The sequence below is a fragment of the Saccostrea cucullata genome, unplaced genomic scaffold (assembly GCF_032062105.1).
Source record: "Saccostrea cucullata isolate Sc308-1 unplaced genomic scaffold, CSIRO_AGI_Scuc_v1 ctg698, whole genome shotgun sequence".
NCBI classification, from domain to species: domain Eukaryota; kingdom Metazoa; phylum Mollusca; class Bivalvia; order Ostreida; family Ostreidae; genus Saccostrea; species Saccostrea cuccullata.
The window spans coordinates 74,717-146,805 of NW_026918777.1; the positions used below are offsets into that span (position 1 = coordinate 74,717).

Below are 72,089 nucleotides of genomic sequence, written 5' to 3' on the forward strand. Positions count from 1 at the left end.
TTTAAAATACAGTCATTGTGATAGTGCAAATTCGAACATAAGTATTAAAATGAGTGGAAAAAAAGTTGATCATTTAATAAATGGAAAAGACAGTTGAACTTCAGCAGTCTCGTTTAAAGTCATCATTTCGTAAGTTCTATGGTCGATACAATGACTCTGTCAGCAAATACAATGTATCATAGAATCAAATGCTTACGGACATTTTTCATACCAATTGTTAGTCTATTATTTATACACTGAATTGACGACGGATTTTTCCGCGATTTCTTGGTCAGGACAAAGAGCTTACGGCAGGTGTGACCGGTCGACAGGGGATGCTCACTTGTCAATGCCCCCCTGATTTGACCTATGATGATTTGGAGGTCCGTGTTGGCAATTGGTCGGCTCCTGTTTTGTATTGTATTATCGACTTTTGATCTTCAATGTTGTTAGTTATTATCCTTATATGATTCATACACAAGAAATAGCAAAGTTAATTTAAATACGGTACCTGCCAATTAAGGGTCTAAAGTGATTGAGCATCACTAAAAGTTACGCAATGGTATGTGCAAAATAGAATAATTAATGTACTATTTAAAAGTTCTTTACTTAAAATTGGTCGTGGAGGTAAATAATAAAATTATTTTGATTAAAAACTATTTAGAAATTTCTATTATATCATCAAATAGAAGTCACTATCTGACACATTGATTGAAAGTGTTCGCAAATGGATTTAATGGCAAGGTATGGATAATACAAAGGAAAAAAAATTAATTAAAACTGCTGAATAAATGTAAACTATTTGTTGCATAAAGAAACAAAGTATACGAGTCAAAAAAGTACACCACGACTGGTCAACACGTGTCTGCCATAAATAGTCCCCGCGACGAAAACGATTGTCTTACATTTCACTTTTTCAAGAGGGAAAAAGCTCGCTCCGTGTTTGGAAGGTTGTGTTAGCAGATTGAAAGTGCCCTCCCCAATTTTTAATGCCTATATTATGTATATATGTAGGTACCGTAGGTACCGATGCCTATGCTCCAAACAAATATATGTATTTGCATAACTTGCATGACGTTGGAAACTTTCATAAATTTTAGTTAACATCAAATGAATTCAGACTGGAAAAAAAATATGTATAGTACTACTAAAACATTTAAGAGAGAAAGAATTTTCAAATCATGGAAAAATCCAAATCGCTCAATTTCTCATTCTGAAGCGACCTCATCACCGAAGAGTTATCAAACAGGTTCCATTATTTATCATACCTAAGATCTGCAAGATAATTGAACAAGTCATACTCATTTGTCAAAGTGCGGTTAATTTGGTCGATTTTAATGCACTTTTAAAAGAAATTTTATTTTGTTCAAAGTGCGTTGATTTCGTCCCAAATTTAACGCATTTTGAAATTCTTTTTAAGCGCGTTTTAACAATGCTTTTTGCTCTGGAATGTGAGAAAATTTAGAGAATTTTGTTGTGATCAGCTTTGGTTGATCACATTTGAATCAACATTTGACAGCTGGCAATTGTAAACATGCTTATGAACACTTTGTTTACAATGCACGAGATCTTCATATATTATATAAATAAAATATATCTTAAGAGGAAAGGTTTTAAAGGGCTAGTAGTGCAACAGTTTTATAGACTGTGTATTGAAAAATATTTTTCTATCATTTATTTCCGAAACGGAATTATCAAAGCACAGAGAGAGTCTTTTGTTTTCCATGTTTTTATACAGTTCTTCTTTTAAGACAGTAATGCACGTTGATAAAGGAATGAAAACTTTTGAGGTACTTAAAGCATAATATAAACTATTAAATAAACATCATTTAATACAGGCAAATGGAAATAAATTTAAATAATCACTTTTTAGCAAAATGTTTTAGGAAACAGATTTTTTCACAAGGAAATTAATATTTTATCGTACTAGGTGCACGTATAAAAATTATTTTAGTCAAGAGGAAAATAAATTGAATATAATATCAACATACATGTACAAGTCCATGATTTAAATAATAAAATGCTCTCTATGTTTGTTTGTACGGGAACAAGGTTTAATTTTTCATATTTACATTTGTATACTTATCACTAATAGCATAGTTTTTTTGTAGAGGTTTTTTAAATACAATGAATTACTTTTGCAAAGACACATTTTATCATTTTTTTGCATTCACACATATTTTGATAGATCACCAGTATTTTAACATGACAAAGATCCACATCAGCAAATTTGCACATTCCCATTTGTCAGCATTTAGACATTCATAAATTGATAAGTTACTCTAATATTTGTTGCATCTGTGTTTGAATTAAATATTTTTTGACGAATCTTTAAAATGCTTAAGCTATTTATTATTGCATTTGATTTTAAAGATACATGTACTGGATAGGAGAAAAATTGAGCCAGATGAATCAGAAGTACACATATTAACAAAAATAAATATAAATAGTATTTGTTACACTCCAGGGGCGTAGCTTCCATTGTGGCAATGAGGCAACTGCCTCACTAGATTTTTCAGCACCATTTTTTTTTTTTTACATTTCATAAAAAAAATTATTTGTTATAGAAAGAATGCATATTATCTAACATTTTGAACAAAATATAAATATTGTTGTTCTTTCATATCAATATGTTCGGGATCGAAATTCATAAGATCGGGCTCTAGTTTCACTAAATCCTCAAAGTAGTTTTTGTGGGAAAATTTGAAAATATGGACGAAAAGAAAAGGGGTCAAACGAAGTTAACATCTTTTCTGCGGAAAAGGCAAAATGACGGTTTAGAATCGGCGTCAGGTAAGCCTAGAATACACTATTATAAACTACCAGCTAGTGAATATTTCTTTATCCTGATACATTGATTTTCAATTTCAAAATTAATTAACCCATTGAAGGCAAATTAAGGCACTACAAATAAACACATTCTCCTACGACTAGTAATTCCCTATTTTTTCAAAAACAGATCAATGCATTACGCCAGCATTAGAAGTTTCAAAGCCTGAGCAATGTAGCGAGGGAAAAAAACCCAAAACAGAGCCGATGGATCCTGTAAATTTTACACAGAAAGTTTTAAATGATGTTGAAAAATCAAAGATACTTTCAAGCAAGTGGAGTCCTCCTCCACATGAAAAATATTCCTTTCCTTTGACCAATGGCAGACGATATAATTTAAGTTGGGAAGATAAATTTATTTGGTTAAGATATTCGCTATCGAAAGATGCTGCATTTTGTGCGCCATGCATTGCATTTGGTCAGCAAAATCAATCGGACAAACTTGTTACATCTGGTCTTAGAGATTGGAAAAATGCCATGGGTTCCAAAAGAGGCACTCTTCAGATTCATGAGGAATCAAGCGCCCACCAAAACGCCCTTGTTAAGGCAGTGAGCTTTATGAAAGTTTATTCGGGAGAAGAAAAAAGCATCAAAAGTAGTATATCCCGAAGTTATGAAGATACCATTCTTAAAAACAGAGAAATATTGTCAAACATCATAAGGGTAGTTGTTGCCCTCGGTCAACGAAATATTCCATTTAGAGGCCATCGCTGGGACACTATCACAAAACGAGAGGATGGCAATTTCGATTTCTTTGTTCATTGGTTGGCTGAAGAAAAACCTGTTCTTAAATCACACCTTGAAAATGCAGCTTACAATGCGAAATACCTTAGTCCTGACATACAAAATGAACTTATTGAGTTAGCTGGAGAAGAGGTACTAAGTTCAATATTGTCCCGTGCCAGAACTGCCAAATGGTTTTCTGTTATGGCCGATGAATGTGCAGACGTAGCGAATATAGAACAAATGGCTATATGTATCAGATACGTGGATGAAAACAATGAAGTAAACGAAGACTTCATTGGATATGCTCCTCTAGATTCAGTCGATGCAGCATCCATAAGTAATGCAATTTTGCAAAAGCTTGATGACTGTAATTTAAATACACAATTCCTCAGGGGGCAGGGTTATGATGGGGCAAGTGTTATGTCTGGGTCGAAATCGGGGGTCTGTTCGCGTATAAGGCAAATCCAACCACTTGCCGAATATCACCACTGTAGAGCGCATGCGTTGAATTTAGTCATATCTTCTTCTTGCAAGAATATACCAATGGTAAGAAACCTCTTTGATGATGTAAACCAGCTCACGTGGTTTCTTGCGGCCAGCCCAAAGAGAGTATCAATCATGAAACGATATTTGCCAATGCAAAACAAGTTGAATATTTAATTGCAAACATCGAAAATAATGTAACAGAAAGCAATAAAAACATAGAAAAATCGTTTTCTGTGAACATCTTGCCAAAGCTTTGCGAAACTAGATGGTCTGCTAGAGTTGATACTCTGTCAGTAGTCATTGGAAAGTATGCAGCCATACTATCGACGCTCGAAGATGTCAGAAATGAAAGCACTGCATTTATAAATATGATGGAGAGGAGTTCATTTATTGTTGCAATTGTTGTTGCACAACATGTACTGAGTTATATGAAGCCCCTAACTTTGGCTCTCCAGAGTTCAAAATGTGATGTATACAAGGCTTTTGTTGACGTACAGAATTGCAAGCAGGTTATTAATGATCAGCGTTGTGAGGAAGTTTTTCAGAGATGTATATGGTCAAAGGCAACAGCAATTGCCGACAGTATTGGTATCGAGTTACAGAAACCAAGAACAGCAGGTCACATGCAACACAGAGCAAATGCTGTTCTTGCTGGCACTGCTGAGGAATACTACAGAATAAATACTTACCTGCCATTTGTTGATCATTGTTTAAACGAACTCAACGACAGGTTTTCTGATGAGACACGTCCTTCATTTCTAGCCTTCAAGCTACTTCCAGGCCAGATTGACACAATAACCTGAGACGAATTGGCAGCTATTGTAGAAAGGTTCGAGGATGATTTACAGGACAGAGACGCATTTAATCAAGAAATCGATCGTTGGAAAGTATTCTGTGGAAATTTGCCAAATGATGGTTTTGAAAGGAATTCCTTAAGCAGTGCTATTATGTTGGCAGACTCGGAATTTTACCCAAATTTGCATGTAATTTTCCGCATTTTGCTCACCATGCCAGTTGGATCTGTGCCTTGCAAAAGATCTTTTTCTGCAATGAGACGTCTCTGAAAAACTGGGGGAGATCAACAATGAATGAGGACCGCCTGGTCGGCCTGGCGTTGCTGTTCATTGACAGACACCAGAATGTGTCTGTTAGCAATATACTCACCAGATTTGCCGAATCTAAACAACGCAGAATTCAACTGAAGTTTTGAAAAATAAATAATAAAACATAAAATCAATTTCAAATATGTTTGAATTTTTATTTCCTTTATAAAATTCTTCTGAAATAAGTAATATCACATAAATTCGGAATCAAACTATTCAATTATAAATCGTTAAAATTACCCAATTTCTGTCCAGGACAAGCATGATTTTTACCTCTAAAAACTCCCAAATTTATTTCCTGTCGGGGGGCTTCGCCCCCCTGAACCCCCCACCAGGGCTCCGCCCTGGACCTGCTGGGGGCCTATGGTGGCCCCCAGACCCCCTGCCACAATAATTTTGCCTCACTAATATATTCTGTCAAGCTACGCCCCTGCACTCGAAAGGTTACAATGTCGATTCTCATGCTTAAAATAAAAAATAAGATTTATGAATTAATTTTTTAGCAGTTTTAAAACAGTCTCCTATATATACAGACATGGTAATAAAAATTACAAAAAAGTATTTGATACTTACAAATACTTTTCTGAATTTGGGATGATTTTTTTTTAAAGAAGGTCGCGTAAGTGGAAGTTTGCATCATAAAACTCTAAGGACTGCCGATCTGTGCCTAAATACCGTATAAGCAGAATTTTTTAGCGAGTATTTCATTTTGGCATTATTAGAGAGGATGATTTTGATCATGTTGCCTAGCATTGTAAGGTTTTAAAAACAATTGGAAACCACTTTAGAAATCACAAGGTAATTATATTTTTTAATATTTTTGTATACATTACGAAAATATGCAAAGTAGATATCTGAGGAATGTCTGACCTTAATTTGCGATACATGTATATCGGTCAAACATCAATGAAGCAAAACAAATAATTAAGACTTTTGAGTCATCAAGGTAGACTTACATAGCAAAAATATTCTCAAAATCCACTATTGCTTAAATTAAAAACACATCAGAATTCCTAAAAAAAATTAAAAGTGAATATTTCATAAAAATTAGAAGCACAGCAAAATTATAATTTTGTCTGTTACTCTAGATACATTGACATACCAATAATCAGCAAATATTTGCAAACTTTTGAGGAAATGTTGTAGAAATGTTTTCGGGCAAACTGGTAGACAAGAGAGAAACAATTAGACACATATTTACTAAATAAAATTTAGAGAGAAAAATATACCTTTGCTTCCAAACAGTACTACATTCATGTGTTCGCAAATACTTTCCTGTGTGACAGGAAATTTGATTGTGGGAGAATTTAGCTACATGTAGGTTCCCGCGAACAGGGAAATACTACTTATGAAATTCTTTGAATTATAGACAGGAAATTTAACATATTTAAACTAAAATTGACTGACGAACTTAGGGAGCTCTGCTCGATATTATGGGTATTTTGAGCATGGGGGATTTTTTTCGTGCTTGCACGTGTTGCGATAAGAGATCTTTAAGAGATCACGAGATCTACAAAAATCTCAAAATCTGCAACATGGGACCTAGGGATCATCGTAAGGACCAATGTTAACGTCCAATCGTATACAAAACTTTTTGAAAAAAAAAAAACGCCTTTATCACTGTGTCACGTAGGATATGATTTTAATAATCATTAGAATACATGTTTTAATGAGATGAAGTTCTTAAAAAATGTTCAATTTCTTTAATTTTTATATAAAGTAAGGACACTGTTGTATTGCTCAAGGACATGGCATACAGGTTCATAGTTAGATGCAGACAAAATTATATTAATGAAGTAACATTTAAACTTATTTGGCACTGATCAATACTGATTGATATTTCAAACAAAATGATTCACCCAGATGCGCAACTTTGCCGGTACAAGATGATGCAATGAATTTACTGAATTGATTTTTTTTATTAATTTCCCGTATACCTGAACACATTCTGTTATACAACTTTAGGTATAATATGTTGAAAAATAATTGTAAATGCTTGTTTTCTATATGTTTCTCAATTAGTTTCTCTTAAATAGTCAAATTCGCATGTGTTTGGGAAGTAAATACTTTAAATATCTGATAGATTTGAAAGTTTTTTTTTATTGATTATCAGACTAATTGCGTTAATTTAGATAACGGCAAATAACATATTAAGAAAGCGAAGGGTTTTTTTTTGCTATACTTTTACATTCTTTGAAATACAGTTAGTTCTCAGAAATGATAAATCTAAACTTAAGTGCTACCACAAGTGGAAACATAGTAGATATTCAATAAACGGAAAAGACCATTGTTAAGAAATAGCAAAGATAATCTAAATATGGTACCCAGCCTTTCAATTTAAAATCTTAAGTACAATGTAATTGAACATTACTAAAAGTCACGCAATTATAAGTGTGTATTGAAATGATACATGTATTACGTTTTAAGTTCCATATTTATTTAAAATGACCATGGTCAATAAGTTATGTAGATCGAGAAAAAGTTTTAACCTATCGTATCAGGGAAATGAAAAACTAGTAAATATTTGAGAGATTCAACGTGTTTGGGTTCAATGGCAATGTATTAATTATACTACTAATTACGAGATTTTCAGAATGATTATCAGATTTCTTAAAATCAAAACCTTATAAAAATATATCTTTTATCAAAGATTTATTAGAATTTTTTTTCAAAATTTCAATAAATTGAGATCAGCTGCATGCAATATTTATAAGTCGGAATCAGAAAACGGCAATCTCGAAAGAAACGAATGATGACAATGACACTTTGTTTTCAATCATATTGTAGAAAAGAGCGTAAAGTAAAAAATATCGCTTCTTCTCTGTTCCATTCTCACTGTTCAGGACTTTCGTTACAGAAATAAGGAGTAAGACAAAGACAAGGAAAACAAAAGTGAAGATTTTCCACGAGCATCCCTCTACTCCCAGCATCAGCCCTTACAATCTTTTACAGTCTTGGATAGGAGTCTTCTTAAGTCTGTTTCCAGATACTTATCGTAGTTAAGTCAAATAAATCTTTTTTAGAGGGGGAGGAATGTTATTATTTTATTATAGAAATAGTTTTATATATGTAATTATCTACTTTGTTGTTTGAAAAAAATAGCTGCTGAAGTAACGTGTCTGTGTAAGACATACATGTACGTTGTATCGGTAGAGAACATGAGTAGTACTTAACCTGGATTCCTAACTGTGGAATGGGTGACATGTACTTTCACAATGGGTTTAGCTTTCGGTCACGTGTTTACCCTGCTCATATGTGTCGTATTCTTCTATAAGGTGTGCATAGTGTAGAATAGTATTGTTAGGATTTGCACTCGTTAGGTCACTGGAGTGGCTGTTCTCCAATTGACATACGTGTATAACTCTTAGTATTTTTCCAGCATGTAAAACGGTATATAAATACATCTATAAGATTTAAGTAATAATCATTTTAGATGGAGGACGATTTCCTTGACCTGTCTGCAAATCTAGACAACGTAAATGAAGTACAACTACAATGCAATACAAAGTTTATTGAAGTAAAATTTTGACCCTAGAGATATGGGATATAATGGATACCATTTCCCACCAAGACAAAATTTACTAGACACTGGGAGGAGAGGCACAGGAAGTTTTTATGCCCAGTGGCTGCTTGTTTGGCGGAGTGCCGTCGTAAGTCGGACATGAGGGTTCACTTGAGGACCAAGTATGAAAGGGAACCCCCAATGCATGGAGACTATTCTACTGAAATGTGAATCAGTGGTCCAGGAGAATAAAGTTCACTGATGCTAAAGTTCAAATCGAAAAACATGGTTTCCGACACCAGCTTCTATTGGCACCTGTGAATTACCTAGTTTAAAACATATTTTTTTTGATATAACACAATAAAAAATCACTTTCTAGAAAGCAAATTTATGAAATAGTCAAGCGATTGGATTACTTTTATACCCGAAAAAGGCCCAATATCGAAACACTTCATGGAAATGGCTTTTTACATCGTATTTATCACGTACTCGCATTCGAATGATGCATACTACAGGACTAATTGGACAGCTACATGTAAGTGGATAATTGTAGCATTAATTTAACGTTATTAAATGCCTTGAACACAAAAAAATATGCTTTGAATGAATTATTTCCATGGAAGTTGATACACTTGTAATAACTAGCAAATTCATTTTGTAGGTGTTAAAACTGGTTTCTGTAAAAGTTTGACACAGGAGACTTTTTATTTATGTAAATGCAACAACTGGTATACGTCTAAGAGACTGTTGGTTAATGTATCTTAACGTGAATTATATGAAATATTCAAACTTGGATGGAAAGAATGCTAGTTTGTGTAATTTATAATCACTCTCGATCATTTCTTGAAGCAATACAAAATGTTCTATCAATTCTGCATACGGATATTGTTTTTCAGTATTGGTGATACGGTCTACAAAAATAAGCAAGACGATGACACCACATAATTCAAAACTGCATGAGGTGTACATATACGAATATCGTGATCCAGCGATCAAACTTTTTAAATCAATAAATGAATGCATAATGGTTATATTTTCTCTTGCAATTTATAGCGAGCGCAGCGAGCGTCGCGAAGCGACGCTCGCGAAGCGAGTTCAATATAGACTAACGTGAATGAACAGAGGGAATTCGGATTGAAATCTGTACATACGTCAGCCAAATTTCTCTGTGCAACATTCCCAGAATTTCTGCACTATCCAATGTCCTTTGCGCGAATAAATCAAAAATAGTAAAAAAAATTAAAGGAACATTGCTTTTTACCGAAATCTTAACGAAATGATTTTGCCTTACCTTATTCAAAAAAATACCCCCATGCCACAACACTGGCCTTCACCTTGCCCTTCGGAAATGATAAAAATGACGTCACCGGAAACTTACGAATTTTGACGAAGTTATGTCGGTTGCTTCCGTGAAACTCGGAAAACATGTTGCGGTGCATAGCAACATGGTGGCTAAAACATAGCAACAACTTACTTGAAAAGAACGATTTAATGCAATCTCTTTTCCATTAAACTAGCGTTTGCGTCCTAAGTCAACAGATCTTTTTATCTGACGTCATACTTTCGTCACTTTAACGGTTCGGGTATTTCCAATTTTGTCGGAAACTTCCGAGAAGTTTAGAATTTCGATCCTGATGCTTGGGAAATGATTTCTTTTTATTGTTTTGTTTTATTCTTTTTGCTTTCTTTTTCTTAAATGATAGACAGTACATGTGTAGGTTTATAATAGTAAATAAACTGCGCTCGCCCCAACGGTCACACCTCAAAAACATATTAGAGAGATCCCGCAAATGTATATATTATCGTTTGTGTCCTAAGTTAACAGGACTTTTTATCTGACGTCATACTTTCGTCACTTTAGCGGTTCTGGTATTTCCGATTTTGTCGGAAACTTCCAAGAAGTTCGGAATCTCGATCTCGATGCTTGGGAAGTGAATTCTTTTTATTGTTTTGTTTTCTTCTTTCTTTTTCTTGATTGATAGGCAGTCCATGAGTAGGTTTATAATTGTACATAACTGCGCTCACCCCAACGGTCATACCGTAAAACATATTATTTATTTAAAGCACGATGTTAGCATAATTAAATTGTGTTGCGTGAAGTCTACATTTATCCAATAACATCTCAGGCACAAAGTATGCCAGTTGGGGTGTACTTTTAATTATTTCTTGAAAATATTCTTCCCTTATTACTTATGCAGCAATATACCTTCATTACCTGCATACGGAGTGTTTATATCTCAGTGGATTCAATACGCAAGTGCATGATCTACGTAAAAACAATTTGAAAAACGAGGTAAATTATTGACAAGCAAGTTGATGAAACAAAAATATCTGCAGTCTCTCTCAAAGTCATCATTTCATAATATAAATTTTATGGTCGATACAATGACGTGTCAGCAAATACAATTTTAGTCCATTATTTATACACTGAATTGACGAAGGATTTTCCCGTTATTTCCCGATCATGACAAGGAGCACATGGTTGGTGTAACCGGTCAGCAGGGGATGCTCACTCCTCCATGGCACCTGAATCCACATCTGATGTCTTGGAGGTCCGTGTTTGCTCTGCTAATATTTTACTATTGAATATTCTTCGTTATCTCCATATCCTTATTTCAAAGATTCATACTAAAATAGCGAGAAAGGTAACTGCTGAATGCTGAGAACGACACTTAGTTCATACACATGTACATGTATTTCAGATACTTTCTAACAAACTTCTAATAAACACTTCAATAATTAACTCTCTAACCAAGGTACCGGTCACGGTAGCCTAGTGGTAGAGCGTTCGCTTCGTGATCGGGAGGCCCGGGTTCGATTCTCGATCGCGGCGCCGCGTCATACCTAAGACGTAAACAAAGGTAGTGACTGTTCCTTCGCCAAGCGCTCGGCACTAGAAGTGAAAGTCACGGGTCTTTCGGATATGACCTTAAAAACGTAGGTCCCGTGTCACGGTAGGCGTTGGCACGATAAAGAACCCTCACTGCTCAATGGCCCTGAGTGCCGAGTATAGGTCTAAATTTGAAGCCCTTCACCGGCATCGGTGACATCTCCATATGAGTGAAAAATTCTCAAGAGGGACGTTAAACAATATACAATCAATCAATCAATCTAACCAAGGTAAAAATATGTTTTTCTTTAAATTTCACATATAAAAGTACCTGCCTAATAAACATACATGCACATGCACAGCGCGAAATTCTATAGTGGTCTAAACATGCACATCACATCCAACAAAAGAAACGTTGACAATCGAATTATATTACAATTGTGAAGATAGAAGTTATCACATTTCATTGCATAAACAAATAAAGTGCAATTATTACACTCATGTAGACAATTTAATTTAAAGTGTTCATAAATTTAACAACTTTGATAATAACATTTTTGGATTTTAAAATTCGTGGTGTTTTAGAAACATTTTAGTTGCAGAGAAAAAAATATTAAACGACATAATCGGGCAAAATGTTACACATAATATAAAGGAATCTTTACTTATATGGTCTTCAAAATTTCATATCAAAATGTTGTAAATTGGTATCAATTTTGAGTGATGTTTCAGGACATATCATTAAGTCACGGAGCACAAAAAACTTGGACGTCACGGGCATTATAAAAAAAGATATGTGATTGAGCTTTTATTTTCTCAACATTTTCCCAAGAGTACCTGTACAGTTTGAGTTACCTTGTCTACCCAAAATCCATACACCATTTCTTGTCATGTTTAAAATCTATTAAACAAGTTAAACATATTCTTTTATTTTGTTTCAAAACCAAAAACTGCAGGTACGGTATTTATAAAACATAGTGTGATATTGGTTACTCACAATCACGTTCTTTACAGTCCAGGATAAAGTTTTCGTTAATAATCTTCTTCCCGTCCTCCCGTATAGCCTTTTTACAGAGGTCTAAAATTTCAATTTGCTGTTTGTGGACGAATGTCACAAATACCCTCGTTTACTACATGTTTTATTATGCATATTTTGGACCTATGTTGGCAAATCTCGAGCATTACACATAATTTAACAAAAGTGTGGTGCGCCGTCAATTCAGGGGACATTATTTTCACAGTCGTTTTCGCAGGGATCGCATCAGAGAAAAATCACTATATTTCTGTCAGTACTTCAAATATCACGTCAGAAATCTAAATTCATAATAATAGAACAATTTAAAGATACATTTGGGAAAATTGTCGAAAAATATCGCAAATAATAGAAAATTAATGAGTTAAATTTTTGATTCCGCAAGCTTTCGCTTTAATTTTTCCGTCGTGAACCGTACTTCTCCATCAGCGATATCAACATACCGATAATTTTAGAAGATCTTTTTAAATACAAAAATTTTGCCCAAAATTTATTGGAATATTTAAGATATGTATTTCTGAGAAATTTCATAACTGTATGACGTCTGTAAGAGTAAATAATAGCACAGTCCGCGTAATTTTTGAACGGCCCTCCTATAAACACTTCATTAGTCATGTTTTTTGAATTAAAACTGCTGTTCTCTTTTTACAATCTAGACATTTCGCATTGCTTCCTTTAGAAAAGTTCAGGAATCTTGAAGTTTCCCAGTAACTTCCACTAGAAATGGGAACCAAATAATTCCACCAAAAATTCTGTCACACGGAAACTGCTACACTAAAATTCCATATAGTTTCCTGAGTAACAGAAACTTTAGGAATCGTGAGGTTTCCTGAGATCCATGTAGTTTCCCGTAAAAAGAAACCTAAAGATTCGACCAAGTTTCCCTTCCACGGAAACCACTACGCTCCGATTCCATATGGTTTCCTGAGTCACGGAAACTTAAGGAATCGTGAGGTTTCCCATTACGGGAAACTACATAGATGTTCAGGAAATTTCAGGTTTACAGAAGTTTCTGTGGTTCAGGATACCTTATGGAATCCGAGTGTAGTAATTTCCGTGTCACGGAAACTAGGCGGAATAACATGGCTTCTGCTGCGGAAGCCACTGGGAAACATGATGTAAACTTGAGGTTTCCATGTGGTTTCCAAAAGGTTTCCCAGGATGGGAAACCGTTTTTTCACCCAGTGTCTATTCTAGCAAAGAGAACAAATCATTCATACACACCCCTACTACTGTGTTCGGAACATTTTATTTTTCGTTGTTCTGCAAATTATCAAATCCGATGACTTCAGAGTAGCTCTGGCAGTGGCTCTGGCGAGAGTTAGCAAGATTACAGCGAGATAGGGTAAATTATCCACAGAAATGTGTCTAGCAAGTGACTATCACGTGGAGATATGGTAAACAGAAAAGTTAGGTTGCGTTTTAGTTTTCACCATCCTATAATCTCATTCTGTAGAAATGTACTTCAAAAGCTCTCTCTTGAATTCATACAAATCTAAATAATAAGTATTCTCTTTGATACAATTTTCTGCTGTCATGAATTAAAATTCCTTTTTGGACAAATATTTTTCATGGGAACCGGGACTATATTTTTTGGCGTCAGATTAGCAAATGAGGCACAAATGTGACTTTAACTGGCAAATCAGCTGAATGAGAATTGCATTATGGGTTACTACGAATACTTCAGGAATTTTACGCTTGTAAAATTTCTTTATTGTACTGTCGGTGAATATACAATTGTCAGGTGGATTCCCTGGCCAACACACGTGGTAACGAGTATAAATATATATGTACGAGGGTTGTTCGATATTTATTGTGTATTGTACAATATCTCAAAAGCATTCGATTCAAATAGTCAAATGGACATTGCATCCCTTCAAAGTATTCTCCTTGATTTGAAATACACAATTTTAATCTCTGAATCCATTTCTGAAATGCGTCACGGTACGCTGATTTAGGTATACCTCTGAGGCACTGACTGACGGCTGAGCCAACGGCCTGTCGGGACTTGTATCGACGACCAGATAACTTTTTTAAGATTTGGAAAAAAGAAAAAGTCGCATGGTGCTAGATCTGGAAAGTATGATGGGTGTGGCAAGATGGTAACCTTCTAAGACTTCAAAAATTGCTTCACAAGCTCAGATGTATGTGGTGGAGCATTATCAGGAAGAAGGCGAACATGCCTAAATCCCGATACAGGACGTCGTTTCTGATAATATTTCTTGAGCTTTTTCAGTACAACATCTCGGTGATACCGACCTGTAACACTTTTGCCCTTCGGCACCGGAATTTGTACGGCTAAACCATCACAAGAGAAGAATATGCAATAAAGGACCTACATTGTGCTCATTGTCCTTTTGGCAACTACAGGCCTTCTACCGTGTTTGGTTAGCCATAATTTGTTTCCAACTTTTCTTACTGGTTCGAAATAGTAAACCCATGTTTCGTCACCAGTAACTATGTTTGCAAATTGTCTTTGATTGAAGTTTTGAAACATTTTTAGCAGTCGCTTAGCAGTTTGTATTCGTACCTGTTTTGGTCATCTGTCAATAATTCGGATATCCATCCGGCAGAAACCTTTCGTACTTTTAAAATACGCTTCAAAGTAAAATGCACCCGCGATAACGATATCCCAATAGCTTTGGCAATATCACAAATCGTGTATCTGCCATCACTTTCAATTATTTCCTTGACTTTTGGGACATTTGTCTTGCCTGATACAGTCACAGGTCGACAAGATTTTGCTGCATCTTTGACGGACTTTGTACCAGTCAAAAATTTCTGTCTCCATCTACGAACTGTCCCATAAGATACCTTATCAGACCTATAAACTTCCCCAAATTCAGTAAAAATCTGCTTTACCAAATTACCGATTTTTGTGCGAACTTTTATATAAGCTCTAATTTCTTTTATATTCTCAACCCGTTTCCCAACCATTTTTATAACAGTGGTCAATGACTGGCTCTATTGAAATTAAGATTATTTTATAACCATGTGTAGTTGAAGGCTCGTATTTATACTGTTGGCAAGATATTGATTAGAGTTATCCAGGCGTATAAATATCAACGAAATCGTGCAAGGCGTTATCGCGCTGTGGTATAATACACAATACATATCGAACAACCCTCGTAAAAATGTTTTGTCCATTTAAATGCATACGGGAAGCTGATCGTTTTCCTTACCCCTGACGTGCCAGGGTGTTCTGAACTTGACACTACAATGTAACTACGTATACATTTTATCAAAAAATTTTTTTCTAGTTAACAACAATTTAAAAACGCCCGTGATATATTTCATATATAGTTTCTAATGTTTGCATTTTGTTCGTAAGAACTTTTTTTGCACTCCATTGACATGAATATAGATTGACCTGAACCACGTGTTCGAAGTAAGATGTAAACATGTAACTGCGTAAACGTATTCAATCAACAATTGGTCAGTTGCTCGTGGTAAGATCATCTGTGCGCATTAATAGCAATAGCCATATATGGCAAACAAAGGTTTGTCAGTGTAGATGATATTATTCATTTTTTTACTAGCGTATCGGTCGGTAGTGAGCTGTAAATTTTTCAGTAAACTATGATAAGATATATGAATTGTTATTTAACCCCCCCCCCCCTTTAGCCACTCATTTCTGTTGAAAATCATGAAAATCTTTCAGGAAGGTCTGGAAACACATTTTTCATAGGACATGTTTCAAAACAAACATACTATACCAATTTCCTGTTTACTGCCAATTTTATTTATAAAACCGGTCCTACCTTATAACCGTTGAATAAGTAAACAAACCTAAACCACGTGGCTTGAATTTAAATCACAAAAAAAACATTAGTAGGGGTGATCCAGATAAATAGAGAAGAATGGAAGACCTTTTTCATTGCTGTAAAAACAAAAAAATTCTAGTTTCTTTTAACTATTATTTCCCCAAGTGTTGTCGGCAAGATTTCACGGAGATAGCTGGACGGGTTTTTTTTCTGAAATTTTCAGGGATGATAGAGAATGAAAATACCCCGAAACTTTTTTTTGTCCATTTTTTTTTTTTCAAAATTGACTCCCTGTCGTCAGATAAGTCTGATTTTTTTTTTTCAAGAATATTTTTTTCGAATGAGATCTCAAAAACGGTAAGAAATTAAGACACCAAACTCTCAGGGATGATTGATCTTGATAAGTATCCAAATCTATTTTGGTTAAGATTGTCTGCCGCCACTACCGGTCATCACAGGAAATGATCATAGAAATCGAAAATTTCAACTTCTCTTTTTTGAATCTTTTTTGCATCTCATTAAACATGTTAAAGAATATTATTTGTAGATTTGAAATATGTCAGTCTAACTGGAAACAAAAACGACAACTTCCGGTTATAAGAGAATAACTACATAATTAGAGTATTTTTCTTTCCCATAAATATTTTTAATAAATGAAGTATTAAGAATGATTTTTGGATATATTATTCAGACTGCAAATGTCTTTAGTAACGTCAAATATCTTTGTAAAAGACACTTCTGGTCACGTGATTTCGTGTCCTCAAAATGAGTAGCTATCATAGCTAGATTTTGGAAACGCTAAAAGATTAAGACACCAAACTTATAGGATTAGTAGATCTTAATGAGTACACGAATCTATTTGGGATAAGGTTGCCCATCGTCACTTCTGGTCGTCACAGGATGTGATCAAATAAAACAAAATTTCAACTTTTGTTTTCGGAATCCTTCTTGGGATCACATTATTGTATCTTATTTGATGTTTTGAAATATGTTAGTCCCACTGGAAACAAAAACTACAACTTCCGGTTATGAGAGAAAAATTGCATAAGTGTCATACTATCTCATAAATTTCTTTTATGGATAGAGTATTTGAAATGATTTTCGGACATTTTATTTTAGACTGCAAATGTCTACAACAATGTCAAATATTTTTTTTTTAAATTTACATCTGGTCACGTGATTTCCTGTCCTCAAAATGAGAAGTTAACATAGTGAGATCTCCGAACCTGTAACAGATCAAGACACTTAACTTATATGAATAATAAACCTTGAAGAGTGGGCAACAGATATAGGGCCGCCGTCACTTCCGACCTTCACGGGAGGTGATAAAAAATTAAAAAAAAAAATAATCTTTTAATTTTGCATCTTTTTGCATTACTTTATTGCATCTAATATTTGAAATATGTCAGCCCCATCGGAAACGAAAAAATGACAACTTCCTGTTATAAGTGATAAAACTCCATGATTTGAGTGTTTTTCTTTGCAATGAATATCTTTTATAGACGAAATATTTGAAATGAATTTAAGATTTATTATTTAAACAAAAAATGCCTAGAGTACGTCAAATATCTTTTACAAAATTTACTTCCGGTAGTGTGTTATCCTGTTCTCAAAATGTGAAGTGATCATAGAAAGATCTCAGAAACGGTAATAAGACACCATACTAAATATAGGAAAAATAAACCTTGAGGAGTACGCATAATTGGGTTAAATATGTCAGCCATCACTTCCTGTCCTAACAGGAAGTAATCATAGGAATCGGAAATTCAACTTTCCTTTCTGGATATGCTGTTGCATCATTTATTTGCAGCTTATTTGTAGTTTCTTAATATGTCCATCTCACGTAGGAAACAAAAAAGCCAACTTCCGGTTATAAGATAAAAACTAAATATCTTGAGCATTTATTTTTCCAATGAATTTGTTTACAGATAAGGTATTTGAAATGATTTTACATTTGTTATCAAGACTACAAATGGGTTTAGTAACATCGAGAATCTTGGTGATATACACTTCCGGTCGTTTGTTTTCCTGTACTCAGAATGTGAATTCTGTTTTCTATTTCTTTTTCAGCTAGTATTATTTGTAATAATATATGTCTGTTTTTTTAACATAGAAAAAAATGTATTCATACAGATAAATACGAGGGTTGTCCTGTAAAATCGTGGACAAGTTGTCTCGCATGAATAATAATCATCACTGCGTTCTGATATTTTCACTACTTCTTAGTACATATTTTCTGAATAAATATAGCAAATTTCAAATAGATATATGCAAAAATAAACAAATTATGAGATTTAATATTATGTATTGTATCGTCTTACGGCGCACGGATGATAACGTCAAAGTGCCTAAAACAGCGTCAGGTACCTCAAGTTTCATCTTTGCACTAAAAATAAAGTTGGATAAGTCCCACTTAAATTTCAAAATTTCATTGAAGCACATACTTAAGTCTCCATCAACAATTGAGGAACCAATCTGGCACAAATGTACGATCTTCTGATGATTCATTACAGTAACTAAGATTCTGACAATATTCCAACATCATTCAATTAATAGACAATCTTATATTGACGCGGTCAACATTTTCAGCGTCTTAAGCTATTACAATTGTAGTTTGTCTGTATGTCTTCTACTACCTCGGGACTCGATCAAGAAAGTCTTTACTCAGAAAACTCCCATTTCATTTATATACTTAAGATTTGGCAATATTTGGGGAATTTTTATCTTCTGTATTCATTTAAAGTTTTATACGGCGTTATTACAACATCTAAATCATAACGAACTGATCTCCGGTGCGCCGTAACGTCACCAAACGTCACCAATTTTCGTGTGTTGTGTTCACCACTTTCCCATGTCAAAAATTGACCAAATGCATCGAAAATTTTAAGAAGACAACAAAATAAATTGTTGAATTGAATAAGGATAATTTTAACCCTAATCTTATCTATCTAAATCTTTTGTTACAAATCAATACTCATATTCTCTTCTAAAACCTTCGTTTTTTGACCGTGCGCCGTAGGGCCTTACCCTGTGCACATTCAAGCATTATAAAATATATATTTTTGTGTATATTTTATCCAAAACATAATAATTAACTTAAATATGATAAATAAACATTCACTGAAAATTTCAGCTTATTACGTCCATTATTTTTTTTTTGAAAAAAAAAACGCTTTGTCCACGATTTTACGGGACAACCCTCGTAGATAAGAACGGAAGACTTCTTTTGTTGTTATAGCAACAAGAGTATCTAGTTATCTTTATTTTCATCGTCTGATGGCACTTTTAAGGGTCTTTTATTTTCTATGAAAACTTGGACTTTGTGCATTTGCTGCCACAATTGCTCTTTATTGTCGACAGATCTAGTTTGTCATCGTATAAATCATTTTTTTGTCAAAACCCTATATATAAGAAGAAGAAAACATTTGTTGTGGCTTCTAAGTCGACATTTAGATATACCAAGGACCCAATATCAATAAAAAATATTTTCCTCAACTCATATGTCGATTCGATGTATCTTAGTGAGTTTCAAATAAATGACATATTAGAGTTTGAAACATTTGCATCATTCCCCCGGTATTTAAATATTTTTCTAGAAATACATTAATGGCAAACTTATAAAAAAGCTTTATGATAAACAAGATGACCTCAACTTTTCAATAGTCAACTTCTCTTACCTTTGTAGCAATACATCAATATATAAGAGGAATTTTAAAGAATGATTTCAAAATACAAAATACATCACCTATATGTAACAGTCATAAATCATCATCAAGATCATTATTACTTTTTATGGTATGGTTACCAGGGTTATCTTTTACAGAATTTGACACCTCTGATTGGCAAACACCCGTATCATTTGATTTAGAATGACTGTATGTTGTATCTCCTTCTAAATCAAGGTAAGTATGAGCATTAATGTAGTCATTAGGTCCATTTTTACTGAACACCACATCTAGATATCTTCCATCTGCATTGTTTGGATCTGTGTAAGGTCCATCCCCATATGTTTCCGCTAGTACTGGCAAAAATTCATAACCCTCATCTTGCTCTGAATGGGTTTCAAAATATGGGTCAAGATACAGACCACCTGAATAGGTTAGGGCAGCTTCGTATGGAGGATTTTCGGAATTTGGGATAGCTTGGATGCAAAAATACTTTTTTCTTCTTTTTTGCATAGTTCTTGCTCTGAAAAGGACAGCAGTTTGAATTGCTTAAAAAGGTAATTACCGTGTTCTAAGATATACAGCTTCATTTTTATCTTCTACGGATATCTAATTCATGCAAAAAAAAAATTGAGTTTAAAAGTTTCTTTGTAGAGTAAAAATCCTAAGTAGTTCGGCTATTATTTAGACTTTTACGACTAATTCAATTCAGTTAACCGTGGATTTGCAAATTCGAGGTGTTGGACCAAGAACAGGTAAATAAAAATTACTGGATCTTAGTTTTGCATTTTATCGTATTTTATGGTGCTTCAAAGAATAAACAAGATGTGTTTGTGAAACACTATGCACTCGGTGGCAACAAAGTTAAAAAAAAAATTTAGCATATAGGTCACAGTCAAGGTCACAAGGTCATTAACCTGGGTGTCATTTGAAAGAACTTGATCAGTGAAGAATGCTTACCAAATATGAAGTCTCCATCTCTCATGGTTCAAAATTAAGGTGAAGGTTCAAAAAAGCTATTTTTAGCATAAAGGACACAGCCAAGGTCACAAAGTCATTGATCTTGATAGCATGTGAAAGTGCTTAACTAGTGGAGTATGCGTGCCTAAAAGTCCCTATCTTTCTTCTTTCAAAAGTTAAGGCAGAGGTTAAAGTTTGACGACAAAAAAGTGTATATTTAGCATAAAGGTCAGAGTCAAGGTCAAAAGGTCATTGACTATGGGGTCATTTTAAAGAATTTAATGAGAGGTGTATGCTTACAAAATATAAAGTATCTAACTTTTATGGTCCAAAAATTATTGCAAAGGTTAAAGTTTACAGAAAAAAAAAAACTATTTTTAGCATATTGATCACAGTCTTCTTCACAAGGTCATCGACCTTGGTGTCATTTGAAGGAGATTAATTAGTGGATTATGTAGCGAAGGTAAAAGTTTGCAGACAAACAGATAAACAGACAAACAGACAGCTAGACAGACAGACAGACAAGACAAAAACAATATACGCCTCGGATCTTTCGTTCCAGGCGCATAAATAGAAACATTTTAATTCAATTAGAATTACAATTATGGCTAATGATACATACCTTATTTTATATATAGCGAAGCCCACAACGACTATTAAAAGAAGAGCAGATTCTGATGCAACTGAAACAGAAAAAACATTCTTTATATTTAACAGAAAGGTATTGCAATAAGATCATGCAATTTCTAGGTGGTCGCATTCATTGTAATATACATCTCGTTTTGAACTTATGTTACTTTCGGCCGGAATAACACTGGAATTAATTTTAATAATTTGTTAGATAATGATACACTTTGAAAATTAATGAGATGAAAAAAAAAAACAAACAAGAAAAACATTCCCTTAATGAATGTTTTAAGAAATAAAAAAAAAAATATTTGTGAACTATATATACATATATAAGGAATTATATTCGTAGTTCAAGTTCGTTTTATTCACCCAAACCAAGATTGGTACATAGAGTTCAAATAACATATATACATTATACATTCAAACTGATCTGAGGACATAATTTCTACATATCAAATTTAAAAAGAAGACATATGAATAAAATAGGAAAGATTTCGATAAAATGATAGGGAAAATATATCAAGGAGGAAAGTCCTTTTAAAGCTTTGTTTAACAAGCATAATATAGAGCTATTGAAATCAACTCACGAAAAATTGCTGTTTTTGGTAACTCATATTTTTCTTCTAGATTTTCTGCTAATGTACTAGTACCTAAATAATAAACAAAGAAAAAATTGACGTAGATACACATATATAAAGGTTTAACAAAGATATTTAAAATCCTGACTACATCTACTTTTTTCTTGCAATTCGTGCAAATCTCGAAAAATAACTTAACTTTTTAAAACTATCATTTATTCATTAGGTATTTTAAAATAAAAACACAATTATGATTTTGATTGTAAACATTCAGTAATATTTCTTTCAACCGGAAACAAAACTTTCAAAACGTCATACACTAGAAAATAACTCTCATGTTCTTAAAATCAACATACCAAAAATTGTTCTCTTTGCCAGCGTGCTAGGAACTGTTGAAGAAACAAAGAAAGAAAGACAAAGCAGCAGAAGTACTAGCAAATCAAGACATCATATGGTTTTGCCAAAACGACATCACCATTTTTTTTTTTACGAAAGCTCCAAACTACATGTTCATTATAAATGTGTACATTTAGACATAAAGAAACACTGATTAACAGAGAGAAAGTATCACTTGGCCACAAAAAGTGATTATTGAGAAAAATTCTTTGAAAAAATGTCCTTTTAAAAAACATCATCTTGTCAAATCCGTTCATTTAGTGAAAGCCATAATTTCCAAAACAATATATGCTTATCAATGAAGCGCAAGTTGGACTTTAATAAACTCTGAAAAGTTGTTTTCCTAGCTTGTTTATGTTGTCCAAATGTTGAGATCTGAAACCAAACATGCATTTCAAATAACATGTTTTACAGGGTTCTTGTCTTTATACATGTCATGCTTTTGTTAATAGCATTTCAGAGACCAATCACTTTAATGATAAACATATATTATTCATTCAACGGTGCATATTATTTTCATTGAAGTACAGAATTAAGCTTCTGTAATTATTTACAAAATGCTTTTTTAATATATTTTCAATCAATATATATTTTTTGAATATTTGTTTTTAAGTGAAACTTTCAATCTGTTTATAAATGATATACTAGAAATTATTAATTTTAAAAATTACATTATATCTCACATAGTTTTGGAGCTATAGTAAAAATAAAGATATTTGGATATCTTGACATTTAGCAAAACCTTAAAACCCTCGGGATATATATAAATCTATTTATAAATTCTTTTTTTATCTTTCATTCGTGCGATTTATTCAATTGTTACTTAATTAAGAAATATACAATGCATTGACAATGTATTGTAATATGACATATGAATGTCAACCCCTCCCCCCCCCCCCCCCCCCCCCGAAAAAAAAATAATATTAAGCTTGTAACAGTTGGAAGATCTGTAGATTGGTAGAATAAATGGATCTTACAGTTTGCGGCTAGTATAATATCTCAATGCACATTCTGTGGTATCCTCCATGAACTACCTTGATGCGATATGTCATAATACTTTTTAAGTGGTAAGAGTAATGTTAGGTTACATGTTATATCTTTTTATTTTATCCACAACGGTGTTAAATCATTCTGATAAATTTTTTACTATATTTCGAACGGGCTGATTCTCTATAAAATGGCGTTAATGTCTGTAATATGTCATCATGCATTATGGTTATAATTTGAAGCGGATTGATTAAGTTTGTTTATTCACACAAATATATTTTTGTTTTATATGAATGTGCTATTCGCAGATTTTTAATTAAGTAAATAATTAATTATTTGAATACCAGATGTACATACTTCTTAAAGACTTCTCAATCATCGATTTTATCGATTTGAAGTTGAATATTTAACCTTATATGTTTAAACTTAAGCATTGAGAAAATCTGCAATATATGAGAAATTGTAAAACGGCAGCGATAATAATAATGGAGACGCGGCGAAGACGAAGAAACTTGTTTACACAATACAATTCAATGTCATCTTTTCAATATATTCGATATATCTTTCACAAATTTAAAACAGTAGCACTCTGTTTATGTTTATATTTTGAAATATTAATCTCTAAAGCAGAACTCGGTTATAACGAAGTCATTTGGACCTATGAAATTACTTCGTTATATCCCTAATTCGTTGTAACCGTATAAGGAAGTCATTAAATTATAAAGCTGGGGATCAAAGACAACTTCGCTATATCCGTAAATTCGCTATATCTGTATTCGTACTAAATGAGTTTTGCTGTATATGGAAGTTTATTTTTATATATTCTGTAAAGGATGTCAGACTTTACAAATAATATCCCCATTTTAAACTGTAATCAAAGCTGCAATTTTTATTAATAATTCAGACTTGTGTTTTCTAAAATTTTAAAAAGGTTTAGAATTAAAAGCCTCATACTTAAGAAGTTATGCATTCAATTTTTGTTAAATAATTGGTAAGCACACTAAATTTGTAAAGCATTTTCGTACTTTTCAGCGTTTGTCGTTGATACCGTCAGTAACAGTGTATAAAATTGAAATATGCTAATGGCTGAATTTCAACTCTGAATATCGCTTGAAATGCTTTAAGGTAGGACACAATAAATAGGCCAAAGTTTTCCTCAAAATCAATTTTTCGGAAACTTTGATATTTTGTTCTAGGATACAAAATCTCTCTTAATATATAATATGAAAGAAATTCAACCGCACATATTTTACCCACATTGTCTGAAATATTGCCTATCAGACCCCTGTAAGAAGATTGTGAAATCAGTCACTCGACTTGAGAATGAGCCTTATTTAAGAATTATCAATTGATCTATTGTAAGTTTGTGTTATAATTTTAATAAAGAAAACCATTTTGTTACTTTAACATAGTAAGTCATATTGATACTGGACCATTTGAAAAAAATATTAAGTCAAAATGGAACATACATAGCGTCGGAATTAAAAATTCACATGTAAATATCCTACACCTAAAGTTTTCTAAAGAAAAAATGTATTATTCAATTTTTGCAAAAAAAAATTAACAGAATGATTAGAATTGGTGCCAGAATAAATTGTGTAAAAATCAACAAAATCGACTCGGTATTTTCTGAAACTTTGGCGATTAAAAAATTTAAATGGACAAAAAAAAAAAATTAATTTGAATATTCGGTAGATGACGTCACAATATTTGACCTCTTGATATGACCTTGAGCTATATAGTACACAAAGAACGGAGACTCCTTATATGTATGTCCAAATATCAGCCCTCTACTATTTATTGAACAAAAGTTACACTACATGTTATATCAAACTGTTAAATGCTTATTTATTGCAATTAAATAGCGTAGACACATTCCAAAATGTAAACTTCCAAGTGGCCAACATATAGGATTCTCTGATTTTTTCACAAAATATGACGCAACCATGCCAAAACTTGTTATTTTTCTTACACGGGTCATTCATTGTTGTCAATGTAGTACTATTATTCTTTTTTTTTCTCCTGTATTTTGTAAGAGATTAGTAAAATTAGAATCAAGGGGTGTTTTGTGCTACCTTAAACAATCTTAATTGTGTTAGGTATTTTAGTAACGAGGGTTGTAGACAATTTTTCTTCATGATCTCATAATATATATTATCTTTAAGGGCACACAATGTCCTTTTAAACTGTTGGAAAGTAGATAACATTAAAAAGTCAGTGTCAAAAGGTATAATGAATCATAACATATTCTTAAAGTGTTTGTCACAGGTAATGCACATATGAATATTAAAGCACTGTCCATTTAAGATCACAAACTTTGGGAAATATTTTTTCATAACTTTTAGTTAGTACCTCTATCAAGGTCTAAAGCTTGTCAGATGTAGCAACATGTAAAAATAAAAAAAACAAGTCTCTTCAAGTGCAAAAGCCAAGACTTAAAACTAAATTTTTGAAAACTAACTCAAACTTCAATGTAAAGGTGATAGGTTAAAAAAGTCATGAAATTATTTTATTAAGTTTTATCAAAGCTACAGCAAATATCAAGTAAGAAAGTCTTATTTTTTCTCATTTAAATATTATGACCATTAGTTATAAGACTAGATATATTATGTTTTCACATAGATTTAAACTTTGACAAAACATTTCAATTGATACGGTAAGAATATTTTTTTACAATTAAAACTTAAAATTCGAAATAATTGAGTGTCATTCATTTATTTAAATCCCAAAAAGTCGTCTTAAAGAAAAAGAAAGGTTATCACCTGTCACTGTAAGCCAGGCACTCTGGTAAGCTCGCCCCACGGCGTTGGTCACCAGGCATGTGTACCAGCCAGCATCTTCGTACGTTACGTTTTTGATGTACAGAATTTCAGAAGAATGGTTTAACCTGGACTGCTAGGATGGTAAAAGTATTAATAATTCCGACTTGTGTTTTCTCATCTGTTGTCACCTATTACCAACTGCCGAAAAAGTCAATCATTTTTTTTGGATTTGTTGCATGTAAAGATAATCTTCATATTAAGAATAATTTATGGGGGGTTCATATAATAGTACAAAACATGTTAGTTTAAAATATATTTTATTCATTGAATTGGATTGAATAGCAGGCATAAATGCCTATGAGACAATACATGTTAAAACTTGCCTTCTTATTTATATAACTGAATCACGAAAAAACAAACAAACAACAAGATAGGTGTATACAAATAGGTGGTCCCATTAGGAAAACATGCATTCTTATTTAGCCATTTTATGTTGTTTTGTTCGTTTTAGGTTATGTTACGCAATTTCAAATATAAACAGATGTGATTTTCCTCCTACATTTGTTAGAGAAACTCCTCTTTGATTTGTCTTTTGTTCTGAAATATTTTGTGTACAAGAAAAACCTAAACGAAAGCTCTGCTGAAATAAGAAAAAACCTGCTGTTTATTTAATAAATGCGCAAGAGGAAAATATTCCTTAATGCAAATTCTTTAGAGACATGCCACCAAGTCAAGAAATCGAGTTTTAAAAAATTAATTTGTATCTTTGTCAATCGAAATAGAAATACACATTGTATGATGTGGATTGTGCATTAAGAAATAAAGTGTGATGCTTTAAATATTGAATTTGAAAAAAAATGTGTGAAAAATGATACCTGTATAACATGGACATACGGCACACCATCCTCATTAGTATATGATCCGTTCACCTGGTAATGTTTAAACCATTGGATGTTAGTTGAAGTAGAATTCATGATCACCTTACACTGAAATTTCACATCATCCAGATAGGCTACAGTCTGGTTCAGAGGGCTTTGAATCACAGGTTTTGTTATCAGTGGATCTTAATGATAGACAAAAATTACTCAACATTTTTTTTTCAAATAAATGGAGTTCATGGATCTTAATACCCCCCCCCCCCCTCGAGTCCCTTAAGCAATAATGATTGTTATCATAAGATTTAAAAATAAAATCACTGAACTAAACTTCTAAGTGTACATGTTCACCCAACATTTTTAATTTAAAAGAACAAATGTATACAATAAGTAATTTCTTCAATTCGTAGTTAATGATGCATGGTTATTTCAGTTTAAAGCTGAGTAAATTACATTTAAATATCTAGTCAGATTTATGATGAAAGTGTCAAGGACATGATGTATCCTCAAAATTCACTTCAAATTATACATCATGTAAATATGGAGTAAAACCACCTCTCCCTTTCATTATATTACTGCAAGACATCATTTACTCATCGATACAACGTACGTCTGCATAGAAGTTTGGCCTATCTGCCGCCACACCTACTGTATGGATCTTTCTTTTCTATTAATTGACATTGCGTTGGGAGGCAGGAGGATTTGACTTTCCTTTTGAAAGTCTCTAATGGTTTCAATGGGATTCAGATCCGGGGATTTTGCAGGCCAGGGCATCACACAGATTTTGGTCAACACTTCCCATACAAAAAATATTTACTATATTTACATGTAACTATAGTTTACTATACTTAACTTTAGTAATAACTTAATTTGATTCTATGTAAATTTTGATCTACTAAAATGAAAGCTTTGAAACATTTGATAACTATTGTTATAACTATGACACTTTCATTCACTTAAATAATAACTAAGAAAACCATGATTAACCATAGTGTTCAATATGAAAACTTTAACTAAATTGATTACTTTGAAAACTTTGATTTACTATATTGATAACTTGTACAATTCGATTTACTATTGTAAATTATAGAAAACTTTAGTAAACTATAGTGAACTATAGTTACAGTACCTATAGTATCCTTTTAGTAGTGTTAGACAATCCTTGGGCGTCTCGCACATAAGTGTACCCTAGATAGGATTATTCAGACTGTTTGAGATAATATCGGTCAGCAATGAGCACCATTTTGTTGCCATTACTTGTCATTGATGTTGCAAATTGCTAATTTTAATCAGTTACTTAAATATTTCTTTATGAGCACAACCTATAAAAAGTGACCCCAGTTGAAAAATGCCACAATACAAAGAAACAAGGTTGAAAAGATATGATCGATGACAATGCTTGAGTATATTAACGAGTAATTTTCTGGAGTTTTTTGGATAAACACAAGACGCACATGGAACTTAAAGGTGTCTAACAGCATTATACATGTGTTTCTCTTTATTATACCTATTGTGTTCTCTGTACACAAATGAAATTGCAGAAAATATACGTTACAGGGGCTACTGGTTAAAGGTTTTCTTTTATGTTATTACAGAATCTATGTCAGAAAGACTTATTGTTATCCCTAGACCTATTATTTTGTACGAACAATTTCTCGGAGATGACTTTAACAAACTTAATGAAACTTGTATGAAACTGGTATGGCGATGACAAACTCTTTATGTTCATTAAACATTTTGATCTTTCAAATTAGCTTTTGTTGCCATGAAAAAAAAAACACTTTTTTGGCGAATGTTCTTACGGTCTGCTTGTCCAATCTTTAAAGTTCTCAAATACATTCCCACTTATAATTTTTAAGCTGTGTCCATTTCCATACAAAGTAAACAAAATTATACTCTTATAGCAGCCCGTGTAACAGGACTTTTGCTTACAAGAAACTTCAGTAACTTCAGCGCATATGGTTCTATTTGACCTTCCTGCAGATTCCCGCTTAATCTTACTTTCACTTTATAAACCATTTAGAATTTAGTATACAGTCATTATTTGCCATATTACTCAGATTGTAGTTATTGAATTTACTGTATCGAGAATGAAAGAAACATCGCAGGGGAATGATAAAATTATCAAATAAGAAAAATAAGATTACCAAAAAGGAATGTAAGGTTTTCTAAGAGGAAGCACATATGCTTTCGATAGGGTAAACAAGTTTATTGCATTCAAATTTACACTATTATCAAATAAGAATGACAAAATTATCAAAGAGGAATGACAGAATTCGAACTATCAAAGAGGAATACCATATTTTCAAATATGAATAAGACGTCATCAGACAGGCAACTCATGTTTTCGAATATGAATGATATATATTTGAAAATTTCTTCTAATAAAAGGAATAAAAAGAGCTAGGTTCACTTCCTACATACATTAGTCCTGTCTTTGTATCAATTAATTAACTACTGTAAAACGAGAATATTTGTTGCACTACTAATTTTAGCGCCTTTGGCGCAAGAGCCCCTGAGCGCTAAAATTAAATGTGCGCTAAAGGATTTCTAAATATCATTTTGTGTGTGTGTGTGTGTGTGTTCAAGGTTTACGTGAGTGCAGGTAAACCGGAATGCGTGACTACATAATATCAAAGGGTCATTGGATTTTATATACACACTTGTACGGAAGACAGAAAATTCTGCCAAATTTTAATTTAATTAAACTATTGTTACCCCAGTAGTTGTTAGCCTATTATTATCACTCAAAGTTTGGCTTCTCAGCGTGTCAATCATCTATCGCATCGAGGTAAACAATGCAATCAAGTATGGCGATTGAGCTTGTAGACAATACCTGATTAGGATTACCGTTTTATTTAAGTAATTTTCTGTCGATTCATGCATTGTTTTAATATGATTTAAATGAGTAAATACTCTATTCCTTTGATTAAAAAAAGAAATAAAAAATAAATTTTAACACTGCATCACGTCCATCTGATAGCAACACGTACCGCGGTAAAGAATGTTTACTTATATATATATCGAAGTACTAGTCTAATGTGTTTCCGTGCTTGACAAACCAAAAAGTCAAATACGGGTGTGGATAAAAAAACCTCCAAAATTTCACATTAATATATTTTACTGACAAGTGCAAGCGCTAAAATTTGTTTGCACCGATGCATTCCCACTTGCATTAGCGCTAAAATTCGCATGCAGTTTTATATCACCCTTTTCTTATTTCAAATATAAAAATAAAGTAGAGACTTAATGCTTTTATTTCGTATAATAAAATTTCTTCTCCAGAATCCAGATATTGGAAAAGAGGCTTTGAGAAATTGCAATGTTCTTGAAATCTGCAGAAAACATGACTGTGTATTTGACTACTTTCTGCATAGAATTAAAATGTTTTAATACAGCCATGATCCAAAAAATAAAACATTTTTTTTTAAATCTCACAGATCTTTCATTATGTATTTGCCTACTTTTGATCAAAGGTTGTGTTCTCTATGAAATATTGAAAAAAAAAATACTTCAACAGTTTGCCATTTTCAAAGGAATTTACAGAATATGAGGAAAATGACGCATTTTATGACGCCATAATGCAGTAAATAGAGGAAAAATTACGTCTTGATTATTTGAAACGTGGTCACCAACATACTAATTGATAAATACTGCATTTGCAACTTTAGTAGTCATCCAGGTTTATTACATTTTGCGTTGTTGCTACGTTTCGCGTTTTAACAAACCACATATTCTCGAATAAGAATTACAACTTAATTGTATAGGGGTTACATTTTAATTAATTGGAATATATTTTTTGTTAAAAATATGTTCTCTGAATAAAAAGTAACAAAAATATAAAAATACAACGTTTTACATGCCATATCGTACACACAAATTAGATGTACTAAAGATTCCTAATTTTTCGCGAGTACTTATTATCGCGAATGGGCTCCTCAAAGTCATATCTCGAGAATAATATCTCGCGAATGGACTGTTTATCAAGAGATTTTGCACAGATTTCAGCATCAAAAAAAAAATAAAAGCGAGTTATTTTATTTCGCAAGCGGTGCTTCTCGCGAAATTACGCGATAATTAATTCCTCGCCTATAATAAGAATTTACAGTTTTCCACACACAAATAATTTATATTCATTGAAAAACAGATAAAACTGATGGACGAAAATTCTGAAAAAAAAATCACACATCTCTTCTTTTTCAGTTGTCAAAATAACTACATTCTATTAATAAAATTCAGACTATGGAGAAAAAACAGGCGGATTTACGTTTAACTTAATTAATACAAAGAGTACATAAAATACCTGTTGTAACGGTAAGTGTGTAATTTTTCCAAACCTCGCCATGTTGATTTTGTTTGTAACAAGCGTATTCGCCGCTGTCATCTTCCTCTAATTTTAATATTACCAGGGAACTCTGTTTGATTTTGAGTCTTCAAAAATATATAAAAATAAAAGTTAAAAATTAATGTATTGAAATTACAATACAATTACAATACAATACATAATGATGGATTTTTGACAATATTACACACAATGTATTTTCTTAATCATATTTTCACAAACTACATTCGGGTTTATATCTCAATTGATTCGATACACTAAAGCATACTATACGTATGAAAAATTTCTTAAAACGATTTAAGTTATTCAAAAACAAGCTGTGAAACAAGAAAGTTAGCAGTCTTGTCTAAAGTCATCATTTCTAAAGTTCTTTGGTCGATACAATGACCTTGTCAGCAAATACAATTTATCATTGAGTCAAATGCTGACTGACGTTTTTTCATACGTTTTTTCATACCATATTACTTACACACTTACTTGAAGACAGATTTTTTCGTTATTTCCCTATCATGACAAGGATCACACAGCGGGTGCGACTGGGGATGTTAACTCAACCGTGGCACCTGATCCCACCGTTGGTGTTTTTTGGGTCCGTATGCGCTATGCTCTTATTTTTATGGAATATTGAAGTTGAATACTGTTCGTTTTTTTAATACATTGAAATGAGGGTATAATTATAAAAATTAAATTTTTAATAGAAGTTAAATCAAATACTGATTTCAATACGTTCAAGAGAGAGAGAGAGAGAGAGAGAGAGAGAGAGAGAGAGAGAGAGAGAGAGAGAGAGAGAGAGAGCTACACAGGTAAAATTTCAACGTATGTTGAACATAATTATGCTGAATATACGTTAAACATATGTTCCAAAACATATGTTCGCCATTAAAACGAGCAATATATGGTCAACATATGTTTCTAAACATATAATGATTATATGTTTAACATATGTCATTCACATGTTTTGTATGATCGTATGATGAACTTACGTTTATATTCATATGTTTTTCACATGTTGAGCATATGTTAATTCTATTTCTTTCTTACATTTTCCTATTATTAATTGGTATTTCCTTGGAATGCAGTGTGAGCTAAATATAAAACTTGCCTTAAATGCCTCAGGTAAACAATAGGAAATTAAAAGAACAAAATTGTAAGCATTAATCCTGTATTTATTTTTCATTTTTTTGCAATTCTGGCTTCATTTTCCTGAGAGAAAATAAATTGCTTCTGAAATGATGAAGAATAATGATTAAATAATTAAAAAGTCCAAGTGTCATGATAATAACATGTATTATTAATTAAAATATATTACCACAAAAAATAATTACCTTTAGCACTTTAGGACATTTCATAAAACGATTTGAAAAATTCTCATGTTAAAGCATGGGTTGAGGCTACAATGTAAAGTTTCTGCTCTCGGAAATACCAAAAAAAAAAAAACTCTGCAAGTAATTTAGTTTTATGTTATGTGATTTGAAACTATGTAAAAGATGAAATTGTGAAAAGTTAACTATGACGACAATTACAACAGACAAGGAACTTCAATCCAAAAAGCTCATTCTAGTGTAAGGCTCAGATGAGCTTATACATGTAAGCATTAACTTTTTCAAATTGTGACAGTTGAATTTGGAATGTTTAAATAGAAAGTACACAGTGGTTCAAGTGGTGAGCTTATTTAGTGTCAAAAGAAAGACCTTCGTAATTTGTCTCGCATCCGAAGTTTCGTCTAATAAATCGAACTATTCGGACATATTAAAACGAGGAAAAAATATTCCTAATTACGAAATATATTAGAATGGAATCTAAAAATGTTTTATTTATCATTTATTGTCATACCATCAAACTTTACGCGGTATCAGAGCAGAAAACGTCAAAAAAAAAACCGCAATGTGCGTTAAAGTGCGTGATTGTGGGGTAAAGATATATGTGTTGAAATGCGTGATTGTGGGGCAACGGTATATGCGTTAAAATGCGTGACTGTGGGGAAGGGGTCTAAAGGAGCTGTAAAACTTCTTAATATCCCAACAATATATAACATGAAATATGTGAAATTTACAGCAACCAATGCCTGTTTTATAGACAGATGAACAAGTAGATTTCAATAAACAAAAATTATATAATGGGCATCAAAAATGGGTACCGTCCTTGGCAACAACGATTTATAACTACCAATGTGAATTTGCGAAATTTCAACAAATTATCACTGATTATGTTTTATCGACTTTAAGACACATAGCAAAATTGATAAAATTCATTTTGGGCATAGTTCATACTGTTTTAAAGGAACATTTTATAGTAAAAATGTTTAATACTCAAAGGTCACCCTATATTTTGAAAAATAAGTGAAAACGACAGCGCGTAGGAATATCCAAAGAATTATTTTTAAAAATCAAAAATTGTACTTATCAACGTTTGTATGAAATTCTAACAGATAATGAAACTTGAATCCATTTTGCTTTAAGCCCAGAAAACAAATTTGCAATAAGATGCACTTGACAAAACTACAAAGGCCTAAGAAGAGCAAAGAATTGCATGAGAATAAAACCGTTCTATATGCTATTTTCTTAAATATTACCGGTATTGTTGCTCAAATTCATATTCTGGGAGGTAGTTCAATTCATGGAGGAGTCTAGAAAACATTTTTTTGCAAAACAATTGAAAGGTTTAAGAGAGGAAGGAAACAATATGAGGAATTCACTACATTAAGTGTCTTCATGACGGCGTCCAAACCCATAGGCCATGAAGAGTAAAGGAGTTTTAGGGATAAACAGGAAGTTAATGTTTTGCCACATCAACAAAATTTGCGAGTTCTTTCAATCTTTGACTTGTTTCATTTCCTAAACTTAGCAAGACATCTATCAGAAAGAAAAAAAAAACAAGTACAGCAAACCATAGGATCTGCCGTATTCCAGTAAACGAAGGGTCATACTCAAAAATGTGTCCGAAAAACAATTAGAAATTGAATGAAAATTTTACGGATATGCGTTGTATGGACAGATGATACAAACAAATTTTTTCTTTGAAAAAGATTTAATATCATCTCACAAGTTTAGAAATGTGGATGGTTCTTAGAAATTTTTCTTCTAAGAAATGGAATATGAAAAAGACTTGGAAAGTATTAGTAATATTTCAATGAAAAAACAAATATAGACAAATCATATTCAGTAAAGGTTTACAGGTGAAAACAATTTTCAGAATATGTTAACTTGGTGCTAAAAGTGTAATATAAACTTCAGAAAATTATATCAAGCCAGTTGAATTTTATTAGGAAAAGCTAAATGGTAAAAATCAGCCTATGTGATATTGCTAATTTTTTGTCATATTGATCTTCCTCTTAAATTTCACCTGGCTTGGTATATTTTTCCAAGGTTTATATTACACTTTTAGCGCCAAGATAACATATTCTGAAATTTATTTTTACCTGTAAACCATTACTGAATGTTAGTGAAATTCGAGTATCATCAATATAGGTATAATAAAAACTATTAAGGGCCCCCAAAATTAGCACTTTTAACCATCTGAATTCAATCTTGAAAATTTTACAAATCCAAAAATCATTGCATAAAACCATGAAAAGCAAGGGAACGTAATTTAACTCTATAAATTCAATTCCTTTAGCTCTCACGTTTAAACTTACATATATCTGTTTGCTCCTCGAGTGGGACGTTAAACAATATACAATCAATCAATCTGTTTGTACTTTGCTTTAAAATACATATTTTTAACTGCTCTCTCAGTATACCTTATATAAGGTATTACACTTTTTCCTACATGTACATGAATATGGGAAATACTAGTACCATACACATCGAGAACGTTCTTACAATGATATAAAATAGAAAAAAATACCCCAAAACGGGCAAACATTTACATCTGAGTGAATAATAGTACACAAACATCAATAAATTCATCCACTTTCTTCTGAAATTTTCTCAGACACTGACTTTGCAAATACAAATGAACTCTTACATTATGTAGTCTATCATGTCATGGAAATATCAGAAAAGCTTTAAATTGAATATTACTTCAAAAGTAATGTAAAGCGGAGTAATACGTTTTTGATGTAACTCATTGTGACGTAGGCAAGTTTTGTTATACAAAATATTATATGTTCCTCTGAATGATTCAGCAAATGAAATTGCTTGATACAAGTGAAATTAAATTATCATCCTTTAAGGACAGATGATACAAACAAATTTTATCTTTGAAAAAGATTAAATATCATGTCACAAGTTTGGAAAAGTTAATGGTTCTTAGAATATTTTCTCCGAAAAACTGGAATATGAAAAAGATTTGGAATATATTAGTAATATTTCAATGAAAAGACAAATATAGACAAATCACACTCAGTAAGGCTTTACAAGTGAAAATAAATTTCATATGTTATCTTGGCGCTAAAAGTGTAATATAAACTAAAAAAAAAAATACCGAGCCAGGTGAATTTTATTAGGAAAAGCTAAATGGTAAAAATCAGCCTAATATGTGATTTTGAAATATTTTGTCATTTCGATCTTCCTCTTAAAATTCACCTGGCCTGGTAAATTTATTTTTTTTTTGGTTTATATTACACTTTTAGCGCCAGGATAACATATTCTGAAATTTATTTTTACCTGTAAATCTTTACTGATTGTGATTTGTCAAAATTCGTTTATTTATTGAAATATTACTAATATTTTCAAAATCTATTTCATTTTCCAGTTCTTCGGAGAAAAAATTCAAAGAACCATCCACTTTTCTAAACTTGTGACATGATATTTAATCTTTTCAAAGAAAAAATTGTTTGTATCATCTGTCCTTAATGGGAATAAAACGGTTTGTATAATTAATGTAAGGTATAGTATATAGCTTTGAGTTTGTTACTTTATTTAAGCTTAAGGCTTTCAGAAATGAACACTTCATATCATAAGGACGCTTGATATTACCCGCATGCATTCGCCTAACAGGAATATTCCTACTAAAACGAATGTTTTTGAATCAAAAAATGACAAGGGGTCATTATTCTACGGGGTCATTTTTCTACAATGCACACGGAGAAAAACGTCCTCAAGGCTATGATTTCTACGAAAAAGTGGGTCATTTTTCTTCGTAAAATTTTGACCAGGGGATCAAATTTTTACGTAGAAAAATGACCCCCGGTCAATATTCTACAGGGGTCACTTTTCGTCGTTACACTGCTCGTGGGACAGACTATACAAGAAATAATCATCTATTCTTGTAAATAAATATAAATTCAAATATTCATCTTCTTGATATATTTTTTTAGAATTTATTATCTCACATGAAGTCCATTCGTTTGAAAATTAACATAAAATAGATTTTGTATACTTTATATTAGGCTTTAAAGCAGGCGCATATCCAGGATTTCTTTCTAGGGGGTCTATGAATGGTATACACAGTCCAAAAAATGTCACCCAAAAATTAATATAGATAACTGAACTTAGTTTATTTCGAATTAAATATATAATTTATCTAAAATGTACTTAAAGTTAACTTTGTTGGCAGAAAAAATGAGCTAATTTGAACATTTCCTGACGTTGGACATGTTTGATTGTAAAAAGTTTCAAACTCAGAAACATATGTTTGAAATAATCATATGTTTAACATACTTTAAACATATGTTTAACATATGGTCACCATAAACATATGTTCAACATTTGATTTGAGTCGGCTATATGTTCAACATATGTTTTAGAAATATGTTCAACATAGGTTTTAAACATATGTTATAGATTTAAACATACTGTGGAAAATGCATATGTTGAACGTACGAGGGTTGTTCGAAAATTATTGAGACATTGTGTATATTTTGCTTTCTAATGACCGTCTTTCGGTGAAAATTTGCATATACATTTGACATACACTAAGGATTAATAAAAGCAAAAAAATATTTTACAAATAATAAATGTTTTCTGAACAATGGTCTATAAATGCCGCCTCATCAGTAGATGTACCCGGAGCAGTCTCGAAATCGGATATCAAAAATATGTAACACTAACATTCTAACTCTTCGTGGACCCATAATAAGAGCGATAATAATTCAGTTTGTTTGTATAATTTTTTAGCTTTATTTTTAATTCATTATAATTTTGATCAGGAATACGGATAAGCGCGGTAGAGAAATCTGCTAAGAACGAAAAAATGGATTTTGACGTCAAGGGCGGAGCAGCGAACATACCTAATATTTTGTGTAGCGCAATGTTGAACTCTTTTCCAGACTCAATGACCTGCTTAAACAATACAAACGAGAAAAAAATGTGTTAGGGTTTGTTAATTCATTGGTATACATTTTTATTTTTACAATTAATTCAACCAGAGAAAAATCAAAAGTTCCGGACGACCATCAAATATTACGTACTACTGTATTAATATCGTTACGGTATTAATGCCGCATTGCATATATCGGCACTGCATGATTTCAAGTCATCTTTTCCCACAAATGAAAATTTTACACTCAAGTAGCAACAGCATACATTGTTAAGGAATAGTTTAAGAAAAGAGACTGTTTGATTTTTTGTACTGTTATATGTAATTACAAAAAAGGAAAAGTATTAAACGCTTCCCGATCATTTAACATGCGAAACCATCTCCGGCTGACGTGACGTTAAATGACGTAGTGATGCTGCTCCGGGTCGATAGACATATGCATATTTATTATTTCACCGAAACTTTTCTTATTATCATAGGATTTAGAAATTTTGCGTAAGTGTTTTATTCGTTCTTTATGAAATGTTGATGAATTTTCATGAAATTATCTCCGTCCTTTATGGAGTAAATGTAATTGTCTCAATAGTTTCCGAACAGCCCTCGCATGTTTAACTAATGTTCAACATATGGTTCTCAAAACATATAGTTAACATGCGTTGCAATTTTACCTGTGTATTTGGAATAAAAGCACCAATACTAGTCTACTTTGCATTTTGTAAGATATTGCAATAAAATTAAGATTTGAAAATTCACCTGCTGGTCACATTCTTTATTTTCTTTCCATCCTTGTACCATGTTATGGTTGAACTAGGATACTTAGGACCTTTAAACCATAGTCTCAATTTCGAGCCGTTCCTTACTTTAATTCTTTCAAATTGTTCCTCATCCAAGTTCCAAGACAGTGCCTCTGATATACAAAAAAACCTCTTTAAACTGTATATAGCCGTTGTAAATTTTACAAGAATAAATCTTCAAAAAAAAAACTCATATTGTGAACTAGTTCCAATTTTAAAGGAAACAATTGATGTTTCCAAAATGCTCCTGCTACATGGGGCCCAATTACATTTTACACGTACCTCTTCTAAACTTACAAAATTCTTGGTATTTCTAATTTTTCTAAAGTATTATGGCGATTGAAACTATGCACACATGGAACAATAAACATAAGGAATCAATTTTGAATCTAATTAAAACCTATGTGCATACGATTTCGAAAATTACCATATACATTATAGCATGTCAAAGAATACAAAATTTAAAAAAAACTCTATATTTAGATTTTCAAAGAATTTCTATGAATTCGAAGAAAGTTGCAGTAACATGAATATTAACTAATCCGAAATCAGACCACGTGCATGCATGTATCCATATTCATATCTGATTATACAGTCATTCCCGTATAATTCATACAAATGAAAAAACGCTATGTCGCCAATACATTTCGATACATTTCAAAGCTATGGTTACTGATATTCAAATTATTCCTTGACCCTTTATGTTAACATATTTTGCCACACAAAATAATATTAGCTGTTATATTTTTTGATATTTTTTCTCCGAGTATTTACACAAAAGGAAGTCCGGAATCGTGTAAAAGGCGATGTCGCCAACGTATACCTTGCTGGTTAAATGTGCATAACCTGGTCGCATTTTGTTCTAAACAAACAAAAATTGTTTTAATTAATGAAGAAACATGTCAAAATCATATAAATGAAACTTTAATTGGTAAATGAATAATAATTTTTTAAACAGACCTTGATCATTGCTGTCGCCAAATTTCACCTAACCTACCGTAACAGTGTTTGAATAGTTTTTAAGATAATGCAATATATCGTTAGTAGAGCTAAAACTGTGTTTTTGTGTCTAATATATATTAAAACTTTAGCACAGAATCCTTTTTTAAGCAAATTAATAAATCCATGTTCAAAATTTTTAAAGATACGGATTTTTTATAATGTCGCATATAAGAACCTAACCTACGTGACAGTGATTGTGAAGAAACAGAGGCTATGTGAAGTACTATTTCAAGGCAGTTGATTGACACCAATGGGTATGTCTAGTAAACAAAAAACAAATGTAAGGAAAATTAAACAACAATTCAGAAATAAAGATATTATTGATGGTTCTAACCTCCGTAACCCCTAACCTCCGTAACAGAAAATCAACAAAATCTGACGTGTGCAATATTTCAGGTGTTTAAATCTACCAGATAATGCTGGAAGTTTACTCTTTAAGTTGACAACAAAATGGAATATAAGAATCATAATGAGTTTAAAGCATAAAATAAAGGTATTTTTGAAAATGTTGTGGTAAAAATGGCCTTAACTTAGATGTTTTTGCATATTACAAATAATAATTATATTGTTTCTTTTTCGTTTTGTAAATGTCTAATATTCCGTAATGCGTATGGGCACAAAAAGGTCACCCTTATGTGAACTATCAGCGGTATACAGTGAAATTATGCTCTTTTATATGTAAAACCAGCGATGTTACGGAGGTTGGGTTTTTCTGCAAAAAGTGAATTTTCGTGTCTTTTAGTGAATTTTTCACATATTCTGATATATTGAATAAGTTTTCTTAAAAAATTATGCTTATGTGTGACCATGGTGACAGTTACTTCACAATGATTCAATAAATCACTTCATTATTACAGTTTTCAGTAAGGTATTTCGTAACGGAGGTTAAAATTATTTGGTTTTTTTTTTAAATAAATGTATTTGCCTAAAAAACGTTAAAACAAATATTTTTTTCCATTCTTTACAAATAAAGTATGTTTTTCAATTATTCTTATTTAAATTCACCATTCGGTAAACGCATTCACACCGATTCTTCGAAACGAATTTTGTAACGGAGGTTATAGAAGTTTAAATCTTCACTTTCACATTTGCAGTTAAAAAAGACAGTAACATATTAATAAATATTTGAGTAAGTTGATTGACCCTTCGTAATGCTGAGCGACATAAGTTTGTAAAGCTGATAGGAAGTCTAAAATTCGCTGTACACTTTTTTTTAAATATTCATAATAACCTCCGTAACGAAACACACTTTTTGGTAAATTGCTTTAAAATAGAGGGGAAAACAGTTAAGTTTTACTCTTAATTGTGTAAATACATTATTTTCAAAGTGTGTTTGACACGTTTTACGAAGTATTTTTATCTCTTAATCTCCAAAATGAGTTTGTGTAACCTCCGTTACAATTTTGGAGCAATTTGTATATCAACTTTTCTTTTAAAAGTGGTCAATTTATAATCAGAAAAGGTCTTTCATTCTAAAGATATATCCTTTCATTTTTCAAATCAAGTGGTCAAGTAATGTAATATTCTGATTGCTTGGCAATATTCCTACTGGAAAATAGTGTTTATTTTATTGTCCAGAAATTCTGTTATCTGGATTTACACATATTTAGTCAATATTTTTTATGTTTGCAGTTCAGAATTTCTTCTGTTATAATTTAGCTGTATATTGATAAAGCTTCGAAGTTCAATAAAAATTAAAACATGAACAAAGATTTTAATAACTTTACAGCTGCTTTTACTGAGTTATAACCTCCGTTACAGAGTTCTTGCATGTGGTGAGTTGGAATGGCCATAAAAACAAAACGAAGAAAGATTTACGTGTAAAATTTCATTTCATTAACAAAGGATGTTTACTTTATCAATCAAACACAAAATTATATCATTGCTCTTAAATTCGTTTTTCAATACTATGGACTTGGTAATTGTATGAATTATACGGGAATGACTGTATATTAGTTTAACATTTACATGTATATGAACCTGTGGCGTTTACATGTACTTTTCAGATTCGAACGCACGAACATGCATGAGTTTTTCTCATTTAGATTTCTCACAGCTATTTTCTTAGAGTACAGTGGCTGCAACGTTATTGTTGACAACTTACAGGAACGATTCCGCACAATAAAACCTGTTACACGAACGATTCTTCACGTACACGATTCTACACATTACACGACCTTACAGGATTGCTAACGCAAACGAACGATCCTTCACTCAAAATAGTTAAAAATATTTAGTAATCGATATTTTCAAAACGAAATACGGCTTAATACTGATTATAGACTTCAGAGAATTATCAATATTATTTCGTAGACTTTGAAAGAAGACCTTAATAATAATTAGAAACAGTAGAATCACTATAAGGTCTTCTGTGAAGTAAAAGCATATGACCCCAAACTTTCGTCTGGGGAACATAATTATAATTCTCCTCTAACATGTTCCTTTAATTCAGACAATTTTCATATACAGTAGAATTCAAGAATAAATACGTACGTCCTGTTGAAAATGGTGGTGTTGAAGAAGACAAAATCGACTTCAAAACAAAAATCAAAACAACGATAGCTATCACAGTCACTCTTTGATTAATGCCCATTTCTTTCTGTTAGGTTTCTCAACACTATGTTAACACTGCTGGACGAAAAAAGTGCTGAGAATCCCAAATTTTACTGATAAAGTTTGATGATTACTGATACTGTGCTGTTGTTGCTGATAAATACTGATATTTACTGTTATTATTACTGTTGTTGCTGATATTTTTTGTTGTTTCTGATAAATACTGATAATTATGTTCCCCAAACGGAGTTTGGGAACATATTGTTTTTACTCGGTTTCTTATTATTATTATTATGTCGCCCCGAACGAAGTCGGGGACGACATATTGATATTGTACGCATGTTTTTTTTATCCAGGCTGTTTCTCGGAGATGGCTGGGGCAATCTTCCTGAAACTTTTCTCAAAGGATGATCACTTGTTGTAGTTGTGCAGTGAGGTCGTTCAGTTCCAATATGTCTACCGTTGCCATGGAAACCTGTAAAAAGCGACGAATTTTGTCCGAGAGTGTTCTCTCTGGTCCCTTAAACGTTCGTCATGAAACTCTTTTTATTTTAATGATTAGTATCTGTAGTTGTGCGCCTTGCATTTAAAATTTTCAAATAATCGTTTATTGCTATGGAAACCAGGGGAATGTTAAAATTCTTTAATTTCGATTTTCTCAATAACTACTCAAGCAATCGTTTTGAAACTTTCAATGTTAATGCCTTGCAATGTGTCAAAGTGATTTCTTCTTTTAAAATAATTGTAATGAGTCGCTCACAGTTGTCATAGAAACGAAACAGAAAAAAAGGTTAAGATGTACACATGTGTTCTCAAAGGTCTAGGTCAAAGGGTCAAAGTTCTTCGTGTCCAATAAAAGTTCTTTTCACAAGGATTACATATTTGAAATACGAAAGCCCTAGCCCTTACCGTTCAAACGTAAGGTACTATGTTCAAGACGACCCCCCCCCCTTTTTGAAGCGCACTGCCAGGTAGAATACACAGATATAACATACACAATTTACAAGTAACCTTTTAAAAGATTCATTCATAAAATTCAGTTCTCCTGATGTGATTTGATAGTTTGCCAACAGTCATTCTTCTTCTGTCTTGTCTCTAGATTTTATAATTATTTTATTTTTTCTATATAAAAAATAACGATTGTCAACTGCATTTATTAGCATTTCGCGTTTTTTGGTATATATATTAAATTGTATATTATTAATTTCATTAAATAGTGCAAGAATAAATTAGAAAATTGGTACGTTATTTCCATAGTTTTTATTCATTCATAAATCTTTGGATCCGCTCCTATAGGTGCGCTACGCCTTGATCACTAATGTAAACAAAACATTCATCTCGCCGAAAATGATCATGATTCCGGCTCGAATTGAAGGTTGCATGTCAGATTCGTTTTCCGGCAGAACCTCTAAAAATTAAAGTGAAAGTAGGGAAATTTCTGAGTTCTCACTGGCGTTATAATACACAAAATAATTCGGCTGATCTTTTCTTAATAAATAATATTTGCCAAGCTTTTTTGGTAGGAAAGATACTGCCAATTAACAAGTATGAGGCTCAGTTCAGTACATCTGCCCAATTTCTTTTATGCAAGTCTGTAATTTTTTTCCTGCACTACTTTCTTCTCCTACAGATTCTAAAAATAATGAGTGGGATGTACCCAATTAAGGTCTTCCGTTTCCAACGGAAAGAACTGATACGACTGGATGGTTGTCCAAGCTTAGCTAATGGACCATTGTTTTAGTGATGATAAAAATGAAAGTCTTGTCCAATACGGGGCGACATATGCTATTGCTTGCAATAGCAGACTTTCTAGTTATTATTCTTTTTTTTCTTCTTTGTTCTCCGGTACTTTTTTTGTCCGCGAGTGTTCTCAGAAACTGTTCACCCAACTGAGCTAAAACCTTTTTAGGGTTAATAGGTGTGTAGTGTAGGTGTGCAACACGAAGGTTATTTTGCGCGCATACGCATGCACGTGCGGGCGCGTGAAATGAGTGAAATGACGGATGTACTTTATATAGCCATAACTTTAACATTTTCTGATGAAATATTTTAAAACTCATTTAATAAGGATATATTAATAGTGTAGATAATGTGACACTGTCAAATTAGCACGAACTCACGCGCATGCACGTGCGCTTCGCTCTGATTGGCTGCAACAAAAATCTCAATATCTTTTCTGTTTTTTGACGAAATGCTATGAAATTTAAAATATAGGCATACTTTAGGATGTACTACAATATGATATATAACAATTGTCATGTAAACACGCGCATGCACGTGCGCTGCAATCTGATTGGCTTAAACTTTAAAAGGCTATAACTCCCTTGTTTTTCAAAGAAACAGTATGGGATTTAGAACATAGACAGACATAATGGACTCCCAGAAGGAGGTATGGTCGTCATGCACAGGCATGCACGTGCATGCACGTGTGCTTTGCTGTGATTCGCTGAAACAAAAATCGCAATATCTTTTTTTAATTTTGACGAAATTCTTTAAAATTTTAAACATAATCATGCATTAGGATGTCCTACAATATTATATATAACTGTTGTCGTGAAAACATGCACATACACGTGCGCTGCAATCTGATTGGCTTAAACTTAAAATGGCTATAACTTCCTCGTTTTTCAACCAAACAGGATGGGATTTAGAACATAGACAAACATAACAGACTCCTACAAGAAGATACAGTCGACATGCACATGCATGCACGTGCGTGCACGTGAAATGAGTAAAATTACAAATACACTAGATTAAAACGTATTTTTAAATACATTTGGATAAAACGCTGTAATTTCTAGTATATAAATAGTGTAGACAAGATGTTATGGTCATTATGCACATGCATGCAAATGCGCATGTGTACAATGCATAAATTTGAATATACTGAATATACTTCTGGGAAAACATTGTTATAGTCTAAAAGGCATAGAGTTCGTCTTATTTAATGAAGCTTACAGGGAGTAAGGCACCAAAAGGGAGTTGGGGAGCGTTTGGGGAACATCTGTAACGGTTCCCGTTACAATTAGCCCTAGTTACTGTTGCCTTTTACTGTGGAGTCTGATAAATACTGATAAATACTGTTGAGGTACTGTCGTTGCTGAGAATTGCTGATAATTACTGTTGAGGTACTGTCGATGCTGAGATTTACTGATAATTACTGTGGTCATTGTTTTTAACCTGGTAATTGGTTTAAAATAAAACAGAGGGCTATAAAAACCTTCAATTATTACTTTCTTTTACTTGAATTATCATGACAAAATTTTCATATTTCTTTAAATGTTCTGCTTGTGACAAAGTTACATGACTGTATGTATGTATGATGATCTCAATTTCTACATTACGTTTAGGAAAATTTTGACAATAATCAAATGAATTATTAATAGAATGAATATATAGAAATAGAATTAATAAAAAAAATTAACTGCAGAGAAAAAATGGAATTTTACTTTTGCATAAGATCTTATTGAAAAATAAACTGCAAATAAAAAGAAAATTATGCTATCTTAAAAAAGATCCATCGCCGCCTTTCCTGACTCCAATAAGATTATGTAGGGAGATCGGTGATCTTTTTTTTCAATAATAAGAAAAAAGTTCTTAATGGGTGGAAAAAAAATCGGGATAAGAAAAGTTTCTTGCAGGTTAGAAAAGTTGGATTTGTTCCGTTTTCACTAGGTCAACTGGTCGAGTTTCGACAACATTTTGTTTTTGAAGGCCTTTTTTCTCGAAAACAATTGTATTTATCTTGTTAAATGTTCAGTTTTCTGGTCTCTTTTTGTCGAAATATTTGAAAATTTGCTCGAAAATTAGAAATGTTATCCCTTTTAAAAAGTAACTAAGAGGTGAAAACAGGTTTGAATATGTTCAACCTGTGGGCACTGATTTTAATTAATAATTTATTTATTTATTTATTTATTTTAATGTTATGTAGACGTTTGTAGATCGTCCAAGAATTAAACTCCTCCACATGTACATATGTACAAGTACACACTGTATGCATGTGCCACCGGCGAATAGGGCGAACTGATTAAAAATTAGAGGTTAAGAATCCCTAGTGCAAAGGTACATGTGTTTAGTTTGTCTCTTAAAATGTAAATACAAAATCATTTTTTATTTAATCAGTTTTGAAATCTCATTAATTTTTTTATTTGATTTTATGGAATGGGAAATAAGAACTGAAATGAGACTTAATTTAATATGTTACTATTAGTATATGATCAAATTGATCGATTTTAATTTTGCATGGTAAAAAGTTGAAAGGAAAACACCTTTAAATTGATTTCAATTGATCAGAAATCGGTGATCGACCTGCGCAGCACAGTTAAGGTTACAAAAAGGAGGCGGAGCCTAATTTGTACTCTGCACAAAATTCTAATTTTACAAAAACGCAAGCCGTAACGATATCCCTATGGCAGAATGTACTAATAATTGACCCGATTCTAAAACGAAAGTAGAACTTTTACACGTGGTTGACATGTATGTTCCAGAACTTTGCATTATTGGAAAAAGTTAATTCACCGACTGACCGCATATAACATGTTTAAGGAGTGGCGCATAATATTAGAAGCCATATACGCCCATAGACTTAAAACTGTAAACAATGAAAAAAGAATTAGCCTAAAGAAAGACGTCTATTTCATTGACTGAAAATCACACTGCATAAGATTTATGTCATGTAGTGTACAATACTTAAGCCTTAACAAATAATTTAAAAGAGAGAGAGAGAGAGAGAGAGAGAGAGAGAGAAAGCCACACAATGATATAACACAATGATATAAAATTCGCAGGGAGGACTGACATCGGAGAACTACAGCGCGCTGTCTACATAATATATATAAAGAAAATAATTAAAGATCCTTCAATTTAATTATTTAACCCTGTCACATTCTTCTATAAAATAACAAAGTGTACGCTTCAAGACTAGATTTTATGACAAATATTTAATACACTGTACTGTCTTGTTAAAATGAGAGCTTAATTTAAAAGTAAATGGAAAGGGGGGGGGGTGTTTTCAACTTAATGTGCTCATGCATTTTCAGTTCTCCACACTGTAAAATAAATTGATATTTACAACCATTGACTGTATTGAAGTATTAAAGATACCCACAAAAAGCTTTTGATGACAGTACACATACATGTGAGACAAAATATGAGATGAGATTTTTTTAACCTTTATGAACACAATTTAAACATTTTGTAAAAAAGTACTTGGGAAGAAAAACCACTGAAAATACAACAGAATAATTTTCCTCAGATAATGTAATCTACGTGTAAGGAGAAATTTAAAGAAAAAACATAAACATTTATGAAAGCTTATGTTAACATTATGGTCTAAAAATAATTATAATGAAATTAATAGCTGAAAACTGAAAACAAGTTAATAAAACGTGATTTTTTTAATTAGAATAATTTATTTTGTAATTGACTGTAATGAATTTGTTAAAATACTTTTTAAAAAAAAAAATAATCATTTCTCAGGCTATTTTAATCCATTCCCAGGTTAAAAACAATGACCACAGTAATTATCAGTAAATCTCAGCACCGACAGTACCTCAACAGTAATTATCAGTAATTCTCAGCAACGACAGTACCTCAACAGTATTTATCAGTATTTATCAGATTCCACAGTAAAAGACGACAGTAATTATCAGTATTTATCAGCAACAACTAAAATTATCAGCAACAACAGTAATAATAACAGTAAATATCAGTAATTATCAGCAAGAACAGCACCGTATCAGTAATTATCAAACATTATCAGTAAAATTTGGGATTCTCAGCACTTTTTTCGTCCAGTAGTGTAAACACTGCATGGAATTCGATACAAGTCAGCTGGTGAATTTATGTCGTTTCTGCAAATTAAAAACCCAAGTATATATTTCTAAAATATACCAAATAAAGGGACACCGAATATACACGATTTAAGAAAAAACAAATGCAAAAGATAAAACCCTAGCTCCACATGTTTAAATGTTATGAGAAATGGTAACGATTTTAAAGATAGGCCTAGTTCCGGGGACAAGGTGAAAGGTTCAATATTGTTGGTTTCTTAAAAAGGTCTTGCCTCAAAATTACATATAGAAAGTATGAAAACGCTAGCCCTTATCGTTGAAAAGTTACGGCCAAGGTCAAAGTTTTTTGTAAGTACTGAAATCTCCAAGGTGAAGGTAAAGAGGTCAAATTTGTTGATTTCAAATGAAAGGTTTTGCAACAGAATTTGAAATATAAAATTTCTAGTATCTTTCGTTTAAAAAATAGGGCCCACGTAAAAGTTGTTCAATACTGATGCACAGTATGGCAACAAAGCAAAGATTAAACTTTTCTTAAATGCAAATTTAATATATTGGTAGCAAAATTATTGTCTTTTCACTGGAAATACAATTGTGAAATATGAAAGTAGGCCAAGGTTAAAGTTTTTCCAAAGGCTCATAAATATCCAATGTCAAGTTCAAAATGTCAAGGTAATTGGTATCCAATGTAAGTCCTTGATACAAAAGATACATATGTAAAGTATGGAAGCCCTAGCCCTAACCGTTTAGAAGTTATGGCCAAGGTTTAAAATTTTTAAAGAAGTTCAAACTCCAAGGTTAAGGTCAAAGGGCTTAAGATCTTGCTATCAAATAAAAGGTCTACTCACAAGGTTTGAATATGTCGAGTATGAAAGCACTCGTCCTAAGCGTTTAAAAGTTATTGTCAAGGTTTTTTTAAAGTAGGTCAAACTCCAAGGCAAAGGTCAAAGGTCAAAGTTGTTGTTATCCAATGATGGGTCTTTTCATAGGAATTACGTATTCGAAGTATGAAAGTCCTGTCCTTTGCGTTCAAAAGTTATGGCCAAGGTTAAACTTCTTTATAATTACAAAATCTCAAAGGACAAGGTCAAAAGGTCAAAGTTGTTTCTATCCACTGAAAGATATTTCAACAATAAATATATTTGTGAAGTTTAACTGTCTTGGTATCTACTGAAAAAAAGATATGACCATATCAAAAGTCTAGAATTTTTGTGTAAAAAGTAGGTCAAACTCCAAGGTCACGTTCAAAAGGTCTTCTTTGGTGGTACCTAAAGAAAGGTCATACAACAAAGAAATACACATTTGAAATGTGAAAGTCATAGCTTTACTAAATCAAAAGTTTTTGGCAAGGTTGAAGTTTTTGCGAACAAACAGACAGACGGACACGACAAAAACTATATATACCTCAAAAACTTCGTTTACAGGGGCAAAAAATCATATTGTTACCTCTAAGTTTTTTTTCTTATTTATATATATGAAAAAACTCTTTTTAATAGATTAGCGAAACATCTTTGGTATGCCTTCTACCAGATGCAGATACAATATTTAAGATTTGATTAAAAAAAAAAAGATATTCAAATAGATAACAGAGTAATAAAATAATGTTATTCCATCCGTTGAACATACTAAATGTACTTGATATTCAAAGAAGGACTTCCTGTGCAAGTCACTAACAATATAAAAATAAATGATAATAATGTTGGATTACATGGAGTCGATATTATTGAATATATACTCCTCAAAAAAAAAAAAAAAAAAAAAAGGACAGTAGGAACAATATTTCGAAAAATAATTGAAAATTTTTTCATAATTTTTTTTAGTAGGATATGATGCATTCTTGTAAAATGCATTATTTTTTAATGCAATTGTTAACTTTACAGATATTCTACAAATCTAACAGACAAAAATACCTGATTTTGCAAACTTCCTAAAAATTATTTGATCTCAGTTTTTATTTGTTTGTTTCTGAATCAATTACTTCGGACACAAATTGACGCTTTCTAAAAATGTTGCATCCGAATGTTGCATAGCACAAAAAGGAAAATTTGCAACTGGAAGCAGATATACCGGAATCTACTATTGCAAAAGGTTTAAGTGTTATGCACAGCACCATATTTCACCTTTCAAACATAAATAATTAACCTTGAACACCCAATGTTCGCAAAAAATACGGGAGATCATATTTGATATCAGCAGCACAGCGTCACTTCAGAGGATTACGTAAACTTCTTGAATGTAACACAATGTCGTCATCTACAGCATTGGCTATTCCTGAACTGCACAGACGATCTAACAAAACTGTTTTCAGTTGACTATGAATGATTGCAAGAGGATTATTTATGCCATGGTTCTGACCAAACAACACCCCAAATATCGACTTCAAAGATCTCCAATCAATAGAGTATGACGCCAGCATCATCGCTGAAAATATTGGTTGAGCTACACTACCGACCAAAACCAACATGACACAAAACAGTCCCAGGGCGGTCCCACAGCGGTCCTAGAGCAGTTCCACTGCAGTCCCACAGGAGTCCTAGCGGTCCCATAGAGCAGTCCCAGTGGGTGGGGTTTATTAATTTAATTGGCGGCACTAAATCAGAAATGAGATTTCCATCAAACAATGGAACTATATAAGGCAGTAGAAATTGATGCTTTTTAGTATGCCAGGTTTTCATGTATGCGAAGGTCATTTATGAGCAGTACGCGCATAAAAACAAATTGAAATGATATTTATTGAAGGAAGAAGGCTTTCACAGCCACATTTATGAATTACACTGAACATAAATATTTAATCACAATTATCGGGTATATTATTAATTCAATTTCTTTATTTTCTGTGATTGACAGTGGTTCCAATAATTATTTTTTATACAGAAAAATAAATATGAATTAATTATATTCCACCAGAATTAGCTTTAGATAAATCTTATCATATAATTTTCATACTACATGTAATTTTGTACTATCAGGATACTCTTAAGGAATTTTTCTAAAGTATTGGGGTTTTTAAAACAAATCTTCGTTAATTTTGCGAAGTATTATTTTTCAGTCATGATTTTTTTTTTACTGACATATCAATTTAATTATTGTTAATTTCTCTAAATCTATAATACTCAGTTTTAAGTCTTTTACTTGTAAATGTTAGAGTGTACATCTGTAAATCAGAATGGAAACCTAAAACTATATTCAAAATTAATGAAAGATGAAAGAAATTTATACACATTGCATTTATCAATTTTTGTTGCGTTACATAGAATGAAATTATGGTCATTATTGACCAGCATGTCCAATGATGTGTAACGCTGATACGTACATGTATACCCATATAACATGCATTGATTTTCTGCCCAAAGGCGATTGATACAGAAGGTGTTCATACCATTTTATAAACATTAATTGGACAGGTAAACACAAGCAAAAACATAAATAAATAAGATAAATCACAATTCCCGGTATTTTCAACTATTTATTTTTAAAATAAATGTACTCCTTTGTTAAATTGTTTATAAATTAAAAACTACTGGTAATTCATTAAGAAATTTCCCAATGATTAGTCATATTTTTTATGTTTCGGAAAAAAGTATAATTTTATTTTATTTTATTTCATGGTCATTTGATAAATTGTTAGCTTTTTTAGAGTAAGACTTGTAAAACGTGTATCTTTTTCAATTAAAAAATCTTTTTTTAATGCCTTATTTCCGTGCTTTCAAAACAATCAAATACATTTATCAAAATTGCACAGAAAATTTTTCAAACCCACCCACTTTCGCACTTCACTCACAAATCAACAATATATCAATTTTTGCAATTTTTTACACACTTTATATGGATAAAAAAGAAAATTATGCTACATTTGTTCTAAATATGTATTTCTTTTAAGAGGATTACATTTCCAACATAATTTTTCAATGTTACCATGCAGACTCAAAAATTTTCTGCAGTTAGATTTTTAACAGAAATGTACTTTTCAACGTTACAATACATTCTTAAATTGGAATCAGCCTATTTAAATTAATAGGCTTCTTTGCATTTTTTAAGAAATGAAAAATGTACTGTTAAGCATATAAAATTACTAAATTTATGACATAGTTTGAATTTGGCAAGGGTAACTCTCCAAATATTACATTTTGAATATTACAACCTATACGTTTTGATATATACAATGTAAATGTAAATATGTAGACTAAGATCATTCCAAATATGCAATGCATCTTTACACATGAACAGACTATGAAATATGGTTTCACATTCATTGTTATAAAATGTACAAATATCATTTTCGTTTATATTAATCTTTTTTAAGGTAGTAATTCACAGGAAGTATTCTATGTAAATTCTAAATTGTAGCTATTGGACAGCTGAATTTGAAGACACCTTAAAGCACACATTAAAAACATCTCTCAACTCCATAACTTGAAATACTTTTTAAAGCATTTCTGAATTACATTTTGAAAAATCAGTTGGCTTTACATTCTTTGTGTTAATACTTTTATAAATATGTTTTGAACATTTATCAATCAATAGTCATTATTTGTATAACAATGGCAAATATGGACGCTGTTGCTTTGAAAAACCTACCCTAGAAATTTTGTATCCTTTAAAAACTTTGAAATAGAACCGATATTACTGTTATACTGCATTAAACATACATGATGAATGCTATGTCTTTCCAAAAAATTCTCTCTAGATAAAAATGACCCACTGACATCTAAAAAATAATCAATAATTTTTACACTTTTTATTTACTTTGATACAAGAGTTTAGCCAAGGTGGATTTGATAAAATTTTAGAGTGTGTAAAATTTGTCAAAACAATTATCTGTGATGATGGATAGCAAGGACTCTTAAACATCTTTCCAAAATTTGTTTGATTTTTACATTCCAACACTTTCAACAAAAAATCTTCACCCAAATTCAAAATCTTTTCCACAACATCTCGTCCTTAAACTACATGTATTTTAAAAATATTCAACCATGAATGACTTCCTTTAACAATTCTTTGAATCCATGAACATTTTACAGAAAGTATGAAATTTTTAAAATTTCCAATGTTAAGGCCTCCCAATGTCTGGTGCTGCGTAGCAACAACACGTTTTCTTTTGTCACCTTTTGACCCCCATACAAATCTAAACAACTGCTGTGTTAAAAATTTCTTCATTTGGATTTGGTAATGAAATAAATAGATAGTATAATTAAAAAAATCTTATATATTTCACAGTAATGATTAGTTTTTAAATTGTGCCATTTTGAATGCATACGTTTACATTAAATAAAAAAAAAAGGCCTACATGTAGATATTTTTTTCTCATAAACCTGTAGTTTATTTTTAGGGATAAAAATCTTCTCTCGACTTCCTTATTTAATAACTTTTTTTTTTAAATTCATTCTTTACTACATTCATTGTAAATAAACAGTCCCTGAAAATATTATTTAACTATAATAATCTCTTCTTATTAAAAGATTATAAGAACTCCTTCCTTATTTTCATCTCTCACGTGAGATGACACATTAAGTTTGATTTCCGGATGTCAAGTCCCTATGTTAGCTGCCATTAATCAACCGGTACTCCTCGGCTGACGACGCTGCGCTCCATAGTGCGAGGCACTAGCCACCTGAGGAGCACAGAGTGGTCAATGTTTGACGATGATGCGATTTTCAAAAAAAAAATAAACTAGGGATGTAAACGATGAGCGATTTGTCTATTATCGATAAAGAAAACAAGCTGCACAGAAATATTAGAGAGTCAGACACCGCATCATACCTAAGACGCAAACAAAGGTAGTGACTGTTCCTTCGCCAAGCACTCGGCACTAGAAGTGAAAGTCACGGGTCTTTCGGATATGACCTTAAAAACGTAGGTCCCGTGTCACGATAGGCGCTGGCATGATAAAGAACCCTCACTGCTCAATTTCAAGAATAAAAAACAGGCACAATTAAAGTAGTATCGATTAGTTATGTAAACTCTAAAGTACGGCATCATAAATACTTGTCAGTAATCATACATTATACGTTCAATGGGGCGGCTCAGGGGACGAAGCCTCCGAAAGGTCCCGTTTTTTCGTGTATTTCAATAGTCAAACCAGGCACAATAATAGTGGAATTGGTTATTTATTTACCAAAGTACGGCATTATTAATACTATATAGTCATATCATACTTTAATTTTTTTTTTTTGGGGGGGGGGGGGGTGCGGCAGTATTTATATATCCATGGACACGATGGTCATGTTATTGAAAAGAAAGTGATGAAGGAAAATCGTCATAAAACCTTTTGACTGCTGTCATAAAATTAAACTTAGTAAGGTAAAAAATAGAACGCTGAGGTTTTACCTATCTTTTTTGTAAAAGAAAATGTTTATAAAATTTACGATTATTGCTTATTAGTGGTTACAATTTTTAAATACATTGTACAAATTATACTTAAAGTTAATAAAGCATAATTTCATATAGCTTTAATATAACGTGCTATCAGGAGAGCGCCTTTCCATTCATTTAAACTTAAAGGGGCCTGGACATACACTTTAGTTGCGTTGATTACAATCACATTTCTCTTCGTTAATTCAAACCATAGCTTCAATTTAATGAATTTATCTAACATTGCTATACCATATACTACTGATATTCGATTCTTTATCAAGTCACGTCAAACACCTGTAGCAGTTTTTTTATATAGAAATAACAGGACGAGAGTTGTTATCATTGTTTGCATGTTACAGGGAGTGTTGAGTTTGTTTAGGAAGCACACATCACTGGACAAGGCCTGAAAATTCTGTTGAGTTGGTTTTGCTTTCTCACATTAGTTTTTACAGTGTACTCTGAATTTTCCGGATCATGGTTGTCATTTCCTTCATGCACAACAAAATATGTTCTTTTCTTAAATATTGTGATGAAATTTACTTTGCGAAAGTGCAAGGATATGTGTCAATGAAATGTGTCTCGAAATTTGTAGTTTTTATAATTTTCAGATAAAAAGGTTTCTGAACACGATTTCAATATATTTCTGTGTGACCGTGTTTTAAATGCTTTAGCAACATATTGTTATGAATCATGTTATAATCTATAATTTGTTTGAAATTTCAAAATCTGCGTCCAAGCCGTTTTAACCTTTTACTGCTGTATCTATTCACTTCAAGCCTCCTCCTTTATTCACAATTTTTGTTAAAGTACATGCATAGCTACGTCTTCCCCAAATAAATATGTTTTTAAAAAAAAAAAAAAAAAAAAAAAAAAAAAACGTTCTTAAGCTTGTAATAGCTGAGAAAAAAAGGTAGTGTTCATTCTGTAACATTACCGAAGCCAAAGAGATGATATTTAAGGCTTTCTAGAAAGCCAAACTTGTTAAGCAGTTTAAACTCAACTCTGCTGCAAGTAAACAAAACAACAGGGAGCCTGCAAATTCAAAATACACAAGGAGGCGGAGCTATCATGTCACTCAGAACCTTTATCACACATGCATGAACGAAGCAGTCCCAGAAAGCAGTCCCAGGGACAGCTGGGACTGCTGGATCTGCTTTTTATAGCAGTCCCAAAGCAGTCTCAGAGCGGTTCCAAAGCAGTCCCGGGGACTGCTTTCTGGGACTGCTTGGATGTCAGATTGAGTCTGGTCGGTACTGTAATAGTCCAGAATGTTTATCGGAAAGCCTTTTTGTAGATTTAAGAGAGCTAAGGCTTCGTAATGAACATTAGACAGAAAACTGCATCCAGGACATTTAAAAAAATGGTGGTATTGTAATGATATGGAAAATGGTATCACATAAAAGTAAGACTAATCTGGTTAGTACATATATATCTAAAGGACTTTGATAGAAAAAAATACTCTAGCGATGTTCCACCTGCATGTGCCTATTCAATTTTGCAGCATTCTAGAGCCGTAGTTCAATCTGACAATACACAGCAACATACTTTACATTTGGAGTTGGAGAATATTCCTATACAGTTTTTTTTACACACATTTGCTTCGATTAAAAATACTGTTTTTGGCTATTATTTGTGTCTGTGCGGCACATACCAGATATTGATCTTTAATAACCTTAAACTGTCTAGGATTTTAAAACTTTTGGATACATGTTATTTAGATAGAATTCCTATTGTAAACCAAATTTCTCTATTATCAATACATCATTTTACTAAATAACCTTTACGTTAAATGTGTCACTAAAATTCTACTATGCGTTTCTTTTTTTTTTCTTTTTTGGAAAAGTATACTAGTGATTTTAATATACTTTTTGTCCTTTCACTCCGACAAAAAGTATATTAAAATCACTCCGGTCGCCCGCGTGGCGCAGTGGTTAGAAAGTCTGCTCTAGAGTCGCGAAGTAAGGAGTTAATCCTTACGTCGCGGATTCGAATCCCACTGTGGGACGTGGAGACCGGTCCTTCGGATGAGACCATATAAACCGAGGCCCCGTGTCGCAGTAGGTGCTGGCACGTAAAAGATCCCTCACTGCTCAAAGGCCCTGAGTGCCGAGCATAGGACAAAATTTGTAGCCCTCCACCGGCAAGTGGTGGCGTCTCCATATGAGTGAAAAAATCTCGAGAGAGACGTTAAACAACATACAATCAATCAATCAATCCTTTCACTCCGAAGAAATATTTTGCAGATTTTTTTTTTCAATTTGTCTTCATTACCCTTGTACCGGTCACGGTAGCCTAGTGGTGGAGCGTTCGCTTTGTGATCGTGAGGCCCGGGTTCGATTCTCGTTCGCGGAGCCGCGCCATACCTAAGACGCAAACAAAGGTAGTAACTCTTCCTTCGCCAAGCGCTCGGCATTAGAAGTTAAAGTCACGGGTCTTTCGGATATGACCTTAAAAACGTAGGTCCCGTGTCACGGTAGACGCTGACAACGCTGATAAAGAACCCTCACTGCTCAATGGCCCTGAGTGCCGTGTATAGGTCTAAATTATCAAGCCCTTCATCGGCATACGGTGACGTCTCCATATGAGTTAAAAATTCTCGAGAGGGACGTTAAACAATATACGATCAATCAATCAATCATTACCATTGTTGTTTATAATAGCATGAGTGAAGTACGCAATTGTTTGTCCGTGCAAAATATTGATATATGTATTAAGTTAACTGTATTTTGAGCACAAAAATAAAGCACTTAAAAGATCTTGGGAAATCCAAAAACAAAAGGATATAAATAAAGATTTCTGAATTGGTTAATTAAGTATCAAATATTACAATGACACTGATGGGAAAGTAGAATTTTTTTTAAGTTAGATCCGTATTTCAAGAGCCACTTCATCATAAATAGTGCAGGACATTGTTTGCTCTTCCACATAATTGAAAAGTTAATGTGGGATTCCTGACTATCGAGAAACATTTATGTTCAAAATTCTTTTTCACAAAAAAGTCTGTTTTTTTTTTTTTGTTTTTTTTTTTAGAATAGACTTAATATAAAGTAGATATAAACATTCCTATATTTATTAGATTTTTATCATGCTATGATTTGGGAGATTCATGAATAAGGTATTTGGTATTTCATACATAAAAAATCTGAACTGATTCGTTATATATTTTGTTACGTTACTTTTCTTGGATATAAAGATACAAATTTCTTATATTGATTTCAGTAAAAATTTCCCAGTGCCAAAAAAGAAAGGAAAAATGTAGTTTTGTTATAGTTCAGTGACATAGAACTCATAGTTTACAAAGCTTCTATTGGAGATAAATCTACAAATTAAATATAACAAAAATAATGTACTTTAAATTTTTAAAGATAAAGTAAGCTTGGTGAATCCACTCACTATCTATTAATGAATGTATTTGAAGAACAAATACAATTATTTGAAACATGGTCTGGGATCTAAATTAAAACATTATTGATAATAAAAGATATCAGATATGTAAAAATAGGTGATCGTGTAAACTAAGACTGATTAGCGTTTTTTTGTCAATGTAATTTTGCCAAATATCGACACATTATTGTCATTAGAATCCTCTAATTATTTTCCGATCAGTAATATTGATGCCATGTCTCCCATAAATATACTTCTTTTGTTACGTAGGATTATTCAAATTACGTGTTCCCTCTCTTGCGTTTTCTTTCATCAGAAGCTTGAAGATGAAACTCTTTCCATAGATTTCTTAATAAATCTTAATAAAAGTTTTGATCAACTGAATTTTTTCTCATTCAAGAAGTTCTACTGAATGAAATTTAACGCGTTTGGGTATCATTCACGTTATAATTGATATAAAAATTTAACCCTTCACTTGCTACATTTTGTTTATTCCTTTGATCTTGATTTTAAATGCTTTGTTGTTGTAAGAAATAAAAAAAACGATGCTGAATGCAAATAAGAGAAAAAAAATCATTTGGTTAATAATTTTAAAGCAATAGCTGATGAGAATGATATATAAAAAATAGCATATGAATTGGATGAAAAAAGTACAACCAATCATTTAATAAATAACATTTTACAATAAATATGTGAATAAGGAAGTTCCTTGCATTTCTTCAACGGTTCAGTAAATACTAGAACATGTATTTACTGGCCCATTTAAGTAATACATATAAAAACTGAATAAGCTACATGTAAAAAATGCAGGTATTTACTGAAAATCTTAGCGTCTTTTACATGTTTAACCGTCTTAAGCATGGTGACTCTAAAGAAATGCTTTAAAAAATATTCAATGAGTGTACAAATACTAGTATGCAATTATTAGAATTTTTCAAGAAACTTTACATAGATTAATGTTCAATTTCGGGTAAGACTCACTACACTGTATATTGTGCCATTTTTTACTTAAGTGGTGCGACTTGGGTTTCCATTGTGCAATATTTCGAGCATCTTAATACATATAAAAGGAAGACCATTTACTATTTTTAAGCAATCTTTTCACTTTATAAAAAAAAAGCAAAAATCAGAAAATACAGATTGAGAAATTTAATAATAATTTAATGTAAATTATTTTCAAAGCGATTTCTCATCTGGTAGATACACTTTAGATTGACATCGCACATGTACATGTAATAGTGTGTTTTTGACATTTTCATAACGTTTAGTTCTGAAAGAAGGGGTACTCAAAATGCTATAAAATGAAAAGCAATAAATATATGCTCTTGAAATTTAAAGCATAAAAATTTTAGAATCTATTCATCATTTTATTCTTTCTCTTGTTTTAAACCTTTGTATCCGTCAAATTTTGTAGCACTATATATAAACAGAAAATTTGTTAATTTTTGGCAATTTGAGATGCCCCCTCTGGAAACTAGACGGTAGAGTTTTGTGTTTTTATCATACTATGTACAATATGGTTTTACTCACCATTATTATAGTTTGGGCAAAAAATAACTATGTTACAAATTTGTATAATTTGCTTTGAAGTGCAAAAAATTGGATCTTTCCCATATAATCGTATAATAAAATTAATGTACCTGTGATTTGAAACGATCCTTGAAACATACCTGGTCGGTAGATTTTCCCCAAACTTATCATGTACACAGAAATAAATGTAAGTTACAAATGAGTCTAGGAATAACTGTCTTATTTTTCGATTCCATGATGTGATCAATCGATTGGCTTGCGTGATAATTTGCGTAAGGCGTTTCGGCATAAAATTATCACGCAAGCCAATCAAGTGATCATCGTCATGAAATTGAAAATTTGAAATTGGCTGGTAATATATGCAGAATGAAAATTCATGTAAATCATGAGATCTTTCGTTTAAAAAGAACAATATCAAAATTGGACGTAGGTCCCTTTGTAAGATTTTTCGGAAGGTTGACTGAATGATTGTATGTTGTTTAACGTCCGTCTTAAGAATTTTTCATTCATATGAAGACACCACGACTTGCCGGTGGAGAGCTGCAAATTTTGTCCTATACTCGGTACTGAAGGCCTTTGAGCAAGGAGGGTTCTTTTTCGATCCAGCACCTACTGCGACACGGGACCTCGGTTCATAGGTCTCATCCGAGGTACATGTTTCCATCCCCCACAATCGAACCGGCGACTTAAGGATCAACCCCCTACTTCGCAACTCTAGAGCAGACTCTCTAACCACTGCACCATCGCGGGTGACTTGTTTTCGAACGAACTTGCACGAAAATTTCTAACGTACAGGTTGCAAGGACAATGAAAGCGTTCAAGAGGCTAGATTAACATTTTAATGCCCAGTTCACACGACGGGTTTAATTCGCAGTAATTTAATGCGAAGTAAACTAATGGGAATCAAACTAATGCAAATCAAAATGTGTTCACACGACACCTAACACGAAGTAAACTAATGCAAATTAAAATTCTACTTCTACTGCCAGGCGTCAGTAAGGCTAATATGACGTCATTTGTAAATCACTTCACCTTATGAAGGAGCAGATGCATTTGACAAAATGTAAGTGTGTCTGTACACACATTTTAGTGATTAACACAATTTGCCTTAGTTTTTTACTCAAAAATAGTACTTCAAGCTGACCACCGACATGCGGAATTTGACCTAATTTTACCTAATTTTGTCAGTACACATGCTTCGCTTAGCGTTCACAAGGAGCTAATGCGAAGTAATTTAATGCGCAGTAAACTAATTGTAATTAAAGTAATTCGCATTTTATTATCCGTGTGAACGCTTAGCGAGGTTAATTCGCAGTTACTTATGTTTAATTCGAATTAAACTCTCCGTATGAACAGGGCATAAGATGCATGCCTTTTCAGTTCATGATTTTTGATATTGAATGGTATGTACATATATGAATCATTTGGCAATTGAATTTCCTTATTTGAAAGATGACAAATAATTTGAATTTCAGTTCATCGGATAGTTATTATGAAGTATATAGATAATCTGAAATAAAGTAGGTGGCACTTGAATTTTTATCAGATGTTTTATTTAATTTGCATTATGAGCTGCAGTACAGCACATGACTTATACTAGTAGTTAATGCCGATTTGTATATATTCTGTATTAGTAATCATGGGTTTCTTTTTTTTCGACGAAGTCATTAGATTGACTTAAGAATTTGAAATTAATTACGATTTAAAAACCAAGTCAAATCTTGGATATATGATTGGCCTGTAGCATAAAGTGTAATTTTTTTTACATATTTTAGGATGTAATGTAACGTATTATATATCATGGTTTAGTTCCGTTTAAAAGATACTTACTCTTTCTCGTCTAAGATGGGCGTGTGCGTTGAATTTATTTTTATATACCTGAATGATATTAGCATTTTCTTATCCTCAGGCTAGGGCAATATTTTATCGTAAAAAATAGAGAAACGTGATTGTGCAATGCTTGTTATCAGATTAGAATATAATATATATTTCTGCGTGAAGAGTACGAAGCATTTGAAATTTTATCTATTCTTTTGTTTATAAAAGATAATCATTATTTTAACCCACTCCTTTTTTTACATAATGTATTCATTTGTATTAAATACAGTGTACTCGTGCCCATAATTTTATATAAGTATACAATAAAAGTCTTGTAGATAACAATGATTCAAATGAAGAAAATCCGGAGGATGTGCTTATAGTACGACAAACCTGCAACTGAAATTTAATATCATTTATATCCAAATTGAATTTCGTATTTCATCTAATATTGTCGTATTCTTAAAAAATGTAGCATCTCTTTAATTTACAAAAAGCCTGAAATTATTTGCCTTTGAGATGACATTCATGTACAAACACTTATATAATCAAAAAGACCATTTTTTCTAACTTTAGCAAAATTGTCCAATATGAATGAATCATCGCCACATGTTTTGAAGATATTCCTAAAAATATGCAATAAAATATGCATTTTTTGGTTTACAAAAAAAAAAAAACAAAAAACAAAAAAAAACAAAAAAACAAAAAAACAAACAAACAAACAAAAAAAAAAAACACGGAGAAAAGACCCACTTTACCTGAAAAGTACACTAATAAAGACATATTTTCATCTCTTTGAGAAATATCACAAGTCCAATATGTCAAGGGCCATATCACAAACATAATATAAGAGCCTCAATTCTTGAACTATTTAGCGTACATGTAGTGGTTAGCCCTTTAGTCTAAAACAGTATAATTTTCAGTATTTTTATTGCTAGAGTCCTAATCGTATAAATACCATGTTACATTTTAATGGAAGAATAAGTTTTTCCAAGATATTTTTTTTCCTCTCAGAAAAGGTTTATTTCTCATAACTGTTGGGGGGGGGGGTGGGTTGCGGGGGGTAGGGGTGATCATGACGCTTTTGCATACAACCACGGTCACTTCACATATGTGGCGTATGGAAAGAATGTGACACAAAGTTCCAAATATAGATTCACAAAAAAATCCGTTTTTACCGCGAGTGAAATTGTTGTAGCGTCAAAATCCTAAAGAATCTAGTTTTATGTTTATTTTCAAAAACATACATAATTTATTTAAAGGCGCTTATCCCTGAGCAGTATATTTTGAAACTTGTCAAAACAGATCAAACTTAAAAATTCTTAAAGAAGAACAGCTCGCGAAATAAGGTCGTAACTCATTCTTATTTTCATGGTGCTGAAACCATATATTTTTTCAATTAACTTTCCATTCACGAATTTATGTTCTGGCTATAGGAACGATCAGACTTATTTTCTGTTAAGTACTCATTACAAGTGAGAAATATACAGTAACTCTTATAATGTGATTATCCGATATAAATTTGTTTGCTCATCAAAAGAGCTAAATCCACGAATGTGCTAAATTGGCCTAATGATTTTAGGAAAAATAAAGTGAGGGGAAGAAGAAAATTATTTACGGAAATATTATCCTTAGGTATCAAACTTGAATAGTTTACGCCAAAATTTTCATTTGATGACGTCATATTTGTGCAGAAAACGTCTAAACACGTGAACTTTGCTACTTTTTATCAAAATTTAGCATTTTTTCGTCTTTGATTCAAATTTTTGCTGTGGCCACACCCTTTGAACAAAATAAAATTCACACCATTAAAAAGAAGATTTAAAAACGAACAAATAGAGTGTTATTTTATTTTGTTCGAGGGGTGTGGCCACATCGAAATATTTAATTTTCGTTCGATTCAAATCTCTTCGCACCGACCAGCAAAGTGGAAATAATGGGGGTTTACCCAAATTAATTAAAGAGAAACAAGATTATATGTTGCTTTTGTAAATTTTAATTATATTTTAAATGCAAATATACCATTTATTATAAGTTATTTTGTGTTGTGGTGCAAAAAAAAAGTACGAAAGTCTCTTGGAGTCTCTATGTAAGACTATAAGCATGACTGCATGAAGATGCAATAATGGGTGACTCATTCCAAGCCCAAGACTTTTTAGTCAAGCGCAGCTGATCTAGCTTTACATTATCATTTATTTTGCTGAAATATTTCTAAAAAATGGATACACTTTCCCCCAAATCTTATTTATTTTACAAACAATGTATTGAATTTTATCTCCCGATCTCGTCTCCATGGTCACTATGTAATCAAAGGGAGATCACCCGAGAAACTTTATTGTGACACCATTAGTCCTAGAATATATTTTTAACATAAACAATAAGTGTACATCGGTAGCAACTACCAGGATGTATATATAAACTGAAAATTCTTGTTTTACCCCTTTACAAAAAACAAATTGTGTATGTCGTGAAGTCTGCATCGACTGGCTTCATAAATGATAAAAATGATTTACGTTTGGCTGAGTCAAGATACAAGCGCACAAAGCCACAGGCCCTATCTAAAACCAATATCCATTTCAGAAACTGCTGTTGGCATTTCAAGAAGACCGCTTAATTTTAAAAAGTTTATTATCAAAAATATTCTCCGATCCGAGAGTTTATAACATATGTTATTGTAGGCCTAACGAAGCAGGTGCGTAGCCAGGCGTACGTTTGTACGCACAAACGTCCACATCATTTTTCGAAAAAGAGAAAAGAAAAAGAGAGAGAAGAGGAGAGCGAGACAGGCGTAATATTGTAAGGCCTTCTCATCATTTTTGAAAATATTAGAAAATAATTTTAAAAATAACAAAATACTTAGAAACAATTTAGAATTAACGATAAAAAATCAAATGAAAATCAACAGAATCAGTTTTAGGGGAATATACGAGAGTATACACCTTACTGAAATCAAATGATTTTCCCGGATATTGTTCTACTATCGAATATTTCTGAGTTTTTCGGCAAGTGTAATAATACATTCTTAAAGAGTTTCTCTATTGTACATTTCACTCTATTAAACCCCAGTCGGCGTACGATTTCGATGAGTATATTTGATATATTTGACCATTCGACGATTTCGATGTGTATATTTGACCATTCTGAAATTGTTTCAATTGGTTTCGTCAAACAAAGCTACTGGACATCCTTTCTCTTTTTTTGAGTGACTGTCCGCATTTTATACAAGGAAAAAAACAGACCTAAAATATGGATGCGTAACAAACTAAAAAAAGTGTAAGAAAAATGCTATCAGAATGGTCAAATATACATATCGAAATCGTCGGAAATTCAACAGCTTCCGGGGGCTTCGCCCCCTGGACCACAACAGCCCTGGACCTACTGGGGGCCTTAACGCGGCCCCCAACCCCCGCCTATTCAGGCGTCCACATCAAATGTACCCTGGCTACGCCCCTGCGAAGTATTGAACCTAGAAAATTCGAGTTGAAAATTCAAATAGATCTATTGAAATAAACAATTTGCGAAAATATAGATCTATTGATTTTTTTTCGCGTGTAATTTTTGTGATGGGCCTTTATTAGACTAATCAATACAATGTACATTGTAGAAACGAAAAACTTACTACATGTACCGAGATAGTGACAGCTCTTTATGGTTGCAGGTCGCAGAAGGATAAAACGTACGCTGAACTAGGACCTGGGGTCCCCCGCAAATAGTTCGTCATTTTGCGTAGTAATAAAACATTCTAGGAACTCTCCAGGCATTAAAGGCACAAAAGTAAATTCATCGATATCAATCGAGACCTCAGGTCACCTTATATATTAATTGAATTTTATATGATAGACAATTTTCTTTGTCTTACTCCAAAATAATCATATTTATAACTTTATATAGATCAACTTTCTTATATATATATTAGCAGAAACATGAAAGGAATAAAGGGTGACCAGAGGTAACCTAATATTTTACATCAATAGGGGGACCAAAGATCACCTTACATTGTACATCAGTAGGGGGACCAGAGGCCACCTTATATTTAACATCGTTAGGGAGACCAGTGGTCACCTTATATTGTACATCATCAGAGGTATCATAGGTCACATTACATTTAAAATCAAAAGGTGTCCAAAGGTAATCTTTTATTGCACATAATAGGGGGGACCTGGGGATACCTTATATCGTACATCATTTGGGGGACCAGAGGTCACCCTATATTGTACATCAGTAGGGGGACTACAGGTAACCTAATATTGTACTGTACATCAGTAGAGGGACCAGAGGACACCTTATCTTGTACATCAGTAGGGAGACCAGAGGGCACCTTATATTGTGCATCAGTGGGGTGGGGGATAGGACACCTTATACTATACATCTGTAGAGGGACCAGTGGACACCAGTAGGTAGAACAGAGTTCACCTTATATTGTACATAAGTAGGGGGACGAGATGACACCTTATATTGTACATCAGTACGGGGACCAGAGGTCACCCGATATTTTACATTAGTACGGGGATTAGTGGTCACCTAATATTGTACTGTACATCAGTAGAGAGACCAGAGGTAACCTTATATTGTACCTCAGTAGTAGGACCAGAAGTCATCGTATAGTGTACATCAGCAGAAGGACCAGAGGTCACTTTATATTGTACGGGGACTAGTGGTCACCTAATATTGTACTGTACGTCAGTAGAGGGACCAGAAGGAATAGAGGTTAGCTTATATTGTACATATATATACATAAGTAGGGGGACTAGAGGTCACCTTATATAGTACATAAGTAGGGGACCAGAGGTCATCTTATATTTAACATCAGTAGGATGACCATAGGTCACCTTACATTGTACATCAGTAGGGGGACCAGAGGACACCTAATATTACACTTTAGATCAATAGGGGGACCAGAGGGCACCTTACATTGTACATCAGTAGGGGACATCAAAATGGGGACTAGTGGTTACCTTATATTGTATATCAATAGGGGGACCAGAGGTTACCTTATATTGTACATCAGTAGGGGCACCAGAGGACACTATATATCGTACATTGGTAGAGGGACTAGGGATCACCTTATATTGTACATCATTAGGGGGACTAGAGGACACCTTATAATGTGCATCAGTAGGAGGACCAGAGGGCACCTTATATTGTACATCAGTAGATGACATCAGTTGGGGGACTAGAAGTCACCTTATATTGTATATCAATAGGGGGACCAGAGGTAACCTTATATTGTACGTCAGTAGGGGGGCCAGAATACACCATATATTGTATATTGGTAGGGGGACTAGGGGTCACCTTATATTGTACATCAGTAGGGGACCCAGAGGACACCTTATATTTAACATCAGTAGGGGACTTCAGTAGGGGGACCAGAGGTCACCTTTTATCACCACTTTACATCAATAGGGGGACCAGAGGTAACCCTGTATTGTACATGAGTAGGGGGACCAGAGGTAACGTTATATTGTACATCAGTAGGGGACCAGAAATCACCTTATATTGAACATCAGTAGGGGGACCAGAGGACACCTAATATTACACTTTAGATCAATAGGGGGACCAGAGGGCACCTTACATTGTACATCAGTAGGGGACATCAAAATGGGGACTAGTGGTTACCTTATATTGTACATCAATAGGGGGACCAGAGGTTACCTTATATTGTACCTCAGTAGGGGTACCAGAGGACACCAAATATCGTACATTGGTAGAGGGACTAGGGATCACCTTATATTGTACATCATTAGGGGGACTAGAGGACACCTTATAATGTGCATCAGTAGGGGGACCAGAGGGCACCTTAAATTATACATCGGTATAGGAGGACTAGAGGACACTTTATATTGTACATCAGTAGGGGGACCAGAGGACACCTAATATTACACTTTAGATCAATAGGAGGCACCTTATATTGTACATCAGTAGAGGACATCAGTAGGGGGACTAAAGGTCACGTATATCAATAGGGGACCAGGGGTAACCTTATATTGTACATCAGTAGGAGGACCAGAGGACACCATATATCGTTAATTGGTAGGGTAACTAGGGGTCACCTTATGTTGTACATCACTAGGGGGGCCTGAGGTCACTTTTTATTGTATATCAGTAGGGGGACCAGAGGTCACCTTTAATTAATCATCAGAAAGGGGACCAGAGGTCACCTTTAATTGCACATCAGTAAGGAGATCAAAGGATATTTTATATTGTACATCAGCAGGGGGACCAGGGGTCACCTTATATTGTGAATCAGTAGGACCAGAAGACACCTTATATTGTGCACCAGTAGGGGGACCAGAGGTCACCTCATATTGTACATCAGTAGGAGGACCAGAGGACACCATATATCGTACATTGGTAGGGGGACTAGGGGTCACCTTATATTGTACATCACTAGGGGGGCCTAAGGTCACTTTTTATTGTATATCAGTAGGGGGACTGGAGGTCACCTTTAATTAAACATCAGAAAGGGGACCAGAGGTCACCTTATATTGCACATCAGTAAGGAGATCAAAGGACACTTTATATTGTACATCAGCAAGGGGACCTGGGGTCAACTTATATTGTGAATCAGTAGGACCAGAGGCCACCTTATATTGTACAGCAGTAGGGGGACCAGAGGTCACCTCATATTGTACATCAGTAGGGGACCAGTAAGGGGACCAGAGGTCACCTTATATTATACATTAGTAGGAGGACTAGTGGTCACCTCATATTGTACATCAGAAGGGGGACCAGATGTCACCTTGTATTGAACATCAGTAAGGGGATCAGAGGCCACTTTATATTGCACATCAGTAGGGGGACTAAAGGTCACCGTTTATTGTACATCAGTAGGGGCACTAGAGGTCACCTCATATTGTACATCGGTAGGCTACCTTATACAAGGGTCGTTTAATAATGTCTTCGGTGCTCGGAAAGAAACAAAAGTCGCTTTTCAATAATTTAGTTATAATAATGATTTAACCTTAAATTATCTTTTCATTAAAACACATGTTAGTAACATTTTCATCCAATTTCTGATTTATTTTAAAGTGTTTTTCGAACTCATTTTCTGATATGAACCTTTGTATACTGGATTATTGCAGATCCTATGATTTCCTGGACTTGTTTCTTCCTTCTTAAAGGCGTTTTCTCAAGTTTGTCAAATGGAACAAGTCAAAAGGCGAAAGATCTGGCGAATACAGTATTGTTAACGTGAATGAACATTAACTTTTGTTTATCCCCAAGACTCCTTTACTCTTCAGGACTTTCGGGTTTTGACGCTGTCATGGAAAAAATCTTATGTTGTGGATTCCTTATTCTCATTAACCTTTTGATTTTTTCGCCAAAATATTGCTTTCTAGATTCCTCCAGAAATTAAACTGCATCCCCGAATACGAATTTAAACAATAAGACCACTAATATTTAAGAAAATTGCCTATAAATCTATCTTTTTGCTCTTGCAATTCTCTGCTCTTCTCAGACCTTTGCTTTTTTTGTTAAGTACATCTTATTGTAAATTTTGTTTTGAGGGTTTTAAGCAACAGATTCAAGTTTCATTATCTGTTTGAAATTCAAATAAACGTGGATAACTACAATTACTAAAATTTTTAATAGTTGTTCATATATTCTTATACGCAGTCGTTTTCACTCATTTTTTTAAAGGGTTACTTTTGAGTAATAAGCTTTTTTTCTGTTTTTAAAACAGTGTGAACTACTCCCGAAAAGATGTGTATTTTGAAAGATGGCGTATAAGGCGTGTACAATCCCCCGCTCTGAGACAAAATGTTTTTCAATTTTCAAAATCCACAAAAAAGCTATATTTTTCTAAAATCATGTTCTCAGTAATGTCATCTTCAAAATATTTTATCATTTTCTTTTCTGAACGACTTATCATTTGATAATATTTATTTCAAAGCTGACAGTTAAGCATATTAAGTGGAAAATGGGTTTAATAGAGCTATAAAAAACGAATTTTGAACATGAATGGGTCAAGTCTCCATTCTTCGTGAACGCTTAAATGATGGAAATGTTACAAACCCGTCCATTTAAATCACACTGAAAGACGTCAATGGTGCATATACTTCATACGGTACCGGTAGTGGTTAAAGCGGTTGGTCTTGGACTAAACCTGAGCTATGAAGGGAGTTCAAATCATACATGAAGCTTTTTCTTATTCTTTTTTTTTTGTTTTCAAATGTCATAAAAACATGAATAAAAAATAAATTATTTCATAAATTATTAAAACAATGAAAAACAGAATTTGATATGTAAACGATTATATAAACCATAAAATTTTGAAAAAAAAACCTACTTTTCGAATTGAGAAATATCTTTTTTCAGAGCGGGGGATTGTCCTCACCTTGTACGCCTCCATTCTTTGCTATGTGTCGTATAGTCAATCGTACCCCATCAGTGATTATTTGTTGAAATTTGGCAAACAGTACACTATTTGTTTAATTTTTGTTTGCAAGTACGGTATCCATTTTTGATGCCCATTATATATATTTTATAAGTGAAATCCACCTGCTCAATTGTCTATAAAACAAACATTGATTGCAGTAAATTTTTACATATTTCAGTGAGCAGCTTTAATGGACGGTTTAATTTTACTTTAGTTTAATGATTCTTTACAATTCATTTTTAATGCAGTGTCTCGAATACCCTTGTTTTCCAGCTTCTCAAAGTTAAACTATGTGATGAAAAGTAGTCACATCAATTGTTATAAATTCATTAAAGATGCAATAATGCGAAAAATTCAAGCTTAGTGTTGTATGTCATACAGTTCAGGACATTATTTATTGAACAGCCCTCGTAATTTGTACATCAGTAGGGGGACAAGAGGTCACATTATATTGTACATCATTAAAAACTAATGATAACACTATTTGAACGACAATGAAGAAACCGGAAGACACTTTATATTTTACATCAATAAGAAGACCAGAGGAGACCAGAAGACACCTAATATTTTACATAAATATTGAGACCAAAGGAGTCCTTATTTGATCACCTGAATCAATGCATGTGACTTATTGTTTTCAGGGTTTTTTTTTTACTGCCGTCGTGCGCTGTGCATTGTGCGATAACATTTGAACATTTTCAACTTTTCTCTGTAATTCCTCAACCATTTACAACTAATTTTGGCATAAAGCATCTATGGGTGAAAGGGAGATTTTAATTCATGGCCCCTGCCCTCCACCCCCTAAGGCAAGAATGCTTGGGCGAAATTACTACAATTGATGAAATCTTTAAAAATCTTCTTTACTCATCAAAACTAAAATGCATGAATTTTTTCTTTGCTAAATGATAGTTGACAGCTTATGATACCGTATCTAAAAAATAAGTTAAAACTGATGGTTAATTTGTGGTTAATTTTTTGTCCTCCAGCCTTCTTAATTCTTTAAAAAAATCTTCCTCTCTGCTCCTGGATATTAATTAAACTAACTACATATAGTTGTGTTCTTGTCGTGTTCTTAAGTGAACCTCTAGCATCTCGTTAATATGCATTTTATCTCTACCCACTGGTCCGCCCTTGTTTTCTTTTTAGGTGTCTGTTGGTTAAGACGGGTCTAGAATCGTTGATGCTTTATCTCTCTGCATTCATATAATATTTCTTATGTCTGATTTCTTTAAAATGTACAACAAAGGGGACCACTGGTCTCCCTATTTATGTACAATACAAGGTGACATCTGGTCCCCCTTGTGATGTAAAATATAGAGTGTCCTAAGGTCCTCATAATGATCTACAACATAGGGTGACCTCTGACCCCCTAATGATGTATAAGGTGACCTCCGTTTCCCTTATGATGTACAATATAATCTGACGTCTGTTCTTGTACAGTATAAGGTGACCTATGTTCCCCTTTCTGTTGTACAATATAAAGATGACCAAAAGTCTCCATAATGAAATAACATATAAGGTGACATTTAGTCAACTTATTGATGTACAATATTAGTTTACTTCTGGTCCACCCAGTAACGAACGTCAAAACTGAACTGAAGGCTCTGTCCCTCTACTGATGTACAATAAAAGGTGACCTCTGGTCCCCCTACTGTTATCTCCTCCTGATGTACAATATAAGGTGTCCTTTCGTCCTCCTAATGTTGCACAATATAAGGTTACCCCTGGCTCCCTACAGTTGTACTATATAAGGTGACCCCTGGTCCCCCCTACTGATGTTCCCTACTTATGTACAATATGAGGTGACCTCTGTTCCCCCTACTGATGTACATAAAAGGTGTCCTATGGTCCCACTACTGATGTACAATATAAGGTGACCTCTGGTCACCATACTGGTGTACAAAATAAGAAACTCCAGGTCACCTTACTGATGAATAATATAAGGTGCCCTCTGGTCCCCCTACTGATATCCCCAACTTATGAACAATATAAGATGTAGCCTGGTCACCCTGCTGTTGTACAATATAATGTGTCCTTTGGTCCCCCTACTGATGTACAATATAAGATGACCCCTGGTCCCCCTGTTGATGTATAATATAAGGTGACCTCTGGTCTCCCTACTGATGTACAATTTAAAGTGATCCCTGGTCCCCTACTGATATACAATATAAGATGTGCCCAGGTCTTCTTACTGGTGTACAATAAAAGATGTCCCCTGGTTCCACAACTGATGAAAATATAAAGTGTCCTTTGGCCCCCCTTACTGATGTACAATATTAGGTGACCCCTGGTCCCCCTACTGATGTATGATATATGGTGTCCTCTAGTCCCCCTACTGATGCACAATCTAAGGTGACCTCTGGTCCCCCTACAGATGTACAATACAAGGTGACCTCTGGTCCCCCTACTTATGTACAATTTAAAGTGACCTCTGGTCCTTCTGCTGATGTACAATAAAAGATGACCTCTGATCCCCCGCTGAAGTCCCCTTCTGATGTTAAATAAAAGGTGTCCTCTGGGTCCCCTTCTGATGTCCCCCTACTGATGTACAATATAAGGTGACCCCTAGTCCCCCTACCAATGTACGATACATGGTGTCCTCTGGTCCCCCTACTGATGTACTATATATAAGGTTACATCTGGTTCCCCTATTGATATACAATATAAGGTGACCTCTAGTCCCCCTACTGATGTACAATATAAGGTGCCCTCTGGTCCCCCTACTGATCTAAAGTGTAATATTAGGTGTCCTCTGGTTCCCCTACTGATGTACAATATAAAGTGTCCTCTTGTCCTCCTACTGATGTACAATATAAGGTGTCTTCTAGTCCCCCTAC

General features: G+C 33.0%; 2 protein-coding genes across 2 annotated transcripts; both read right to left on the reverse strand.

Moving 5' to 3' along the window:
• Positions 1-19,531: 19,531 nt before the first annotated feature.
• On the reverse strand, positions 19,532-22,167 carry LOC134271075 (uncharacterized). The gene is made up of 3 exons (XM_062753337.1): positions 22,095-22,167; positions 21,500-21,560; positions 19,532-20,440 (listed from the first exon to the last, which is right to left on the reverse strand). Exon 3 carries the CDS (start codon positions 20,428-20,430, stop codon positions 20,011-20,013), a length of 420 nt encoding a protein of 139 aa, XP_062609321.1. The 5' UTR covers positions 20,431-20,440; positions 21,500-21,560; positions 22,095-22,167; the 3' UTR covers positions 19,532-20,010.
• A 251-nt stretch (positions 22,168-22,418) lies between these two features.
• On the reverse strand, positions 22,419-47,852 carry LOC134271085 (fibroblast growth factor receptor 4-like). Its single transcript, XM_062753344.1, has 7 exons — positions 47,804-47,852; positions 41,938-42,072; positions 38,402-38,555; positions 31,409-31,536; positions 27,106-27,293; positions 26,231-26,363; positions 22,419-22,474 (listed from the first exon to the last, which is right to left on the reverse strand). The coding sequence occupies exons 2-7, from the start codon at positions 42,035-42,037 to the stop codon at positions 22,419-22,421; spliced, it is 759 nt and encodes a 252-aa protein (XP_062609328.1). The 5' UTR covers positions 42,038-42,072; positions 47,804-47,852.
• Between the last annotated feature and the right edge of the window lie 24,237 nt (positions 47,853-72,089).

Excerpts from the sequence above, each read along its gene's own strand:
- LOC134271075 (XM_062753337.1), bottom strand. The coding sequence starts at position 20,430 with ATGCAAAAAAGAAGAAAAAAGTATTTTTGCATCCAAGCTATCCCAAAT.
- LOC134271085 (XM_062753344.1), bottom strand. The coding sequence starts at position 42,037 with ATGGGCATTAATCAAAGAGTGACTGTGATAGCTATCGTTGTTTTGATT. Across the intron at positions 27,294-31,408 it reads CACACTTACCGTTACAACAG|ATCCACTGATAACAAAACCT; the intron begins GTATTTTATGTA and ends TCTATCATTAAG. Across the intron at positions 22,475-26,230 it reads TGCCTGGCTTACAGTGACAG|TTCCTAGCACGCTGGCAAAG; the intron begins GTGATAACCTTT and ends TTTCTTCAACAG.